At 36.0% G+C, this 72,089-nt stretch overlaps 6 protein-coding genes and 1 non-coding gene across 7 annotated transcripts; 5 read left to right on the plus strand and 2 right to left on the minus strand.

Moving 5' to 3' along the window:
* The first annotated feature begins 5,874 nt into the window (after positions 1-5,874).
* Positions 5,875-6,822, plus strand: LOC129514948 (olfactory receptor 5M10). The gene has a single exon (XM_055333640.1). The coding sequence runs from the start codon at positions 5,875-5,877 to the stop codon at positions 6,820-6,822; it is 948 nt and encodes a 315-aa protein (XP_055189615.1).
* Positions 6,823-10,161: 3,339 nt separating this feature from the next.
* Positions 10,162-11,139, minus strand: LOC129514891 (olfactory receptor 1030-like). The gene has a single exon (XM_055333583.1). The coding sequence runs from the start codon at positions 11,137-11,139 to the stop codon at positions 10,162-10,164; it is 978 nt and encodes a 325-aa protein (XP_055189558.1).
* An 11,217-nt stretch (positions 11,140-22,356) lies between these two features.
* Positions 22,357-23,292, plus strand: LOC129514945 (olfactory receptor 1030-like). The gene has a single exon (XM_055333637.1). The coding sequence runs from the start codon at positions 22,357-22,359 to the stop codon at positions 23,290-23,292; it is 936 nt and encodes a 311-aa protein (XP_055189612.1).
* A 444-nt stretch (positions 23,293-23,736) lies between these two features.
* LOC129514972 (small nucleolar RNA SNORD19) lies at positions 23,737-23,812 on the minus strand. The gene has a single exon (XR_008665513.1). It is a non-coding gene; the product is annotated as a small nucleolar RNA SNORD19 (small nucleolar RNA).
* A 12,196-nt stretch (positions 23,813-36,008) lies between these two features.
* LOC129514926 (olfactory receptor 1030-like) lies at positions 36,009-36,944 on the plus strand. The gene has a single exon (XM_055333616.1). It carries the CDS (start codon positions 36,009-36,011, stop codon positions 36,942-36,944), a length of 936 nt encoding a protein of 311 aa, XP_055189591.1.
* Positions 36,945-47,279: 10,335 nt separating this feature from the next.
* LOC129514892 (olfactory receptor 5M11) lies at positions 47,280-48,248 on the plus strand. Its single transcript, XM_055333584.1, has one exon. It carries the CDS (start codon positions 47,280-47,282, stop codon positions 48,246-48,248), a length of 969 nt encoding a protein of 322 aa, XP_055189559.1.
* An 11,623-nt stretch (positions 48,249-59,871) lies between these two features.
* LOC129514937 (olfactory receptor 1030) lies at positions 59,872-60,828 on the plus strand. Its single transcript, XM_055333629.1, has one exon. The coding sequence runs from the start codon at positions 59,872-59,874 to the stop codon at positions 60,826-60,828; it is 957 nt and encodes a 318-aa protein (XP_055189604.1).
* The last annotated feature ends 11,261 nt before the right edge of the window (positions 60,829-72,089 follow it).

Below are 72,089 nucleotides of genomic sequence, written 5' to 3' on the forward strand. Positions count from 1 at the left end.
CCCTGGATCGAGTCCCACGTCAGGCTCTCTGTATGGTTCCTGCTTCTCCCTCTGCCTGTGTCTCTGCATCTCTCTCTCTCTCTGTCTCTATGAATAAATAAATAAAATCTTAAAAAACAAAAAAATAAAATGCTGAAAGGAAAAAACAAACTATGTTGATTTTAATTAAAATAAATATTAAGCTTTTAAATAATCAGAAGGAAATATTTCTGAGGTCATTTGGAGTAGAGGAATTTATAATGGAAGAGTTACTTGAATATGACGATAAAATTACCTAAAATTAAGGAGCATATTATATTTTGGAAAGCATTTGTCCCAGATAAGATAAAGTGGTAAACAAGATATGATTCAAAGTACTGAAACACTGTCATAGTCTACATAAATACTGAAGGCTATGTATAGAAAATTGATAAAAATGCTAAAATTAATGAGTAAAAATATGAAATAAGTGCTCCAGTTGCCAACTTTCCAACTTTGTACCTAAAATGCAACAATATGTTAAGGTACTGGAACTGATGTTTACCTTTTTTTATAGGCACTCTACCATTCAAATAGCATGGAGAATTGGAAAACTTATCAGTTTTGTCTAGATAGGTTTTCTTTATGATGAGTTGACGCTTACTCCAGAGAGCCAATTCTTAAATATTCAGGTTTGCAATATGGCCAGGGTGGCAGTATTTATAAGAATGAAACTGGCAAATGCTACTATCAGAACTCCATCCAGCTTACCATTATACCAGTGGTTTATCCTTCCAGTATTTATCAGGTTTGTCTTACATAGTTTGTAGTTCAAGGGATCTTTGTCCTAAATGACTATAAGTAAACCTAAGGCAAAAATCAGTCACCAATAAATAGTGATAATTTCAAACAAAAATATTTGAAATAAGATACTTTTGTGTATTTGTATTTGAGTTCAAAAAGATTAGCATGTTCTACATTATGGGTGTTGAGAAAACGATGTTTTTCTGGAAATCAATTTAACATTATGATTTCAGGAGCATTATTTTTTTAAGATTTTATTTACCCATTTGAGAGAGTCATGGCAGGGAGGTAGGGAGGTGAGGGGCAGAGGGAGATGGAGAGAAGCAGACTTCCAGCTAAACTGGAAGCTTATCCCCCACCCCATTGCAGGACTGGATCTGAGGACCCCGGGATCATGACCTTGGCCAAAGGCAGACTCTCAACCAGCATCTCCTGTCTTAGGAGTCTTAAAAAATATTTGTATAATTTTAGTCAGGTTTCCAATTTTAAGAATGTACCAAAGCCATAATAAAACACTTGAGTGAATATTTTCATTGTAATGTTGTTTTATAATTGAGAAAAAAGAAAGGAGTGTCTATGGGATGCAGGTTGCCCTCACTTGGCATAGGATTGTTTTAACTGAAACTTGTGCTGCATTTGAATGTGCTCTGCTTTGCATGAATCTCAATTGCCATTACTGTCTGCATTCTGTAACAGGCACAAGCCAAAGCTCCTGACAGAGCAGGAGCTGGCTGTAACCAAAGCCTTTGCAAGAGAGTGTTGGCTGTGGTCATAAAGGAGAGTTTGAATCCCACGTGACTGATTTTTAAATTAGAATGTTCTACAGACACTAAAATGAATAAGTTACCAGTTAAGGACAGGACAAATGATTTTGTATAATTTTTATGAAAAAAGCATGCATTGGTACACACATTATGATAACTTTGTTATACTGGGAGTAAGGACAAGTAAACCTTGTTCTTTGTATATTTTTGTATCAGTTTTCTATGATGAACAATTATCTCTTTTATAAGCAAGAAAACAAACAAAAAACCTGGATATTTCCAGTATGATTCAGATCCTAGGATATAAAATTAAAGGATTTGTGTTTATTAGTAGTTAGAAGTGGAAATAAAAGTAGAAAAAGGCAGAGGTCAAACTATTCTACAAGTTATTGAACTGGATGGTCAACTGCTTAGTTCAACTGCTGAGCTACCCAGGAGTCCCTGTTTCTCCTCTTTTATTTCTGATTTTGTTTATTTGAGTTATCACTGTCTCTCTTTCTCTTTTAATGTGTCTGGCAAAAAAAGGCTTATCAATTTTGTTTATCTTTTCAATGAACCAGCTCCTGGTTTCATTGATCTATTTTTTTTTTTTTTAGTTTCTATATCATTTATTTCTGCTTTGATCTTTACTATTTCCTTCCTACTACTTGTTTTGAGTTTTATTTGTTCTTCTTTTTCTAGCTCCTTTAGGTGTAAGGTTAGGTTGTTTATTTGAGATTTCTCTTGCTTCTTTATATAGGCCTGTTTTGTTATAAAATTCCCTCAGAGTAGTATTTGCTGCATCTCAGAGATTTTGGACTGTTGTGTTTTCATTTTCATTCATCTCCATATATTTTTTGATTTCCCTTCTGATTTCTTGGTTGACTCATTCACTGTTTAGTAGCATGTTATTTAACCTCATGTGTATGTAATGTGTATGTAAAAAATCTTTCCTGATTTTTTCTTGTGGATGATTTCTAGTTTCATAGAGATGTGGTCAGACAAGATGCATGGTATGACTTCAATCTCTTTGAATTTATTGAAGCTTATTTTGTGGCCTGACATATGATCTATTCTGGAAAATGTTCCATGTGCACTTGAAAAGATTGTGTATTCTGCTGTTTTTGGATGGAAACATCTGAGTATATCTGTTAAATCCATCTGTCTTAGTGTGTAATTCAAAGCCATTATTTCCTTGTTGATTTTCTGTTTGGATGACCTACTCATTAATGCAAGTGGGGTAATTGTATTGTACTACTATTATTGTGTTACTATCAATTACTTCCTTTATGTCTGTTACTAGTTGCTTTATGTACTTGGTAGCACTTTATCTGTGTTGTCCTCTGAAAAGCTTTCATTGATGGCCAGAGCTTGTGGTTAGACCCAATATCTATCCCCAGATCATTGCTGGAGCAGCAGTCAGACTGGTATATATCATTATCTTGCCCTCTCCCAGGGGCAGGAGTTATTTTGGAGTGGTGATGGCCCCTGTCAGGCTTTTTGCACACTGCTAGGCTTGTGGCACCACCTTGGATGGACTCTGGTCAAGGGCATTTGGAGTGGGGAAGTTCACAGGAGAATGTGAGGGTAGGGTACTTGGGGCTAGCAAAGTCTGAGCCAGTCCACTACAGGAGGGGACCTGAAGGCACCTGGGAAACTTCCTGCCCAGGCCAGAATGCTGATGCTCACCTGCAGCAGAGTATGGGAGTAGGGGCATTGTTAGCAAGCTAATGGAGAAGGTTCTTGCTGTACTGGTCCCCATAGGTGTTCATGTATCTAGGCTGGGTGTGTTAGGGAACAAGTGGTGCCTGCCAGCTCTTTTGTTTGTGGAGAAGTCTCCCAAATATCCCTGTTCCTCTAGCAAATGCTCTGAGATTAGTAAATAAATCTTCCCTTACAACCCAGGCAGTTTTCAGATTGCTGCTTCTATGCTGTATCTCAGCAGAGCTATTTGTTTTACCGTCTCTTTAAAGGTGGGGACTCAGTTTCTTCTTTTCTTCCAACCCTCCCAGAGCTGAACCCACTGATTTTTAAAGTTCCAGGGGTAAGTGCCCCTGACTGTAAGAAGTCATGAAGAGAGACCCCTCAGATTTTTGAAGCCAAATGTTATGGGGATTCATATTACCCATGTGGATCCCATGTATCTGAGGTGGCTGATATGGTGGGCTGCTCCTCCCCCCTCTCCATGTCTGCCATGTTCCTCTATCCTATGGCCAGTTTAACAGGTCCACTTAGCTCTGGACTGTATTTTCCACCCTTCCTAGACTCTCTGATGGGACCTGTTCTCTACATTTAGCTGTGGAGAGTCGATTCTACCAGTCTTTGGGTCATTTTCTGGGTTATTCACACTGATAAGGCCATGATCTAGGTGTGTCCATGGGTTGAGGAGAGCCAAGGACTCTCCTACTGCATCATCTTCCCAGGAAGTCACCGCCGGTCTTTTAAATTCCTGCCATTGAGGTTGTGTGAAGTGACACGTACCTGTATTCATAATTTGCATTTATTTGACAATCGTAGATGTTGACATTCTTTTCCTGTCATTATTGGCTGCTCATATATCTTTTATGAAATGTCTGTTCACTTCAGATTTTTTTTTAATTGGGCTGGTTATATTTTCATCCCTGAGTTGTGGAAGATGTGCACAAATTCTGAATGTAAATCCTTTGTCAGAATTATTTAGCAATCGTACTCCAATAAAAAAAAGTATGTATAAATAAAATAAAATAAAATAAAATAAAATAAAATAAAATAAAATAAAACAGAATTACTTGATGTGAATATTTCCCCTAATCTATGGTTTGCCTGGTCTTTGTGCTCCTCAAATCTCTCACCTACTATATCTTCCTCTTCTGCACTCTCATTACATCATGCCACCTCAGTGTTTACATGGAAAAACAGTCTTTCTAATTGGAATTCCCACTTTACTACATTAAAAAAAACAAAACTTATCTCCCTTATTTTATCTTTCATAGTATTAAAACTGACAACTACATTTTTTAATCATGCTAAAGATTTCACATACAGGACTAAGTAATATATGTACAGGTTAGACGGGAATACCTGCCTCAAAGGAGAATCCAGTTCCCAGACCATCAAATTACATTTATGCCCCAGAGGAGTGAAAACTTTTTTTAATTTTTTTTTTGAATTATTTCTTAAATACTCTATGGAATATATCTAAGAAATACATTATATATCTTCCCACCTTGCTTTTACAAAACACGGTAAACCAACTCTTTACAGGTAGGTCACTTTCTACATTTGTTGACCAAAAATATATTATAGGCTTTTCTGGGGACATTAGTATCCCAATGATGTGGAAAATATTGTATCTAAATGCATCTCCTCTTCATTTTTCTTCATAGCACTTGTTTCTAACTGACATAATGATATATATCTTTGCCTATGTGTTTAAATCTGTTCTGTCTCTTACTGCTCCATGAGTTGGATAGTTTGTTCACTGCTGTAACCACAGAACGTAGAACAGAAAAAAAATCAGCCTTTTCAGTGTAAATGAATAAATAAATGTGTGAATCTACAGAGCAGAAAGATTTCTTTTTTCTGACCTCTTAGCCTAAATGCCAAGACATAAGTTTCACTAAATAAATATATTTTTAAAGATTTTATTTATTTATTCATGAGAGACACAGAGAAAGAGAGAGGCAGAGACACAGACAGAGGGAGAAGCAGGCTCCACGCAGGGAGCCCGACGTGGGACTCGATTCTGGGTCTCCAAAATCACGCCCTGGGCTGAAGGCGGCGCTAAACTGCTGAGCCACGCGGGCTGCCCTAAATGTTTGTGAATGAAATTAAGCCAGATTACTATGGTTTTCAAGTAAAATAGTGTACTGAAGATTTATCTTGTATGATATATCTGAAACAATAACATACCCTAGTTAGTGGGACCCTAAATATCCAAATTACTTTTTTGTCCACTTGGATGATGCCAATTATCTGTGGCTCTTCATATCTGAATTTCTTTCCTTTGGCTTTTTTTAAGGTGTGAAAAAAATATCAAATATGTAGTTCCTCAAGAACACAGGTATAAATGTATAAATATGTATATACATTAAATATGTAATATTATTACTTAATATACAATATGCATATGTATGAATATATAAGTATACACAAAAATATGAGAAAATATGTGTGTATGTGTGTTTGCAATGTAAATGAGAGATAATGAAGAGATACAGAATAAAAATATTTATGTAGATATTTTGATGTGATTTTTGAATAGGGAAATGTCTCAGTAGCTAAATATATCCATGAGTAAATGATAAAAATGGATGGAATAAATGCAGAATCTGGATTAGACAGGATCCCTCACCTTCTCTGCTACTCTCAATTTTCAAGGAATAAGAAAATGTCTTCCTCGAACCACACTACAGTGACGGGATTCATTCTTTTGGGACTCACGGACGACCCAGTACTAGAGAAGATCCTGTTTGGGGTGTTTCTGGTGATCTATCTAGTCACGCTGGCAGGGAATCTGTGCATGATTGTGCTGATCGGGACCAATTCCCACCTGCAAACTCCCATGTACTTCTTCCTTAGCCACCTCTCCTTTGTAGACATTTGCTATTCCTCCAATATCACTCCAAACATGCTGTACAATTTCCTCTCAGACCAGAAGACCATCTCCTATGCTGGATGCTTCACGCAGTGTCTTCTCTTCATTGCCCTGGTGATCACTGAGTTTTACATCCTTGCTTCAATGGCATTGGATCGCTATGTAGCCATCTGTAGCCCTCTACATTACAGTACCAGAATGTCCAAGAACATTTGCATCTCCCTAGTGGTGATCTCTTATACTTGTGGTTACCTTAATGGACTCTCCCAGACACTGTTGACTTTTCACTTGTCCTTCTGTGACTCCCTTGAAATCAACCACTTCTACTGTGCAGATCCTCCTCTTATCCTGTTGGCCTGCTCTGACACCCATGTCAAAAAGATGGCGATGCTTGTAGTAGCCGGCTTGACTCTGTCAAGCTCTCTCTTCATCATTGTGCTATCCTACCTTTTCATTATTGTAGCCATCTTGAGGATCCGTTCTGCTGAAGGCAGGCACAAAGCCTTTTCTACTTGTGCTTCCCACTTGACAACAGTCACCTTATTTTATGGCACCCTCTTCTGCATGTACTTAAGGAGTCCATCTGAGAAGTCTATAGAGGAGTCTAAAATAATTGCTGTCTTTTATACGTTTTTAAGCCCAATGTTGAACCCATTGATTTATAGTCTAAGGAACAAGGATGTGATCCATGCTATGCAGCAAATCATTCAGGGAAATATTTTTCATAAAATTGCAGTGTAGGCATCTGTTCATTGTAATTATTTAACGTTTGTAATAACATAGTGAATCCCATCACAGGGCAAATGTACTACTCTCTAGTCATGATATAGTCTCTTCATAAACTCACAATGACTTTAGCAAATTCCTCTCAAAATTAATAGCTTCAAATAAATCATTTTAACAAAAACTGCAATGTTGAAGTTAAACAATATTTTCTGTAGCAAAAAAATCTGCACATATAAATTGGGTGGTATCCAATAATTCCATAAAATATTTTAACATCTTTACTTACTTGGGAGTAAATATTAGAATTAATTCAGTATGATAAGAATACTGGAAATCCAACTTTCTGAATTATGCTGTCCACAGAGTCATAATGAGTTTCAAAATAGAATGATTAATTTTATTCTTCAAAAATTGTGAAATAATTTATTCTTCAATGAATGGTATAGAATAATGGTTCTGGTGCCTGAGTAATCACTGGAATCACCTTAGAGAAATTTTAAATATATGAATCTCTCCTAGGTTTAAGCATTCTATAAATTTTTCCCAACCAATATTGTAGACATCTTGAGAAAGTTTTTGTCTTATTTTTTTTTAAAGATTTTATTTATTTATTCATGAGAGAGAGAGGGAGAGAGACAAGCAGACTCCGTGCAGGGAGTCCGATGTGGGACTCGATCCTGGGACTCCAGGATCACACCCTGGGCCGAAGGCAGGCACTAAACTGCTGAGTCACCCAGGGATCCCTGTTTTTGTCTTATTGTAGATATTATTTATGCTCCTCAATTTTTAAAATAAATTGCCAACACCTGTTTATAAGTTTAGTATAATAGCAATCTATGTATATTTTTAATGTAGTGTCTCTGACTTAGATCTAATTTATTCAGAGTTAATAGAGTCTATCGATTGGCTTTGTAAACCTAAGAATGCCTTGAAACAGTATATAAATGAGGGATGTATCTTTGTGTTTTTGGAGGAGAACATCCGATGTTTACTTTGGTTCATAAAAGTGTCTGTGACTCATTAGTCTATAGACAAGGCTGTTACAGTAACTCACAAAATTTCTATTTTGCAAATTATAGCAAACAAGATTATATGAAGAGTTGCATAATTCATCCACATTGACATGTTAACCTATGCATTATTAGCCAAGAAGATAGCTGCATATTGAAATATATGTTAAACTTTGTTTTAAAAAAAACTTTGTTTAAATTGCCTTAAATGTTTGGTATTCTAATATTGTGTGCTATTATTTTAACTAAGGCCACAGTACTTAAAACTTATGTGAAATCAATTCATTGATTTATTGTATGTATTTATATGATTTTCCAGAACATAACCTAAATGACCTGCAGTTAGGCTCCATTTTCATGTCTCGGTTGATTGAATAAGGCTGATTCTATCAAACATGTTTATTATACATATATAAAAATGTAAACAGATGTGATGGAGTAACATTTTTTTGGTGATATGTCCTAAATCAATGGACAACTTCTATTTGTATTTTGTTATATTTTTCTCAATGAATTCATATGTATGCATATTCTTATAATTCATGAGACAAAATTTGAATCATTTACCATTTATGAGTTTAAACACTGATTTTTCACTTGATAGTATAATATTTATATTTTCATACAGACTATTTATAGTCAACATCACTTTTTCTTTGTTATTTTATTTTATTTTTTATATTAAAGTAGTATTATACACAAAATTAAATCATCCTTGAACTTGGTTGCAAAAATATTACATATCAACTGTAGAAAAGCAAATTGAAAAATACTGAAGGATTCTTCAATTTTGGAATAAAAGCAAAAGTTACTTATAATCTCTTATTAAAAATGGTGCACTTTATTTTTACATACTTTGTCTTGCAAGCCATTATTCCATCATATTGTTGTACTCTATTATTGTTATGATTATTACATAATAATGTACCATATTATTGTTATATTATTATTATGTTCTATGAACATACTTAATTGTTTCCTTAGGTTGGGGAATTGCTGAATTAAATGCTCTGAACAATTTTGAAGCTTTGGTTAATTTTTTCTATTGGTAAATTTTCTCCAGGAAGCATTAACTATTTACATTTAGGACTAGTTGTGTTTGAGAGTGACCATTTCACTCTGCTTTTATTAATATTAGAAAAATATTAAGACATCATTTAAGATTGTTTACTTCTTTGTTGTATCAACTGAAACTCTTAGAAAAGACATATATTTTATTTTTTGATTATTTGAGAGAGAGAGGGTGCAAGTGTGTGTGTGTGGGGGGCAATGGGGTCAGAAGGAGGGGAGAATCTTAAGCAGACTCCATGCTGAGCAGAGAGGGACTCCATCTTATGACCTGAGATCATACCCTGAGCTGAAATGAATCAGACACTTCACCGACAGCCACCCAGGCATCTCTAAAGCAACTGTTATTTTAAAATAGTTTATAGGTAGACACAAACTGAAAGGTAATACACAGCATTATAGAGCAAATAATTGTCAATATTGTAGGAACAGAATCATAAAAACCTTGTAAACAATGAAAATTCTATATCCAGAATGGGTATCTCCCATTCATATAGATATCTGTTTTGATTTAGGGAAACTAATGAAAGAAATAATTTGGGTAATTAAAATGTAAAAAGTTAGGTTATTTGTGAAAATAATAAAACACAGATGGTTTTCAAATCAAGATTAGTAGACATAACAATGCACCAAAAAAGTATTGAGAACAAATATCTGAAATTAGAGCTTTGAGCCTTTTTGAGAAGATAATCAGCTTTCATTAAAAATAAACTATGTAATATATGGATGTAAATTATTTTTTATGATTTTATTTATTTATTAATGAGAGATACACAGAGAGAGGCAGAGAGAGAAGGAGAAGCAGGCTGCCTCTGGGGAGCCTGATGTGGGACTCAATCCCAGGACCCTGATCACAACCTGAACCAAAGGCAGATGCTCAATCACTGAGCCACCTAGGTGCCTCTGGATGTAACTCATTTTCATATTCAGAAAATATATTGCAAAGCACCTCACTTTGCTAGTAAGAATAGCTCAGTGATGATCAATATTGTTGACCCATGAACGGAAAGGAAGAACTTCTCTGCCTACCAATCAACTGGAAGTCAGTTCTTGAGTGAAGCTAAACACATGACCCTTCTTAATTATAAACAGCTGACTTCTGTTGTTGTGCTTCCTATCAGTCATTAGTTCCATACAATCGTCCCATTTGTTGTTTCCATTAGGATTCTCATTTGGTCCTAAACTATGCATACACAAAAAATTACTGTTACTCCAGAGAATTGCATTCAGATACAACCAAAATGAGTTGCTTTTTGATTGTTTTTGAGATTTTTTTTCATTGGGAGACTGTCAAAATAGACGTTTTCTCCACTGTACCAAGGTTCCTCATAAATACTATTCTCAAAGCCTGCTTCACATCTTTGTTCCTCAGGCTGTAGATAAATGGGTTCAACATGGGACTCACAAAGATACAGACCACTGCCACAATTTTCCCTTGTTCAACAGACTGCTCATTTGCTGGTCTCAGATACATGCAGAATAGGGACCCATAGAACATGGTGACAGCGGTCAGGTGAGAGCCACAGGTGGAGAAGGCTTTGCACTGCCCTTCACTGGAATGGATCCTCATAATGGTGATAAAAATGAAAACATAAGAGATGAGGATGATGAGTAGGGAACCAGTGAGGTTAATCCCCGCAGACACAAATAGTGCAGTCTGCTTTATGTAAGTGTCAGAACACGTCAGCATGAGGAGAGGTGGGTCAGCACAGTAGAAATGATTGATGATGTTAGGTCCACAAAAGGACAAGCGAGAGGTCAATATTACTTGCATTGTGCCCACCATAGAACCCCAGAGGTAGGGAAAAGTGACAAGGCAGATGCAAAGTGGCCTGGACATTCTGCTGTTGTAATGCAGCGGATGGCAGATTGCCATGTACCTGTCATAGGCCATGGCACCAAGCATGTAATACTCAGTAAGGAGCAGAGTCACAAAAACAAAACACTGGGCCAGACACCCTGTGTAGGAAATAGTTTTCTTCTCAGAGAGGAAATTAACAAGCATCTGAGGAGAGACATTAGTAGAATAAAAAATATCCACGCATGCTAAGTGGGTGAGGAAAAAGTACATGGGTGTTTGCAGCCGGGGAGTGAATCTGATTAATGCAATCAATCCAAAGTTTCCTGTCAGGGTGATGATGTAAATCAGTAGAAACACCACAAAAAGGATGGGTTGCAGCTCTTGTTGGCTGGTCAGTCCCAGCAGGATGAACTCAGTTGCTTCAGTGCTGTTGTGTGGGAGAAGTATGTCCATCTTCATTTACTCTAATAAGGGAATAATTTGTCAAATATAAAAACAGAAATAAATTGTAAGCATTTCAAGAATAGACAAAGTAAAAGTAAATGGGCACTAACACAAACTGGCTTTGAAAAGAGAGGTTTAAATAGGTTGTTACTTCCTCCAGTTGGTGGAAGAGTTTCAGTAGTTGCCATAAGGTGGTTGGTGGTGCTGGAGAAATGGACAATATATTTGAAGTCCATGCATCTGCCATGCTGGCTGCTTTGTCACTCTCACCTTTCCTTGCCTAGCACATATGGAATTCAACTTGACTCATTGGTGTCCCTAATTAGACTATAGGATCAGAATTTTTGGCACTCAAACATGACTACTGCCATAATCTGGTTATGACATAAATGCTTCATCAAGGAATGGGAAGAAGGGGTGATTCTCTGTAGACTGGTTGTCTACAATCTTTTGTAATTGGAGTGACATATATTCTTGGGAGCCTGTTGTGTATTGATTGGTGTTCAGTTTCTTCCTAATTTCATCCTTATTTACTGATATTCACTTTCTTTCTAATTTATTCCTTATTCTCCGATAGCAATGCACTTCTCCTGCTTCTTTGATATCTGTCCATCTTATCTCCTTTGTTCCAAACCAGTCACTGATGGTCTGGAATGTTTTTCACCTAATATCCCCTTTGATCTCATGCTCTCTTTTTATCTCACAGTATCCCAATTTATTTTATTTTTTATATATAATAAACCCATTTCATTTTATCTCATAGCCTTGACTTCAAACCTGGTATTTAACTATTAGGAAGCCTTTCTTGCTCTACCTTCAAAAGATTACACATTGAATCTTAGAATAATTTGTCAGCAGTTCCTCTGCTACCATTAGGTCTAATATAAAAGTCTCTCTCCAGTCCTTTTTCTCATGCCACATTGTCCTTCTAATGTGTTCTGAACATGTTGAACACAATCTTACCTTGGGACCTTTACATATACTGATGTCTCTGCCTTGAAAGTTCTACAAGGCATTTGAGTGACTCATTTCATCACTTCATTTAGACCTCTCAAGTTAAGCTCCATTCCTTAGCTCTTTAATCATGATCTATTTTTGCTCATTTATAACATGAAATTTTTATTTATATAAATAATTTTTATTACATATTTTGTTGTCTCTCCTCCATTTAAAGGTTAACCACAGGAGGGCAAGAACTTTGTGTGTGCCCTATCCCTAGAACCAGCCAATGCCTGAATCAGTAGAAACACAATAATAATTAGTTGAACAAAAGGAGGAATCAAAGAGGAAACTTTGCCAACTCACATCAGCTGATTTTTTTCATGATGTGTAGATTTCTCATCTCCCTGATGTACCAGTGGAGTCTGAGTTACTACAAAAATTTTAGCTGCCATTAAACAATGTACAGGAGAAAGTACAATTATAGATTTGTTTTTATAACATGAGCTAGTGATAATGGTACCTGACCTAAAGCTCTGAATATTGACAATTAAATTTTGCAAGTTGGACTGTTAGATGGAAGTTTACTCAGGACTGAAAAAGTGAGTTACCTATAATTTTTTAAGGCCAGAAGGATAGTAAAAGTTTATACCTTTTAAAGACTAACTCTGTTTCTTATTAAAATAATATATTGACATATACAACACTCAGATTAGTGGTTATTAACTTTGGCTTCACATTGGGTTCTAATGCAGAAGTTTTGAAAACACTGATACAACTCAGGTGGGGTACACACATTGACATATTTTTGAACAAGCTTTCCACATGATTTTAATGCACAGTCAGGATTGAAGTACTGAATGAGACAGTTGATATGATTTGTTTAAAGTAAATAAAAAGGTTTATCATGTGGTTTAATCCTTTGAGAGTTTACACCTTCCCCTTACAGAGGATACTTAGGTATTACCACAGTTTCCCAGTTTCCCTAAGTATAGAACTTGCCATCATCAATGCAGACATACAAAATATTTCCCCATTAGTTTGAAGAAGGAAATATCCCATCCTCTGACTTAGGCTTGATGGCATTCTGTTGGTTTTTTGGGTGTGAAGAAAGAGAATCTTTCTGAGTCTCCATGACCCTATGTCAAATTTTCTTGCATTCAGAAATAAAAGGAAAAAGAAGTAAGCTTTCTTATTAATGATCATACCATCCTATCATTTACTACACACAGTCCAGGATTTTCTTTTGGGGATACACATGGAAAAATACCTCCTACAGAAGTAAATTTGATATAGTTATATCTCAAATTGTGACCTGAAGTGAAAGAGTAGAAGAGAAGAACTCATGTGTTCTTATACTAACTAAAGTGTTCAGTGTTTTAAAAATGCCAGTGCAGGGGTACCTGGTTGGCTCAGTGGTTGAGTGTCTGCCTTTGGCTCAGGTTGTGACCCCAGGATCCTGGGATCAAGTCTTTATCAGGCTCCCCTCGCTGAGCCTGCTTCTTCCTCTGCCTATGTCTTTGCCTCTCTGTGTCTCTCATGAATAAAGAAATACAACCTAAAAAAATGCCATGCAGGTCATGTTAAATGGCCATCAAAAAGTTTTCAGTCACATGTCACACAGCATAGCCCACTGTGCCATGGGCCTCCATCAGGTGGGTGCATTCCAAGTTGTTAGGAGACCCTCGCCCACTTCTCATCATTCAGTGCTTCTCTCATTCCAAGGGAAAGTTTAGTGAGAAAAGGGGAGGAATAAGGATAATTTAAAAGAAGATAATTATTAAATGTATAAAATCATTATAGTTCAAATAACAGAATTATCAAAAAGAATCACAATTATGCTTAGTGTAGGTACGAATTAAAGGTCTATGAACAATGTAGGGGGAACAAAACAAAACAAAACAAAAAGCTTCAAGCCTTTAGGAATCTTTTCTGAGAACTTTAGCTAAATGGGATGCTTCAGCTGAAAAGTCATTAAAATCTATTGCAATATTGTAAAGGGACAGAAACACAGTGAAGAAGGAACATTTGGCTGGTTCAGCTGGTGGAACATGTGACTCTTGATTTCAGGGTTGTGAGTTTCAGCTCCATGTTGGGCATGGAGTTTACTTAAGGAAAAAAAATTAAAAAGAGAAGAAACAGAGTAATGAAAAGTGTATTCCCCTTGAACAAAACAATGTAAACCTGTTTTGATCATCCTGGTTATAGCAGTGCCATCATATTTCAGTGCAAACTTGAATTGGAAAAGTCTATGAGAAGCCCTTTCAAATGAGGACGGGGGAATGTTCACATTTTTTTTTTTCTTTCTCAGCCTTAATCTATCACTCATTTACCCAAATCCCTTTTAAATTTTTCTCTTAATAAATAAAAAGTATATGAAATTGTTAGAGACATATGGAGTGGGAATGTATTTTCTTGTGCCAAATTCTAAGGCTCTAGGCTTGGAGGTGGGAAAGTTAAAAGGGAAGTGTGATGTACAGACTTTTTGAAATCCAAGGATTGGCTAAAGCTCAACGTGTAAGCTTATCTAAATCTTAGCTGTATTGTGAAATGGATCTATAACTAAATTTGGGATGGTTGCAAGGCTTGATTTTAATATACTACCAGTCATAATCTGTCTTTGTCAGAAAGAGTCTGAGTCTGCCTGCCTATAGTTTTGTCTTGATGTGGCAATTCTTATAATCACTAATAATTCCATTTTATTTTATTTTTTATTTTTTAAATAGATTTTTATTAGTTTATTCATGAGAGACACACAGAGACAGAGACAAAGGCAGGGTGAAGCAGGCTTCCTGCGTGACTCTATCCCAGGATCCTGGGATCATGACCTTAGCCAAAGGCCAAAGCTCAACCACTGAGCCACCCAGGTGCCCCTAATAATTCCATTTTACATTCAAAAGAGAAGATAGTAAAAAATCAAATAAAATGTATTAGAAGCTCTTGATTTTCAGAACTGTCAGACTTACCTGTGAAGGGATAGTAATTTCCAAGCCTCCTGGAAGGTCCCCAAAGTGGAAGGATTTATACCTGAATGACTAACTATGGATGACTCATCCCTGAAACATTCATCAGGAAATCACCTATGGGACATCCTTAGGATTCCCTCTGGGGATGTTTACAAAAGACAGAAGTAATTTCTTAATGGATGGGATCCTAAATTATGGGTTAATCTTTTATTAAATGTGAAAAACATGGGGTACCAATTTTGATAGGGAGATTCATTCTAGGCTAAGTAAAAAGGTATTGCATTCTTCATAATGAAAAGCTCTCTGCCATGACTCTGCTCATCATATTCTCAGCTGGGATAGTATTTCCCCTTGGAGATGCCATTGGTGATTTTCTCTGTCTCTCTTGTGGTATTTGCCTCCTTTTATAATCTTCCTCTTTCTTTTACAGGACAGGCAATGCTCTGGGGACAGAATTCTTGTCAATTCATTTGCCATCTCCTGGAGAGATCTATACAACATTTTGGGTGCACAATTGATGTTTGGTGAAGAGTTACTGATGAATACTCAAACAACAAGACTATGTGGAGGGTTGTGACTTGGTGGCCTTCCATGTAAACAGCAGCTTATTTCATTTTCATTTAGTAATCTAAGATCATTTCTTCTTGTGAATTAAATTGCAAGTTGCAGGGAATACATTTTTAGACTCTCAGGTCTCATGGAAAGGTTAGTTTGAATGAAACTGGTTCAGACTTGTTAGTGTGGACACTTAAACAATATGTTTAGTTTTTAATTCCTGATATATAATATTATACTCATATAATATTTCCTCTTTGGGGCTTAACTATGTTAAAATTTGAAAGGAGAGTAAAGTCCTAGTAATTCTGGACCAGGTTCATAATAATACCATTATGAATAACAAAAAAATATTGTATCTTTCATATGATTGAGCTGATTTTCCTCCTCTGAAGTTCATCTGCCATTAATGCTTGACATAAAAAGATGTAGATTATCACGGAGAGAAAGTAAAGAGCCAAAGCCTGACCCTTTAGCATGGGCATACTAATGAGTGAATTAAAAAAAAAATAAAGTGAAAGAGAAGAAAAAGAAAAAGAAAAGAAGATATAGGGCCTTAAGAGTTCACTCTGAGACTGGCTCTCCTGGTATCCTTGGTGTGGGCTTTTTTCCTGAATCAACATGTCAGGTAGCCAAGGAAAAGTAGACTCTGGGATTAGCTTACTTAAACGGTTGCTCCTTGGACTTGACTTAATGTTTCCACAGTTTCTTTGGTTTCCATGGGGAATGGGCAGCAACCCAAATTTCAAATTTTCTGCATCCCCTTGTAGGGGAGTACAAAAATATTTAAGAAATGAACCTGAGGAGTGTTGCATCAGTGAGGCTGAGTACTACATAGCAGCATTCTCAGGCCATGTCTGAAAGAATCTAAGAAGCAAATCCTAAGTGGGGGCCTATAGTTTCCTCAAGAGCTAAGGTGCAGCTGGGTCAGCTGGGAAGACATAGCAGGCTGTGTCTGGCCAAGAAAGATTAAAGACTGCAAGATGCACTTGTCCTGGTGGAGTCCAGCAAAGCAATCATGTAGATCAGAGGCCAAAAAAGGCCAAAGGGAAGCACAAGCATAATGGATTCAAATCAGTGATAAGACTCCAGTGATAAGGGGCCTCATAAGTCATAAAAGGGAAAAAAGTTTAGAATTTGAAGGACTAGGCATTCATCTAAAGTGAAAGATCAATCAAAGAGTTTATTTAAATTTTGATGGTTTAAGTCCAAAGCTCCTCTTAAAAGTCATACATTACAAGTCTATGTGATATGTAATTATATCTTGAAATAAGGACTTCGGTAATATGACAACGATATTTTATCATTAAATTTTCTTCTGAGAATATAAGAGAAATATGCAAAATATGTATATATTAGTCGCTATAAACATACAAAGAGTAGATAAAAGACCTTTACTTGTCAGGTGGGCAGAAATCCCGCTAGTTAAACAAATTGACAAACAAACAAACAAAAACTCAATATATACTCTTTGTCATTCTGAAAATGTTTTTCTGTCTAGTTGGTTTGTTGAGATGGGTAGAAGCTCTAGTATAATATAATTATCCCTTATATTTTTTAATAGTTCTAAATCCATGCTACCATCAAATCCTTCATGAAATATGTTGGTAAAAAGAAATTGTTATAATATCTTGATAAAAGATTGTGTTTCCTCATTTAAGATGACCATTGTATTCATTTTAGAAATTTGAATTGCTCATCATTCTTATGATAATTGACCTATTGTTCATGACCCTTGCAGATGTTTTTACAATCAATGTCAACATTATACACTCTGTATACATGCTTTGATAGTTGAAATTATCTCTGGATTTTCATAAATTGACTCTAGACAAATATGGTTAATTGGTTTTCTAACAGATTCACTATAAAAAAATACTTTGAATCTTGTTTTACCACATATCTGCTCAGCAGAATTGTTTCCAAAGGAAAAACTAAACAATACACAGAATTTTTAAAGTTACATTTTTTCACATTTACTTTACATTATCTGTTGGTGGAGCATGCAGATTTGCAACTCAGTTATGATGGCAGCTACTCTCATTTCTTGAGTATTTCTAGGTACCAGCCACTAGTGTGCTAAGCATTTTAAAATGAACATCCTTCTTCATTACCAAGAAAAAGTAAACTCCATTTAACACCTACAATATCCCTGTAATATAGATATAATTTATTTCTTACAGATGAAGCCCTGCTTTGGGCTGCCTGGTCAGCAGGGAGTCTGCTTCCCCTTCTCTCCACTCATGCTTTCTCTCTGTGTCTCTCTCAGATAAATAAATAAAATCTTAAAAAAAAAAATAGAAGTCAAGAAGATAATCTTTGAAGGGAATGGGAATGAAAGCAGGAAGTCAAGAATAATCAGATGTTTCTGGAATACATAAACAGATGAAAGAATGTGTCAACTGTGGTAACAAGAATTGAGACAGAGGTTTCTAAATGCTTTTGGGGAAAAGTTTTAAAGGGCTTTTTGGATTCCTCTTACTACATCCCACACACACTTATCTAAGTAGGGTGAGTGGAGATTGGTGAGATTATGGAAAGGATTTTTGCTGCTGCCACACAGACAATACAAGGCATCTAATTCTCTATGTGATTCATGAACATGTCTCAACTCAATCAGGTGCGGTGACTGGCCATGGCTCTGGAAAGGGAAAGAGGGACCAAGAGTTATGCTCGGTGACTTCAATTCAGAAGGAAGGAACAGAAAAGCATGTTTAAGCCACATTGTCAAATCCAATTCTACCTGCAACAATGCTGCTATGGACAATAGCTGACTCCTATGTGTAGTCCTCAGTTGATTCAGGATCCAGAAAGAGGGTAATTCAATAGTCTTTTCTGAGCTCCAGGCCAGAATCTTCAAAACCCAGATCTATCCCAAAACTATAACAAAATGAATAATCATTCTTGCTACTACTACTTCCATTGCAACAGTATTGAAGAACTACCGCATACTGCTCAGGCCTGTGTTAGGGACACAGCATAAAACAACATTCTACTCAGACTCTTTACCTGATGAGAATTTAGTGAAAGGACACAGAATACAGGCAAAGCTACAGAAATTGACCCAAGAAGTTGAAGCATCTGGAAGCTAGCAGCAGAAAGAAGAGCCCATCCCCTGTTCTGAAATGAGCATGCAGTGACCACAACCACCCAAAGAGAGCTAGAAGCAGGAAGCAAGTCCCTGGCCACCTTCTTTCCCAACACACAGCTCAGGAGGAGTTTTGCTTGGAAGGATGCAGCCATTCTAGCACCTTCATTGTGCATCTGGGAGAGAATGAGAAGTAAATAGAGATCTTTTTCTCTTTCTCCCACCTCTGATATCCTGCTGGTTTCTGGCATTGGCCAAACTCACCTGAAACTGGACACCCAAGGAGCTCTATTTGTGTGATCCATAAGGGTTTAACTTGAGGGGGTAAAGGGAGAAAGAGAAGAAAGACAAAAGGGGTGAGGTAAGAATTACCAGCAAGCACATCTACATTACCTGTATATCCATAATGTTCCCATGGTATATACATAGCATTGTTCTGTTAAAATGTCAAAGCACAAAGCTCAGAATTAGTAAATAACTTGTCCAAGTTCAACAGAAATGAGTCGATCTACCAATGGCATTCCAGATTCCAAAACCACTCTACATACCAGGTATCATTCTACTTTACACATTGTATTACTTCCCCGGTCAAAAAATAGTAAGATATTCAACCATAATTTAAAATAAATGATGAAACCCATTGCTTTATGATTCTCAGGAGATTTGATTCCTTGTTGGTAGTGGATCCAAATCATATTCTCAGTGAGCTTAGTTAGGATTTGCAAGAGAATAAGATAGTGGCTGTACATAGTCGGAATGACTTGCTGCTAGGAATAATTAAACCATAGGGATTTGATCCCTAAATGACAATTCTGTTATAAAATCCTCAGGTCTTTCTATTCACACTATAATTGGGAAATCACACTTCTTGCAGAGGTAGGTTGTGGTATTGTGAAAAAAATATATCTTGGAAGGAGGAAATAAATCTTTTACTCAACAACAAAAAAAATTATGGGCTGAAACATGATGAATTAGCAAACCCCTTGATTTAAATTTTAGTGATCTTCTAAAAGTACAAGTATTTATAAATGTTCAGTAGAGTAGTAGTTCAAATGAAAACAAAACTGACCAGAGAGAATATTCATTCCATATATAATGATTGATTGGCTCCATTTGGGAAAACATTGTTCTAGGTGCCACTGAGGCTATGGGTAATGATTAGATAAACTCTTATCCCTGGAATCACACTTTGGGTTTTGTCTTATTTAAGATGAGACCTGATTTTTTACCCAATATAATAATAGCTACAACTTATTAAGTGCTTTTTATGTGTCAGACATATTTGAAGTTTTATCTGAAAAAAAAAAAAAAACAAAAACCAAAAACCTCATAGAAGGGAGTTGCTATGAGAACCAAATTTTATGCATGAGGAAATTTAGACACAGAGAGATGAGTAACTTGGTCAATCCCCATAGCTAGGAATTGAGCATGTGGGTTTTCTGGTGAGGTGGTCTCACTGAGGACTCTCAATATCTGTTGACTTTGATGACTCTCAAAATCTAGCTATGAATATTTTCTCTTACTTCATGAAGAAAATTAGGGAGTGGTGTTAAATAGCTTCCAAAGTAATGATGCTACTTTTCATAATTATAAGCATCCTATTGTGTAATGCTCCTTACCCCTTCATAGAGAGTAGCCACTCTTAGGTTTATGATCTACAATAATTATTTAAATAAAGTTAGTTAATAATGCATTTCATGGAGATGCCTTCACTCAATCTTTTCCACTTCAAACTGAATGATAACCACCTATCAGGAGACATCAGTCTTCTTAAAAAAAAAATAGACCAACCTTCTACAATCTTTGGGTGCCTGAATAGTGCCACAAGCATCTATTTGAGAAAGTCTCAGGGTGAGGGTGAATGTCAAGAATGCAAAGCCTTGTGTGTCCCCAGAGCCACATCTGTCTTCCTATAAATATGTGTCTCTGAGTTTTTGTTGAAATCATGTAGGACTTTGTGTTTTGTTTCATTAAAGGAAAGTCATTGTCATGAAGTACTCAGCTAAATTATCTGATATGTTCAAGCTTGCATTGCATCATTAACCCACAGTAACAAATAGACACTTTAATTATATGGATGCTTGATTTATATGTCAATAAATAGATATTCATTCAAATGCCATCCCAGCATCAAAGAGTACTTGTCTATTATGATAATTACTCTAATCTTAAGAAGTTAGGTTAGAATTTACAAAGTAATTATGATTACATTGATTTAGGTGATTTGTCTTGCATTTTATTATCCTGGACAAATAAGTCCAAAGTCCACATGTGCAGAATTGGATAATGCAATGCACAAGAAGGTGGAGGCATTTACAAAATGCCTTACAAAGTGACCCTTGTCCTTCCTTGGCTTTGTACCTATTAGTAGGAGGCAACATAATATTGCCAAACCTGGGTTTGTTATTGAAGGATGGTGTAGGTTTTCCACAATGGTCTTTATGGTATTTTTATCCTACAGACAACTGGGGAGATGCACTTGAGGGTATCTTATGTCTTGTCTCAGTTGTATGATTAATATGATTATTATTCCAGTAGTATCATTTACATGTATTGAAAAACCTAAATATAATTTAGGTTATATATTTTTTCTTAATTTTCGTAAGAGTTAAAAAGAGGTAGAGTTACAATAAAAGTATTGTAAAGTGTGAATATGCTTGTTAATCTTTTCTTCATTATTTTCTCCTCCCCCATACCAGGGAGCCTTTTAATATGTTTTCCCTAATCTCTCCTCCAATGAAGGGGTATCACAAATACATATGTATGTATGTATCTATCTCATAGATACATACATATATATTTATGTACTATATATGTATCTTTTTTATACCAGAAACATAATTGACTTTTGTGCCCCATGAACCAAATTTTGGCCCTGATATTTGCCATTAATAAACAAAACAAAGGAAATCATATGCATATGCATATCATATCTTAAAAGTTAAGTAAGATTTGGTACTATGAGGACCACCTGATCAGAAGACTCATAAAGGGAAGGACATGCATTGCAGAGTGGGAACAAATGCTTGAAATGATCTTGAGTCGAGAGGGGCAGGAGGACAAAACCTCATTCTACAGGTATATGCATCATTCGAATCAGTTGTGCAGAACAGATGATGATTTATATACCACATCAAAAATATACTAAGAAACCAAAGATTGCCACTCCCCCCCCCAAAAAAAAGCAACGTTTAAGGAAATTGTAAGTGAACTAATGTAATAAATCTTGCAGATAAGGTAAAGTCTTTTCAATGTGAAGATTTTCAGGAAAGCATTTAAAATATTACTGCCTTTATAAAAGGGGCTGTATATTAATGTAGTTTTTTTTTAAGATTTTATTTATTTATTCATGAGAGACACAGAGAGAGAGGGAGGCAGAAACACAGGCAGAGGGAGAAGCAGGCTCCATGCAGGGAGCCTGATTTAGGACTCCATCCCGGGTTTCCAGGATCACACCCTGGGCAGAAGGTGGCGCTAAACCGCTGAGCCACCTGAGCTGCCCTAATGTAGATGTTAAAATATCAATTGCATACTGACTAAGCTATTTTTAATGTCACAAATGTTTACAAGTTTTAGGGAAGACTTATCAGATGACATGATGGGGGTAACAGATATGTGACAAGAGACATGCATTTTCATTTCCTTCTTTTAGCCCTCATTTGAAGCAACACACACACAATGTTAAAGAACAACTACACAGCAGTGACTGAGTTTATTCTCCTGGGACTGACAGATCGAGCTGAGTTGCAGCCTGTCCTTTTTGTGGTCTTCCTAGTCATCTACCTTATCACAGTGCTTGGCAATGTTAGCATGATTTTGTTAATCAGAAGTGACTCAAGACTTCACACTCCAATGTACTTCTTCCTCAGTCATCTCTCTTTTGTGGACCTCTGTTATACCACCAGTGTCGCTCCACAGATGCTGGTTCATTTCTTATCCAAGAGAAAAGCCATTTCCTTCCTGGGTTGCCTTCTGCAATTCCACTTTTTCATTGCCCTGGTGATCACCGATTATTATATGCTCACAGTGATGGCCTATGACCGCTACGTGGCCATCTGCAAACCCCTGTTGTATGGCAGCAAGATGTCCAGGTGTGTCTGCTTCTCTCTCGTTGCCACCCCTTATATTTATGGCTTTGTGAACGGTCTGGCACAGACCATCCTGATGCTTCGCCTCTCCTTCTGTGGACCCAATGAAATCAACCACTTTTACTGTGCAGACCCACCTCTCATAGTCCTTGCCTGCTCAGACACTTATGTCAAAGAAACTGCCATGTTTGTGGTGGCTGGTTTCAATCTCACCTGTTCTCTAGCCATCATTCTCATCTCCTACCTTTTCATTTTCTCCACCATTCTGCGCATCCACTCTGCTGAGGGGAGGCGCAAAGCCTTCTCCACCTGTGGGTCCCATTTGACGGCTGTCACCATCTTTTATGGGACTCTGTTCTGCATGCACCTGAGACCTCCTTCTGAGACATCTGTAGAACAGAGCAAAATTGTTGCCGTGTTTTATATCTTTGTGAGTCCTATGTTAAACCCTTTTATTTATAGCCTGCGGAACAAAGATGTTAAAAATGCAATCAGGAAAGTTTTCCAAAGGAAATTGTTAAGTTAAGTTGACACTTTGGCCACAGGTAGGTAGTGTATCATATTATCTGACCAACTAATGAGCATATTTAAAATTAGGAAGTCACTCTGTCTTGACATGTTTTTTATATTTTGTTAATCACATATGGAACTTGAGAGAAGGTATCAAATTATTTGCTAATAGTGATAGTTCCATCTCAGTAAATTAAAAAAAAAAACTCTTAGAAATTTAAGGACAAAACCAGAAGGCATTCTTTTTGCTTCTTGAGTATAAAAAAGAACAGAAAATTCCATCCATCTTACTCATACAAGTAGTAATAAGAGACAGAGTTACCAAATGATCCTATGTCAATGACTATTTGAGATTTTAGTTTTTAACAATTTCCAAACTAATATCCAGAACCTTCTCAATCACCATAGGTGAAAATTTTATTTCCCTTTTTCTCTTCATAGAAATCACATAACAATGATTGTCTTTGTGTATCTCAGATTTTGCTCTAAACAGTATTTAGAACAATAAATCTGTTCTAATGATATCCTCATTCATAAGACTTTTGATAGATTGGCAACTTTCCTTATAGATTGTTTTTATATCAATATTCATTCCCATAATAAAAGTGATTTAGTGGTCATTTTAAATGTGTCATTATGAACTATTTCCATTTTATATTAAGAAATAGAAAATAATGTAAAGACAACCTATGCAAGGAAACTAATCATTATTGTCTTCACCTATGCCAATTTTGCTTCAGACATTTGACATAATCAAATATTTTCAAATTGAGCCCTCCCTGACTATGTTCCTCTCTCCTTTGCCTGCACTAACCTCTCATTGAATTTAATGTTTTGTATTTTTTTAATCCCTAAGTAGACTTCTAATATTTGCTGGTCTTTATGTATCCACAGAATTACATAAAATTATTTTGGTACATTTAAACTTGTTGTAAATGAAATCATGCTCTCCTGTAAGTTATTCTATTTTCATGAAATATTGTTAGATTCATCCATGCTGAATTATGTAGCATCATTTTCACTCAGATAGTCTATATCAGTATATAAATATACCACAGATGCTCTATCCATTCTGTTAATGATTTTTCTTGTTCCTGGATAATATGAAAATCTAGGAAGACATTTTCCTTTGAAATTTTCAGTATGTACCATTTCAAGAGATCCTCTCATGTACACTCCTTGGAAGGTAATTTCTGGTTCATAAGAAAAGAGCATCTTTAAATTTAGGAGATATTGCCAAATTGCTCTACCAATGTGCTTTCCTGCAAACGCTGTGTGAGATTGGTCTTCACTCCATATTCTTGCCAATACTATATATTGCTAGGCTTTCAAAATGTCTTCCAATCTGATCAGTGTAAAATGGCTTCATAAGGGATGTGAAGTGTTTTTAAGTGCTTTGATGCTAATGGCAGAGTTTTCTTTCTTTTCCTTTTTTTTAGTTGTATGTCTATATTCTTTGTTCTTTGTTCAGGTGGGTTGTTTTATCTTTATTCCATACATTTGTAGTAGCTGCTTTCATATTGTCTACCAGGTACTAACCTTTTAATGATATCTGCAATGTCGATGCTTCAACCTGTTTGTAGCTTGTACTTCACTTTGTGCCAGACACACTTGGTGGGATAGAAATTTTTCATTTTAACAGACTTCAAATTTTAATGTTCCTTTATGGTTTTGCTTTGTATGTCTTGTTGAAACAACTCTTTCCTATTATAAAGATATTCTCCTGTATTTTCTTTCAATGCTTTGAAACATTTCATGTTTAAGTCTTTATTTTTGCTGGTATTATAAATGTTGCAAAACAGTCTTTAATTCTGATCTTTAGTGAAAGAAATTTGTTTTATATTTTTTAAAAAAGACTCCATTCATTTCTCGTTAAGATTTGAGTGAAAATTCTGTCATGTATCAAGCTTTCATATTTGTGTCAGTCTGTTTCTGGTTCTCTCTTGTAGGACCTCAATGTAGTAGACTATATTTATAAAAATAGTTTTATCACCCCTTTTTCTGGAAGTTTGAACACTGGAGAATATTCTTGAAGCATCTCTGAGAGAAGATACAATTAAGACGTATAGAAATACTTTATTCTCCAGATTTCAGGCCTGTTATCTTCCCAGAAGGCACAGGTACCACTTCATTGTGCCAAAGGTGTGGCTATGAGAATGAACAAGAAAAAAAAGCTATTCGTAGTCTCTACTGAGCTCTGTGTCTGCCCTTTTGTTTGGTACTTGCCATCACAGGGCTTCTTTACCCAGGGGGGTTGGCATGTGTTGCAATTTGTCATCAGTTGTGCATGCCTTGCTCATCCTTTCTTTCTTCCCAGGCTGGTCCGATTCCCAAACCTGAATCTGCCACATGCAGATGTAAGAGTTCACAGGAAAATAGCAACAAAAGTGAAGTGTTATGTTTTTCCCTCTTCAGGCATTAGAAGTGGTCCAATCCCACTGAGCAATTTGTACATTCATCCATGTCATGGCACCCTACTGCTCACCTTCGGCTTTTTCTTCTGAGACTACTAGTTCTGGAAGTCAATGATGTCAAAAAAACACTCTCAGAAGAGATAGGCTGAGCACAGCAAAATTCTATGAATTCTAAGTCAATCTAGTTAATTTTTACATATATCTTCAGAATGCCTACAAATGTTTAATTGCTTCATATATAAAAAACGAGAGAGATGTTTATGGATTTGTTTTTCCTCCTTTGTATTTTTCCTCTTTTATTAAATCATGTACAGTAATGAACTAGCATTATCCCTTTTAGCATTTTGCATTTTCTATCCCATCTTTGGTGATTAAGATTTGAAGTGTTTTTGTCTATATTCATATTTCTCCAGCAGTATTTTTCATTGTTTTTGTTAATTGTTGCCCATTATATGTATTTTTACCTTTTTGCTTTCAGGTTCTTAGTCCTTTAATTGCTGAGTTTCATAATTTATTGTGAATATACATACTTAGATCTATTTTCTAACAACTTCCTTTGTATTTCTAAAATATGTTATTTATCTTTTCCTCCCTTTTCCTTGCATGAATTAAATTGTGTTTTCTAAATAACTTTGATTAATGATTTTATCATCTCCAGATTGTCAGCTTCAGAAGGCAAGGTCCTTGTCTGCTTTTGCTCATTTTTTACTTTATTTATTTTTCAAGATTATCTATTTATTTATTTAGTTAGTTGTAAAAATATTTATTTATTTATTTATTTATTTATTTATTTATTCAAGAGAGGCACAAAGAAAGAGGCAGAGACATAGAGGGTGAAGTGGGCTCCTTGCAGGGAGTCTGCTGTGGGACTCAATCGCTGGACCCAGGATTACTACCTGAGCTGAAGGCAGATGCTCAACTACTGAGCCATCCAAAATTATTTATTTTAGAGATATAGTGCTTGAGTAGGGGGAGAGGAAGCAGGAGAGGGAAAGAATCATTAAGCAGACTCTTCACTGAGCATGGAGCCCTACGTTGGGCTCAATCTCAGGACCCTGAGATCATGACCTCAGCCAAAACTAAAAGTAGGACGCTTGTCATTCAGCTGGCCCTTACTCATTATCTTAAATTCAGCATATTCCCCAAATATGTGGGGAATATAAGTGATTCTTAATAAATCTGGATTAACAAGCACTCATTATATCATTTGCATTACAACCTGATGGTTAACTCTCCTCTGCCTTACTTTCCACCATTATCTTAATGAATTCTTACCTATTGAAAACACAACTGTGACACTTTATATATCCCTGATTTATCCATCCCACCATGATACAGAAACTGTTTAAGAACACAAATCTTGGGATCCCTGGGTGGCGCAGCGGTTTAGTGCCTGCCTTTGGCCCAGGGCGCGATCCTGGAGACCCGGGATCGAATCCCACATTGGGCTCCTGGTGCATGGAGCCTGCTTCTCCCTCTGCCTGTGTCTCTGCCTCTCTCTCTCTCTCTCTCTCTCTCTCTCTGTGTGTGTGTGTGTGACTATCATAAATAAAAATTTAAAAAAAAGAACACAAATCTTTACACTTTATCTTATATTCTCTACAGTGGTAGAGTGGTAAATACAGTGGTATTTGACAGTACAGTGGTAAATACAAAATTTTCCTTGGATATTTTTAACCCTGTGGATGAATGACTGAATGAGTGAATGAACAAATGAATGAATGCCAGTGAATCTGGAGAAAGTTAAGCACAATGTGAGCTTGTCCATTTCTTAGTGAAACTATCAACAACATGATATCAAGGACTATCGACTGGCCTGTTTGAATCCCAGACTCATAATTTGTAATTTGCCTTGGCCAGGGAAAGTTACTTAATCTTTCTAAGCCTCAGTTTCCCATCTGTAAAATGAAGATAATAGTACTAATGCCCCATGGAGTTGTGTAGAAAATTACTGGACTCATGCTTGCAAAGTGCTAAGCCTAATACCTGGCACATATTACATGTCCAATGCCTAAGGCCTATAATTAATTCCCCTCATTCTGATTTATTTCCTGTGGTTTCTTACACAAATTAGTCACTTACTCCATTTCAACTCCCTACAGATTTCATTTTTATGAGAGAAAGAAGTATGCTCCATAAAATGCAAAGTTACCTGGGAGGGGATAACCAAGACTTGTTGCATCTTCACAGAATTAGGTACACACTGCACACTCCTTACATTATTCCAAAAGTATCTGTTGATCAACTATCATCTTCCAGGGCCTAGGCTACATGCTGAGATCATGGTCCTGGCCCAGATGGGCTTTCAATGTCGTGGTGGCAAGAGAGACCATGGCAGGTAATTAAACAGGGTGTGTTAGACTGGGATGGGGGCAGGGTGCCCGGAGCACTAGGGTCTTGGTTCAGGGGGGACAGAGAAAGCCTCTTTTGAGAAGACATGTATTTGAGCCTTTCCTATGGGCAGAACAACTTGAATCTGGGGGGACTGAAGAAGGAGCTGAGTGGAGAGGAAGCTCGGAGAATATTTAAAGCCAGTTATGTATGGACAGAAGGACAAAGTGTGACTGCAGGTTGAGGCATGACAACTACATACAATTGAAGATGGAGTCCACTTGGGACATGAAGACAGGCATGGAAGTCTACCCTGCTACTTAGCAGCTCTATGGCACTGGGAATGTTAATCCATCCCTGGCGCTTAAGTGGAACCTCTGTCTCTTTAAGTCAAATGTTCACGATGGAGTCCCTGCCTCTTGGGTTACTTTGAGGACATGGAATTATCTACCTGAGAGTTGTCCACACCTAGGAAGTATTCACCAAGGCATTTGACAACGACCTGTGTGTTTCACCATTCTACCTGTGACTCACTTTCCCCAAGACTTTGACGTTCATCAGAGGGGACATTCTGAGAGCTCTGGATTTTAGGAGAAGACATAGTTTTAGAGTGAAAGAACAAAATGAAAAAAAAAAATCAACCTATCATCCAAATTTGAAGTTGAATCTCTTTTGTGTGCCTTCCCCAGAGGTCTTAGGGTAAACAGGGAATTTGAAATTAAGGACTATAAAATTGAGACATGTGATTAGCTTTCTGATCTGAGAATGTCCCAATTAATCCCAGACGCATGATTCCCCATGTAACACTCATCGCTGCTATTCTCAAATTCTTCTGAGATTTGCTTGAAGACCTGTCCCTACCTCCCATATCCTGGTATAAATGCAGCTACATTTACAGCTTAGAAGGGCCTCAGTGAACTTCCTTAATCAGAGGTGAGAAAACAGGTGCATTTTAGAACCAGAAGTAAGTCATTGAAGTTAGAACATTTTTATGTTCTTCATTTTTAGTCAGGAAGGGACTGCAAGAAAGTCTTAAACTGAGGCACACTAATTTATATCCTGTTTGCTTGAAATATGCCATGCAATGCCTCTTGTTCTCAGCTTCTGAGTTTGAACCTCAATGAATTTCCCTGACAGCAGGCTTTTGAGATTTCCATTGATCTCCCTGGAACATATTTTATAGACATTTCATGGGTGCAAAAGAACTAAGAAAGGCAAACAATAATTCTCCTAACTAACATAGTGAAATGCAAGGACATTTTAAGGCATGGGATAGAGCTTACCCTAAATGAAGTCCTTAGAGTGAGTACTAGATCTATGATCCCCTTATGTTTTTTTGGTAAGATTGTAAGTGGATTCATTTATCTTGCTTTAACATTATTATTTTCATTAGTTTTTTTTCATTGAATTCATATAAAAAATAAGCTGAAAGACCATTCCTACAATGAATTCTTGCTAAAAGTTTTTATTAACTTTTCTTCCTTTATTTTGGAAACAAAAGTCTTCTCATTCACTCATAATTGAATGGGCTACAAAATTCATCTAGGCAGCTAACCTTTGACCTGTGTTACCCTCTAGCATATTCTTACCAGGGCTCTATCATTGCTTTGTGATTTTTTTTTCTCCTTCGCATTTTCTTTTTTCTCTCCTCATTTTGCAGAGTTGGGTGTTTTCCATCCTCTTTTATATCCCCAGATGACCAACAGGTATATGTAGATGCTCAACATCACTACCCATAAGGGAAATGCAAATCAAAACCACAATGAGATGTCCCCTAATATCCATCAGAGTGGCTAGAATCCAAAAGATAAGAAAAAAGTGTTGGCAAAGATGTGGAGTAAAAGCAACACTCATTCACTGTGGATGAATAATTGGTGCTGTCACTGTGGAGGATAGTACAGAGATTCCTCAAAAATTAAGACAGAAATATTGTATAATCCAGTGATTTCACTACTTGGTATTTACCCAAAGAGAAGAAAAACACTAATTCAAAAACATATATGGACAACTATGTTTGTTGCAGCATTGTTTAAAATAGCCAATATGTGGAAGCAACTCATCTTCATAGATGAATAGATAAAGAAAAAACATATAAGTATACAATAGAATATTACTTAGCCATTTGTGACAACATAGATGGACCTCGAGGTTGTTATGCTAAGTGAAATAAGCCAGATAGTAAAAGATAAATACCATATGATTTCACTTATTTGTGGAATCTAAAAAAAAAAAAAAGAAACAAAAACAAAAGAAATTAATAAACAAGAAGCAGAAACAGATCCTTAAATACAAACTCATGGTAGCCAGTGGAGATATGGGTAGGAGAGGGACAAAATGGAGGAAAGGATGTAGGAGATACAGGATTCCAGTTTTGGAATGAATAAATCATGGGCATAAAAGGTATATCATAGGGAATATAGTCAATGATACTGTAATAGCTTTATGGTGACAGATGGTAGCTACACTTGGGATTAGGATAGCATATACATATTATTTATAGCATAATATATAAGAGCTGTCAAATCAGTATGTTGTACACCTGAAACTAATGTAACATTGTGTCCCATTTATGTACGTTATATGTGTCAACCATGTGTATATATAAAGAATAGAGCAGTAATAATGGATATCAGTTATTTTAGTTGTACTAAGTATGACTAACAATTTAAGAAGGAATGACAAAATATGAAAGTATCGATGCTAAAGAAAAATGTAAATTTTGCAATAGCTAGAGATAATCTAAATGCTATCTTTAGTGGTTTCTGAAAACTAGCAACTAGAGACAACTAGCCATATGGATATGAAACCATCCATTAATTTACCATGTGACTTTGAGCATTTAACTTTCTATTCTCAGCCTTAGCTTACCCCTATGTAAGATGAAACACTTGGCTTAATTACTCTTTTTTTAAAAGAATTATTTATTTATTTATTTGAGAAAGAGGAAGGGCAGAGGGAGAGAATCTTCAAGCAGACTCCCCACTGAGAGTGATCTCAGGACCCATGAGATCATAACTTGAGCCAAAACCAAAGATCTGACACTCAACTGACTTAACCACTTACGTGTGCTTTGGCTTAATTATCTCTAAAATAACTTCCATATGGAATATTTTGTGATTGGTGAGATTCTATGGATTTTAGCACTTAAATCCTTTCATGTAGTATTCACTCAATATGTTCCATGAAATAAATGGATTCTTAAAAATCACAACAATTTAAGGCAGAATTTTTTTTAAGTCATGAAAATGATATTAGTCTCTGGGAAAGAATGAAACTAAGAGGGAATAGTCAGGGATAAAGTTTTCCTGGTATGCATAAACAGATGAAAGGGGCAGGGAGCCTGATGCGGCACTTGATCCCAGATCCCAGATCACGACCTGTGCCGAAGGCAGGCGCCTAACCGCTGAGCAACCCAGACGTCCCGAGGCAGAGATTTCTAAATGACTTTGGGGAAAAGTTTTAAAGGACTTTTTGAATTCCTCTTACTACTTCCCCCACACAATTATCTAAGTAGGGTGAGTGGAGATGGGTGAGATTATGGAAAGGATTTTTGCTGCTGCCACACAGACAATACAAGGCATCTAATTCTCTATGTGATTCATGAACATGTCTCAACTCAATCAGGTGTGGTGACTGGCCATGGCTCTGGAAAGGGAAAGAAGGACCAAGAGTTATGCTCGGTGACTTCATTTCAGAAGGAAGGAACAGAAAAGCATGTTTAAGCCACATTGTCAAATCCAATTCTACCTGCAACAATGCTGCTATGGACAATAGCTGACTCCTATGTGTAGTCCTCAGTTGATTCAAGATCCAGAAAGAGGGTAACTCAATAGTCTTTTCTGAGCTCCAGGCCAGAATCTTCAAAACCCAGATCTATCCCAAAACTATAACAAAATGAATAATCATTCTTGCTGCTACTACTTCCATTGCAACAGTATGAAGAACTACCACTCAGGCCTGTGTTAGGGACACAGCATAAAACAACATTTCACTCAGACTCTTTACCTGATGAGAATTTAGTGAAAGGACACAGAATACAGGCAAAGCTACAGAAATTGACCCAAGAAGTTGAAGCATCTGGAAGCTAGCAGCAGAAAGAAGAGCCCATCCCCTGTTCTGAAATGAGCATGCAGTGACCACAACCACTCAAAGAGAGCTAGAAGCAGGAAGCAAGTCCCTGGCCACCTTCTTTCCCAACACACAGCTCAGGAGGAGTTTTGCTTGGAAGGATGCAGCCATTCTAGCACCTTCATTGTGCATCTGGGAGAGAATGGGAAGTAAATAGAGCTCTTTTTCTCTTTCTCCCACCTCTGATATCCTGCTGGTTTCTGGGTTGGCCAAACTCACCTGAAACTGGACACCCAAGGAGCTCTATTTGTGTGATCCATAAGGGTTCAACTTGAGGGGGACAAAGGAGAAAGAGAAGAAAAGGCAAACGGCCTGGGTAGGGTGAGGTGACAAAGGGAGAATCACCAGCAAACATTTTTATATTACCGGTGTATTCATAATGTTCCCATAGTACACACATAGCCATGTGTTCTTATTCCTATTAAAAAGATAAAGCTGGTGGCGCAGTTGGTTTAACATCTGGCTCTTGATTCTGGACCAGGTCATGATCTCAGGGTCCTGTAATGGAGCCCAGTCTTGAGATCCCTGCTGAGCATGGAGCCTACTTGAGATTCTATCTCTGCTTCTCTTTCTGCCCCAAACCTCTCTCTCTCTCTCAAAAAAAAAAAATAATAATGGTAAAGCACAATGCTCAGAATTAGTAAATAACTTGTCCATGTTCAACAGAAGTTAGTCAATCTACCAATGGCATTCTAGACTCCAAATCTTTCTCTGTATATTAGGTACCATTCTACTTTATATGTTGTAAACAAGAGAACCTATTACTCCCCCAGTCAAAAAATAATAAGATATTCACCCATAACTAAAATAAATGATGGATCCCATTCTTTTATGATTCTCAGGAGATTTGATTCCCTGTTGATACTGGGGAACAGGCCCAAATCAAGTCCTCAACAAACTCAGAATTTGCAAGAGAATAAGATAGTGGCTGTTCATAGTCTGAATGACTTGCTGCTAGGAATAATTAAACCATAGGGATTTGGTCCCTATATGACAAATCTGTTATAAACTCCTCAGGTTCTTCTATCCATGCTATCATTGGGAAATCAGGCTTCTTGCAGAGGTAGGATTTGGTTTTATGAAAATATAGCTTGGAATGAAGAAATAAATCTTTTAATCAACACAAATAAAATTATGGGCTGAAACATATTATGATGAATTAGCAAATGCCTTGATCTAAATTTTAGTGATCTTCTAAAAGTACAAGTATTTATAAATGTTCAGTAGAGTAGTACTTCAAATGGAAACAAAACTGACCGGAGAAGACATTCATTCCATATATAATGATAGACTGGCTCCATTTGGGAAAGCATTGTTCTAGGTGCCACTGAGGCTATAGGTAATGATTAGATAAACTCTTGTCCCTGAGACTCACACTTTGATGTTGAGTGGTATTTTATTTTTAAAAATATTTTATTTAGTTATTTGAAAGAGCCAGCAGGAGTGGTGAGCTGGAAGGACAGAGGGAGAGAGAGAAGGAGACTCTCCAGGGAGCAGAGAGCCCAGAGTGTGGCTCAATTCCAGGATCCTGAAATTATGACCTGAACAAAAGGCAGACACTGAGCTGACTGACCCATCCAGGTACCTCAATGTTGAGGGTTATTTTAGGCTAGACCTGGATATTCCACTCAATATAATAATAGCTACAACTTATTAAGTGCTTCCTACATGTCAGACATGTTTTAAAATTTTACCTGAATTAAATCCCTCATAGAAGGGAGTTACAGTGAGAACCAAATTTTATGCATGAGGAAATTCAGACACAGAGAGATGGGTAACTTGGTCAATTCCCATAGCTAGGAATTGGACATGTGGGCTTTCTGGCGAGGAGGTCTCACTGAGGACTTCCAATATCTGTTGACCTTGATGACTGTCAAAACCTAGCTATGAATACTTTCTCTTACTTCATGAAGAAAATTAGGGAGTGGTGTTAAAAATCTTTCCGATTCCTTCCAAGTTAATGATGCTACTCTTTATAATTATAAGCGTCCTGTTGTATAATGCTCTGTACCCCTTCACAGAGAGTCGGCCACTCTTAGGTTTATGATCTACATTAATTATTTAAAGTTAATTAAAAATGCATTTCATGAAGATGCCTTCACTCAATCTTTTCCACTTTAAACTGAATTATGACCACCTACTAGGAGACATCAGTCTTCTTGAAATAAAGACCAACCATCTACAATCTTTGGGTGCCCGTATAGTTCCAGCAAGCATCTATGTGAGAAAGTTTCAGTGTGAGGGTGAATGTTAAGAAAGCAAAGCCTCACGTGTCCCCAGAACCACATCTGTCTCCCTACAAATACTTGTCTCTGAGTTTTTCTTTGTTCAAATCACATAGGATGTTATGTTTTTTTTCATTGAAAGAAAGTTATTGCCACAAAATACTCAGTTAAATTATCTAAAGTGTTAAAGTTTGCATTGCATCATTAACCCTACAGTAACAAAGAAGAGACATTAATTATTTTGACACTTGATTTATGTGTTAATAAGCAAATATTTATTAAAATACCACCCCAGCACTGAAGAGTATTCAAAACAACAAAATAAATATGATTACATTGATTTAGGTGATTTTATTTTTATTTTATTTTATTATCCTGGTCTTTAAGTCCAAAATCCACAAGTGCAGAGTAACATACATGGGACAACACGTGGACAACACAATGAACAACACAATAGACAAGAATGTTGGAGATATTTACAAAGTACCTTACAATGATCCCTGTTCTGCCTTGGCCCCATAACTCTTAGTAAGAAGTAGTGTAACATTCCACACCTGGGTGTGTGTTAATGAAGGGTGGTATAGGTTTTCCAGGATGGTCTTTATGGTACTTTCAACCTACAGACATGTGGGGAAATGCACTTGAGGTATCTTATGTCTTGTCTCAGTTGTATGATCAATATTATTATTTCAGCAAGAATATTTACATGTATTTTAAAACTCAGAATTTATGTTATAGAATATTTTTAAATTTTGGTGAGAGTTAAAAGGAGGTAGAGTTATAAGTATTATAAAGTGTGGATATGTTCGTTAATCGTTTTTTCATTATTTTCTCCTCCCCCATGCCTGAGAGCCTTTTAATGCATGTTTTCCCTAATTTCTCTTCCAATGAACCATTGATACCACTGATATATATGTATGTGTATATCTTATACATAGATATGTTTGCGTGTGTGTATATATATGTGTGTGTATATATATGTACAGTTTTTATACTCTACATTATTTTTTAATACTAAAAATATAATTGACTTTTGTGCCTCATGAACCAAATTTTGGCCCTGATTTTTGGCATTAATAAACAATACAAAGGAGATCCGATGCTGAGTCTTAAAAGTTAAGTAAGATTTGGTGATATAAGGACCACCTGAGCAGAGGACACATAAAGGAAAGGACATGCATTGCTGAGTGGGAACAAATGCTTGAAATGATCTTGAGTCAAGAGGGGCAGGAGGACAAAACCTAGTTCTACAGGGATATGCATCATTTGATTCAGTTGTGCAAAACAGATGATGATTTATTTACCACATCAAAAATACACTGAGAAAGCAAGGATTGCCATGTCCCCCCTACCAAAAAGCAACATTTAAGGACATTTTAAGTGCACTAATGTAATAAATCTTGCAGATAAGGTAAAGTTTTTTCAATGTGAAGACTTTCAGGAAAGCATTTAAAATATTACTGCCTTTATAAAAGGAGCTCTCTACTAATTTAGATATTTAAAATATCAATTGCATTGACTAAGCTATTTTTTTATGTTGCAAGTGTTTAAAGTTTTAGAGAAGACTTATCAGATGACACGATGAAACATTTATATCCCTTCTTTTAGCCCTCATTTGAAGCCACGCACACACAATGTTAAAGAACAACTACACAGCAGTGACTGAGTTTATTCTCCTGGGACTGACAGATCGAGCTGAGTTGCAGCCTGTCCTTTTTGTGGTCTTCCTAGTCGTCTACCTTATCACAGTGCTTGGCAATGTTAGCATGATTTTGTTAATCAGAAGTGACTCAAGACTTCACACTCCAATGTACTTCTTCCTCAGTCATCTCTCTTTTGTGGACCTCTGTTATACCACCAATGTCTCTCCACAGATGCTGGTTCATTTCTTATCCAAGAGAAAAGCCATTTCCTTCCTGGGTTGCCTTCTGCAATTCCACTTTTTCATTGCCCTGGTGATCACCGATTATTATATGCTCACAGTGATGGCCTATGACCGCTACGTGGCCATCTGCAAACCCCTGTTGTATGGCAGCAAGATGTCCAGGTGTGTCTGCTTCTCTCTCGTTGCCACCCCTTATATTTATGGCTTTGTGAACGGTCTGGCACAGACCATCCTGATGCTTCGCCTCTCCTTCTGTGGACCCAATGAAATCAACCACTTTTACTGTGCAGACCCACCTCTCATAGTCCTTGCCTGCTCAGACACTTATGTCAAAGAAACTGCCATGTTTGTGGTGGCTGGTTTCAATCTCACCTGTTCTCTAGCCATCATTCTCATCTCCTACATTTTCATTTTCTCCACCATTCTGTGCATCCACTCTGCTGAGGGGAGGCGCAAAGCCTTCTCCACCTGTGGGTCCCATTTGACGGCTGTCACCATCTTTTATGGGACTCTGTTCTGCATGTACCTGAGACCTCCTTCTGAGACATCTGTAGAACAGAGCAAAATTGTTGCCGTGTTTTATATCTTTGTGAGTCCTATGTTAAACCCTTTTATTTATAGCCTGCGGAACAAAGATGTTAAAAATGCAATCAGGAAAGTTTTCCGAAGGAAATTGTTAAATTAAGTTGACACTTTGGCCACAGGTATGTAATATGTATATCTCATTATCTGGCCATTTGATGAGCATTTAAAATTAGCAAGTCACTTTCTGTCATTATATATTTTTTGCCTTCCATAATTTGCCAATAGACTTAGAAGATATCAAAATATTTGCTAGCATTTAAAGTGTCATCTCAGTGAATAATAGTAACAACAACAATAATAATAAACATTCATAGAAATTAAAGACAAGATTGAAGTCATTGCTATGCTCTATAAATCAACAAACAACAAAAGGCAAAAGACAGATATACCAAATGATGCTATGTCCATAATCATCTGTTTGATTTTTGTAGTGCTTAATAATTTTCAAACTAAATTCCAGAAACTTCTCAACCATAGCAGGTAAGCATTATTTTTCTCATTTCTTTTTGCCTTTATAGGCAAAATAGATCATGTAGTAATTAAGATCCTTAGGTATCTAAGATTACTCTAAAAAATATCTTTATAGTGATAATACTGGTTTGATGGAATCCTCATTCATAAGGGTTTTGATGGAATGGCATATTTTCCTTAGAATTTTTAAAAAATTAATATCCACCCCCATCATAAAACTGGTTTTCTGGTTTCACTTGTTAATTTTTCATTAAGAATCATTTCCAACACACGCTAAAAAATAATATAAAAACCTGTGCAAGCAAAAGTGATCATTATTAAGTGTTCACCCATGCCAGTTTTTGCTTCAGACATTTCACATAATCAGTCTCAAACTGAGCCCTTCCTGCCTGATTCTATTCCTCTCTTCATTGCCTGTACTCAAGTCTCATTGAATTTAGTATTTCTTATCTCTGTATAGAGTCCTAATATTTGCTGGTCTTTATGTATCCACAAAATTACATAATGTTATTTTGGTATATTTAAGACTTGTTATAAATTAAAATATGCTATATTTCTGCAACTTATTCTATTTTCATGAAATATTTTAGATTCATCCATGCTGAATTATGTAGCATCAATTTTCACTGAGATAGTCTACATACCATATAAATATACCACAGTCTATCTCTTCATTGAATTATTGATAGATGAATACATTTTTCTTATTCCTGGATAATATGAAAATGTGGCAATGCATTTTCCTCTGAAATTCTCAGTGTGTACCAGTTCAAGAGATCCTCTCATGTATATTTCCTGGAGGGTAATTTCTGGTTCATAAGAATAGAGCATCTTAAATTTAGGAGATATTGTCAAATTGCTCTACCAATGTGCTTGCCTGCAAACGCTGTGAGAGATTGGTCTCGCTCCATATTCTTGCCAATACTATATATTGCTAGGCTTTCAAAATGTCTTCCAATCTGATCAGTATAAAATGGCTTCATAAGGGAGGTGAAGCGTTTTTAAGTAGTTTGATGCTAATTGCAGAGTTTTTGTGTGTTTCGTTTTTTTTTTTTTTAGTTGTACATATATATTCTTTGTTCTTTGTTCAGGTGGGTTGTTTTATCTTTATTCCATACATTTGTAATAGCTGCTTTCATATTGTCTACTAGGTACTAACCTTTGAATGATATCTGCAATGTCGATGCTTCAACCTGTTTGTAGCTTGTACTTCACTTTGTGCCAGACACACTTGGTGGGATAGAAATTTTTCATTTTAACGGACTTCCAATTTTAATGTTTCTTTATGGTTGTGCTTTGTATGTCTTGTTGAAACAACTCTTTCCTATTGTAAAAATATTCTCTTGTATTTTCTTTCAACACTTTGAAATATTTCATCTTTAAGTCTTTATTTTTGCTGGTATTATAAATGTTGCAAACAGTCTATAATTCTGATCTTTAATGAAAGTAATAAGTTTTATATTTTTTTTAAAAAAGACTCCATACATTTCTCATTAAGATTTGAGTGAAAATTCTGTCATGTATCAAGTTTTCATATTTGTATCAGTCTGTTTCTGGTTCTCTCTTGTAAGTCCAATCTTTCAATTCCTTCCTTGATGTAGTAGACTATATATATTTTTTTAAATTTTTATTTATTCATGATAGTCACACACACACACACACAGAGAGAGAGAGAGAGAGAGAGAGAGAGAGAGAGAGAGAGGCAGAGACACAGGCAGAGGGAGAAGCAGGCTCCATGCTCTGGGAGCCCAACGTGGGATTCGATCCCGGGTCTCCAGGATCGCGCCCTGGGCCAAAGGCAGGCGCCAAAGCGCTGAGCTACCCAGGGATCCCAGTAGACTATATTTATAAAAATACTTTTACCACCCCTTTTCTGGAAGTTTGAACACTGGAGAATTTTCTTGAAGCATCTCTGAGAGAAGATACAATTAAGACATATAGAAATACTTTATTCTCCAGATTTCAGGCCTGTTATCTTCCCAGAAGGCACAGGTACCACTTCATTGTGCCAAAGGTGTGGCTATGAGAATGAACAAGAAAAAAAAGTTATTCGTAGTCTCTACTGAGCTCTGTGTCTGCCCTTTTGTTTGGTACTTGCCATCACAGGGCTTCTTTACCCAGGGGGGTTGGCATGTGTTGCAATTTGTCATCAGTTGTGCATGCCTTGCTCATCCTTTCTTCCTTCCCAGGCTGGTCCAATTCCCAAACCTGAATCTGCCACATGCAGATGTAAGAGTTCACAGGGAAAATAGCAACAAAAGTGAAGTGTTATGTTTTTCCCTCTTCAGGCATTAGAAGTGGTCCAATCCCACTGAGCAATTTGTACATCCATCCATGTCATGGCACCCTACTGCTCACCTTCGGCTTTTTCTCCTGAGACTACTAGTTCTGGAAGTCAATGGTGTCAAAAACACTCTCAGAAGAAATAGGAGCTGAGCAGAGCAGGTTTCTATGAGGTCAAGGTCAATCCTATTGATTTTTTAAAAAGATTTTCATATTCCTACAAATGATTTAATATTTTGTTTCTAAAAACTGAGAGATATGGTTATGATTTTCTTTATTTATGTTTGTAATTTTTTCCTTTTATCATCTTATGTCAATTAACAAGCTAGTTTTACCACTTTTATCATTATGTACTTTCTCAACTTTGCGGAGTAAAATCTAAAAGTGTATTTTTCCTGCTATTCATGTATCTTCAGCGGTATTTTTTAAATTGTTTTTGGTTACTTGATGCCTATTATGTACATTTCTACCCTTGGCTTTGAGGCTCTGAGTCCTTTTAAACATGAATTTCATATTTTATTGTGGAGATACATATTTAGGAATATTTTTTAACAATTTATTTTGTCCTTGAATGCATTTTCTCTATGGTTTTCTCCCTCTCCTGCCATGAATTAAATTGCATTCTTTAAACTCATTTTTAGTTTTTGAGTCTACTTTTTGTTTGATTATTATACATTGTATTTTCTATTTTTTAAAAGATTTTATTTATTTATTCATGATAGACACAGAGAGAGAGAGGCAGAGACACAGGCAGAGGGAGATGCAGGCTCCATACCAGGAGCCCGACACAGGACTCGATCCCGGGACTGGGCCGAAGGCAGGCGCCAAGCCGCTGAGCCACCCAGGGATCCCCTGTATTTTCTATTTTTAATAAATTTCTTTAAATTTGGATAGACATAATGATTTACCTAAGTCTTCATTACTCATATTGGCATGTAGTAATAAAAGGATTATGAAGTATTTTAATTGTGGGTACTGCTGCTTCTATCTTATATGGTGTCATGAAGTATATGATATATAATTGATAATAAATTATAACTTAAAAATAAACTGTTGCGATATTATGTCACATATGACTGTAATTATAATTTTGTTGCATATTATTAATGTTCCTTTAATATTAGTGTTTTTGTCAATGACTCACTACTGTTCTCTTTGCATTCACTTTTCATCTTGGGTCAAGTTTTCACCTACATGATTTATACTCTTATTTATTAGTCCTTAATGACAGTTCCTATGAGAGAAACTCTGTTTTTACTTTTCTAAAACTGTCTCAATTTAATTTTTAACTCTCAAGGAGGAATTCTTTTGGGTAAGGCTTTAGATAGGTTGATATTTTCTTTCAACATGTAGAACATATTTAATTTTCTGGCCTGTAATAATTTGTTCTTGAAAAGATTGTATTACTAGATTATCTGTTATTTCTGTGTAGGTAAATTTTCTTCCCATTTTAAATTTGGTGTTTTTAGTTTCAACTTTTGTCTTTGTTGGTATTAGCTATTTTTTCCTGCTCCATCTTTGGTGGTTCTGTGGCTAATTTCTCTGAGTAAGCCCTATCTTCTATGTTCTCACAGTATCATGAATCTTTAATGTACGGGACTTTTCACAACTCTGAGTTAACATCTGTATATTTGTGTGATTAATTCACAATTGTGTCATCTCCAGATTGCCAGCTCCATAAGACAAGGTTCATATCTGGTTTTTCTCACAATTGTGGACAATTTAAAATATTAAAGCCAGTATTTTTCTCAAACCTAGAATATAGATCATTCTCAATAGATAAATATTGAATAAACTATTATTATGCCCTTTTCATTATGATTAGCTCATTGCAGGCTCTATCTCTACCACTTTCCAAAATGATTTTCACAAATTCTACTCATTGAAAACATGACCATGAAATTTTAAATATGCATACCTCATTCCACCGACCATGAAACAAACTGTTTAAGGACACAAATCTTTTCACTTTCTCTTATATTCTCTACATTGACAGTACAGTGGTAAATACAAGATTATCCCTGAATGTTTTAACACTCATTCATCCTGACTGTGGGGGAGGGAACCCTGAGGCCACCGCTGTTCCCGAGGTGTCCACTGGGGGTGGAAAGTCCCCCACTTTGGACGGGCAGCTTCTCCTGCCCACTGCCCCACGCACGGCCCCCACCTCCACTCCACACCAGGTCTGAGCTGCTGGGAAGAATGGATGAATGAGTGAATGAATGAATGAACAAATGAATGAATGCCAGAGAATCTGGAGAAAGTTTAGCACAGTGTGAGCTTGTCACATTTCTTGGCTAAACTATCAACAACGCAACATCAAACCCTACTGACTGGCCTGTTTGAATCTCAGGCTCCCAATTTATAATTTGCTTCTGCCCAGGAAAGTTACTTAATCTTTCTAAGCCTCAGTTTCCCATCTGTAAAATCAAGATAATAGTACTAACGCCCCATGGAGTTGTGTGAAAAATTACTGGACTCATGCTTGCAAAGTGCTATGTCTAAGTCTGGCACATATTACATGTCCAATGCCTAAGGCCTATAATTAATTCCCTTCATTCTGATTTCTTTCTTGTGGTTTCTTACCCAAATTAGTCACTTACTCCATTTCATCTCCCTACAGATTTCATTTTTATGAGAGAAAGAAGTATGCTCCATAAAATGCAAAGTTACCTGGGAGGGGATAACCAAGACTTGTTGCATCTTCACAGAATTAGGTACACACTGCACACTCCTTACATTATTCCAAAAGTATCTGTTGATCAACTATCATCTTCCAGGGCCTAGGCTACATGCTGAGATCATGGTCCTGGCCCAGATGGGCTTTCAATGTCGTGGTGGCAAGAGAGACCATGGCAGGTAATTAAACAGGGTGTGTTAGACTGGGATGGGGGCAGGGTGCCTGGAGCACTAGGGTCTTGGTTCAGGGGGGACAGAGAAAGCCTCTTTTGAGAAGACATGTATTTGAGCCTTTCCTATGGGCAGAACAACTTGAATCTGGGGGGACTGAAGAAGGAGCTGAGTGGAGAGGAAGCTCGGAGAATATTTAAAGCCAGTTATGTATGGACAGAAGGACAAAGTGTGACTGCAGGTTGAGGCATGGCAGCTACATACAATTGAAGATGGAGTCCACTTGGGACATGAAGACAGGCATGGAAGTCTACCCTGCTACTTAGCAGCTCTATGGCACTGGGAGTGTTAGTCCATCACTGGCGCTTTAGTGGAACCTCTGTCTCTTTAAGTCAAATGTTCACGATGGAGTCCCTGCCTCTTGGGTTACTTTGAGGACATGGAATTATCTACTTGAGAGTTGTCCACGCCTAGGAAGTATTCACCAAGGCATTTGACAACGACCTGTGTGTTTCACCATTCTACCTGTGACTCACTTTCCCCAAGACTTTGACGTTCATCAGAGGGGACATTCTGAGAGCTCTGGATTTTAGGAGAAGACATAGTTTTAGAGTGAAAGAACAAAATGAAAAAAATCAGCCTATCATCCAAATTTGAAGTTGAATCTCTTTTGTGTGCCTTCCCCTGAGGTCTTAGGGTAAATAGGGAATTTGAAATTAGGGACTATAAGATTGAGGCATGTGATTAGCTTTCTGATCTGAGAGTGTCCCAATTAATCCCAGACGCATGATTCCCCATGTAACACTCATCACTGCTATTCTCAGATTCTTCTGAGATTTGCTTGAAGACCTGTCCCTACCTCCCACATCTTGGTATAAATGCAGCTACATTTACAGCTTAGAAAGGCCTCAGTGAACTTCCTTAACCAGAGGTGAGAAAACAGGTACATTTTAGAACCAGAAGTAAGTCATTGTGTTTTTATGTTCTTCATTTTTAGTCAGGAAGGGACTGCAAAAAAGTCTTAAACTGAGGCACACCGATTTGCACAGTGTTTGCTTGAAATATGCCATGCAATGCCTCTTGTTCTCAGCTTCTGAGTTTGAGCCTCAATGAATTTCACTGACAACAGGCTTTTGAGATTTCCATTGATCTCCCTGGATAATGTTTTACTGATCTGTCACTAGTACAAAAGAATCAAGAAAGGGGAAATTTCTACTTGCTATGGAAAAAAACAAGGACATTTTCAGGTATGGGTTGACGCTTCCTCTAGCAGAAGATTTCTTATAGTTGGAGCCAGGCAATCTGTGAGGCCTTTCTATTTATCTATCATATATCTCTTATCTATCTATCATCTATCTATCTATCTATCTATCTATCTATCTATCTATCTATCTATCATCTATCTATCTATCATCATCTATCTATCATTTATCTATTATCTATCATCTCTTTATCATCAATCTATTAACTATCTATGCATCTACCTATCTATTTATCTATCATCTATCTTTCACCTATCTATTTATATTTTGGAAAGATTTTGAGTTTGTGCATTTTGGTTCCATAGTTTCAATGGTTTCATGCGATTTTTAATGAGGTTTGTATTTAAAAAATAAAAAAGAAACTTAAGGAGCTTTCTTTCAATAAATTGTTGCTAAGAGTTTTTCCTTAATCTTACTTCCTTTTTTTTTTTTTTTTTCAGAAATAAAGTCTTTTTCTCATTCATTTGTAATTGAATGGACTACAAAATTCATCTAGATAGCTGGCCCATTCAGCAGAGTTGCCCTCTGGCATATTCTCACTGAGGCTGAATCCTTGCCTGAGTTTTTTTTTTTTTTTTCTTTTATCCTTATTTTTACTTCTTGTTTTCACAGAGGTGCTCTCCTGTATCCCCATTGCCATCTCTGTTAGCCCCTGTGCTCTAGGAGCACCTGGCTTCTTAGGTATGCACTTGGTGCAGTTGACATCACCCTGTTTCCAACAGTGTTAAGCTAGTTTTCATGCCCTGCTGTCACCATCTTGAAATGCTTAATATGTTTGGAACATGGATAACTTACTCTCTTATTTTGTACTCAACCTTGTTTATTATATAGTTAATCCTAGTTCCAGGTTTTACCATTTGCAGCTTCGTGCTGTCCCTTTGAAACTACTTTGCTTTTTCTTTCCTCATTAGTTAGAGGTTTTGTCTGGTTGTAATCTACTAAACCCAGAACCCATTGTTCAGAAGATGCTTAGCTTTTACTCTGGCCTGATGTGGGCAGCTGGGTCATCTGTGATGTTCTTTCTCTTCAAACACACGTTCTTCATAATCTTTTTTTAGTGCCTTCCTTCACTTAGCAGAACTTTTGCTCTACTTTCAAGTGGATATTTCTGGATCCCGCACAAGTCACTGAGGTCACAAGTCAAGACCATTTCAGATCCCAAAGGTGGTCATTAAGTGACATGCAACAAATGAGTTTTTCTGCAAATGATCCCCTAAGTCCAATTTCCTACAGTATCTTTTATAAATCCGAAATGCTCACATCCTGATCTTTTCTCTGTCCTGGGAAAATCATCTACACTCTTTCTGGGGTTTTCTGGGTGCAAATGAATATGAAATTATCTCCTAAGCCATCCTGCTGATGTCACTTAAAGAAATATGCTTTTCAAAGGTAATTTTCTGCTAGGCACTTCTGGAAGAGAAGCTACAACTCTCCACTGACTCCTGTTCTGCAGTGAAGGTCATTGCTATTCTTGGTAGGAAACTCATAAGTAGAGATGAATCAGGCTTTCAAAGAAGGGAGTCATTTACATTTTAGGGAATATCTAAGCTGGGACTTTTGCACTCCTCTGCATGAAACCCATACGTGTACACACATCTCTAGCAGTTCCAAAGATCACATATGCTGCCTTTGCCTCTGTTCTTTATTATTCCTAGAATACTGTTCTTAAAATAAGCTTCTTGCTTGTTCTCATCCTCCTTCAGTTTGTTGCTAAAAAAAGTCACCTTTTCATGAATATTTCAGTGATGTTACTATTTAAAAGTTGAATGCCCTCTCTATAAAACTCCATTTTCCTAATTTTTCTCTTATAACACAGCTGTTTGAATCACCATTTACTTACTTTCACTACTCTGTGTCTCTGTCCACTAGATGTGAATGCCAGGAGGGCAGGGATTTTTGAAGAGTCTATTCATTTTGGTATCTATAGGGCCTAATCACATGATATGTTGAGTATCAATAAACACTTATTTTATGAACATCTTGTTTGATGTCCACAATGACATTACAAGCAAGCAGAACAGATGTAATCATTCCCATTTACAAATGAGGAAATGAAGTAACTCATGGATGAGGATCATTGCTCATTATCAGTAACTGTTATTGGTATATTCAACAAATGTAAACTACTTACCCTTCTGGGTAAAGGAGATAAAGTGCAAAAAGACATTGTCATTGGCTCTCTAAAACTTAGACTAAACTAAGTGTCAGTGACTCATTTTGAAATGAGATAAGAATTGGACAGGTTTTAAAAAATTGAATATGAGAGAAAGGGCAAAAAAAAAAAAGCATTTGAGAGAAAGGAAGAGAAACTTAAGCACTAATTATGATGTAAAGGAGAGCTACAAAGCCATAGGGATTGCCATACCTCTAGGTAGATACAAGTTGTGATTAACAACTTAAGTACTAACTATGCAAACCTTGTTTTTTTATTGACACATTATGTCCTTGCTGTAGACTGTTCACAAAATACTGAGTAAGAATTCATTTGATCTGGTGATTCTTTGTTCATTTATTTTCCTTAAGTTTATTAGACCACTGTGACTGTGCCTTTTAAAATTGTGAATCTGGGAACATCTGCTTTATAACCTCCTGGATGATTGTTACATATGAAGATCTCCACATCCCACATAAAAGGTTCTCAAGCAAACTTTCTGTGACTTTTCTTGATTAAGAAGTTTTCCAAGCAATTTCTTTGTATATTAAAATTCACAAAGCTCTTAATTCTCCTCAGAAAATGACATCATGACAAGCTCCATGGGGATACAGAGATGATTAAAATACTTGTAAGTAGTCCATTTTTCATGTTTACCCTATTTTTTTCTTCTCTTTTTAAAATTTGACATAAATATGTACTTAGAAGTCAGAGTACACAGGGCATTTGGGTGGCTCAATCGGTGGAGCATCTGACTCTGTATTTCAGCTCATGTCATGATCTCAGTATTATGAAATTAAGCCCCTCATTGAGCTCTGTGCTCAGCATGAGCTCTACTTGAGATTCTCTCTCTCTCCCTCTGCCCCTACCCCGCCTGCCACCCTCCATGCTCTTCCTCTCTCTAAATAAATACAATCTTAAAAAAAAAAAAGAGAAGTCACAGGGCAATAATGAGCTAGACTTTGTCCTTGCCCCTGAGGATGGAATATACAAGGAGTGGAAAGTAGACACATTATGGAGATGTAATGTGCTACAGAATGAATGTGTGCTGGAATCATAAAGCCTACTGAGCCTAATAGCATAGGGAGAATTTGAGAGGCAAAAAATATTGCAGGAAGAAAGGATATGTAGCTCGGTTGTATGTATGGATATAAGAATAGGTGTAAGTATAGTTACCTATAGGTATAGCTATAGGTGTAACTGTAAGTATCTAAATAGAGAAATATAATGGCAATTCAGTATAAAGACAAATTAAATAATGTATTAGTAGGAGTACAAAGTCTGTTTATGGTAGGATTCATTTTGAAAGACACATGGAAGAATTGAGAAAAATCATTTCAATAGTCAGTAATATGATTTATACCTTCCTGTCTGCATTATTTCTATTGTTTCCAGTGCAGGTCCAAACTCTCAGAAAATGTCTGTCACAAATGACAGTGCAATAAGAGAATTCATTCTCCTGGGGCTCACAGATCGTCCCGAGCTCCAACCTCTCCTCTTTGTGCTCTTTCTGGGTGTGTACCTCGTCACCCTCTTGGGCAACCTGGGCATGATGGTATTAATCAGGCTGGACTCCCGCCTTCACAAACCCATGTACTTCTTCCTCACTAATTTGGCCTTTGTAGACTTGTGCTACACCTCAAATGCAACCCCGCAGATGTTGACTAATTTTTTATCAGAGAAGAAGACCATCAGTTTTGCTGGCTGCTTTACGCAGTGTTACATTTTCATTGCACTTCTCCTCACTGAGTTTTACATGCTGGCAGCAATGGCCTATGACCGCTATGTGGCCATATGTAACCCTCTACATTATAGTATGAAAATGTCCAGGCGTGTCTGCATCTGCTTGGCCACATTTCCTTATGTCTATGGATTCTCAGATGGGCTCTTGCAGGCTATCCTGACCTTTCGCTTGAACTTCTGTAGATCCAATGTCATCAACCACTTCTACTGTGCTGACCCGCCACTGATTAAGCTTTCTTGCTCTGATACTTATGTCAAAGAGCATGCCATGCTCATATCAGCTGGCTTCAACCTCTCCAACTCCCTCAGCATCATCCTGGTATCCTATGCTTTCATTATTGCTGCCATCCTCCGGATCAAATCAGCAGAGGGAAGACAGAAGGCATTCTCCACCTGTGGTTCCCACATGATGGCTGTGACCTTATTTTATGGGACGCTCTTCTGCATGTATGTAAGACCACCAACAGATAAGACTGTCGAGGAATCCAAAATCATAGCAGTCTTCTACACCTTTGTGAGTCCAGTGCTTAATCCACTGATATACAGTCTGCGGAACAAAGATGTAAAGCAAGCCTTGAAGAATGTCCTCAGAAGAAATATGGTCATTAAGATGAGACTGCCTCCAGTTTCCAATAAATCATAGCTAAACCTTTGGCTCAAATATCTTTGCATTCTGATGATGTATTTTTATATTCTCTATGAATATTCTCAAATATCTCATCTAAAAGTCTCAGGTCTGGGAAAAAATGACCTTCACTTACTAATCTAATCCCTCAACAAGCGATCCACTGAGCAGCAGCAACAGCATTATCTTGGGGTTTGTTAGAAATTTAGCACCACATTCTGCACTTAGATCCACTATATCCAATTCTGGGTTTAAATCAAATCATAAGTGAGTTGTAAGCACATTAAATTTGAGGAGCAGTGTTCTAAGTGAAAATTCCCACTTGATGTGGCATAGAACATTCCTGTGTTCTTATTGTTTACAATGATTAACAGGCTAAAGATACTCTCAGCTCAATTCCTTGGATTTATTCTATTCTTATTCCCATCTCTTTGAGACTAGGAGTCTTTTTGAAACACATTCTTCTGCATGTCTCTGAGTTACTAAATAAAACCAAAAATCATAAGTCATGATAGTGGTTCCTGTTTCTTGTGAATATGCTTTTATGGTGGTCAGTATGGGAATGGGAAGAGATGAATAGAGTGATATTTTTTTTTCTCTAGTTCTGAGTTTATGGATCCTGTCTATGGCCTCTGAACTACAGGGACCAACTTCTGATATGCAAGCCTGAATCTACACACTCAAGTCTAGGAAAAGAAAGAATACTTTCTGTGTCACTTGGATTTTAAAAATTGAGAATTACTTGGCATTATCTTTTATCTCCTTTTCTACATTTTTAAGTGAAAGTTTTGATCATTGATTTGAGTTTTACTTTTTTTCTCATAAAAATGATTATACGTTTTACCTAAACACTGCTTTAGCTGAAAACCACCAAATTTGGTATTTTTTACATTCAGTTTGCAGAATTTTCTCTTTTTCCCAGTGCTTTCTTCTTTAACTCCTGGGCTATTTAGAAGACTATGCTTAATGACCATATATTTGGAAAATTAAAAGGTTTTTGTCATTGCTATTTATTTGTAATTTAGTTCTGTTGTGAGAGAACATATGCCTTATGATTTTAATGTTGGAAATTTACTAAGTCTAGTGTTTTTTCCCCAGCTTTATTGAGATATAATTGACATATAACATTTATAAGCTTAAGGTATAGAATTTGATGATTTGATACATGTATATGTTGTGAAATGATTATCACAAGACTATTAGCTAACACATCTATTGTTTCACACGAGCATGATTTGTGTGTGTGTGTGTTTGTGTGTGTGTGTGTGTGTGTGTGTGTGTGTGTGGTGGTAGTGGCAAAAAAAAAAAAAATCTACTCTCTTAGCACTTTCCAGTATGCAGTCCAGGATTAATTGTAGTCACCATATTGTACATTAGATCCCCCAGAATTTATTCATCTTATAACTGAAGGCTTGTTGCCTTTGACCAATATCTCCCCATTTCTCATATCTCAAGCCCTGCCAACCAACGTTGTATTTTGTTTCCATGAGTCTAATATTTTTAGATTCCACATAAAAGTTAGATTATATAGTCTTAGTTTCTCTTATTTCACTTAGCCTAATGATTTCAAGGCTCATCCATGGTAACTCAAATGTCAATTTCCGCTTTTTAATGATGGGATAATATTCCATTATGTATCTATACCACATCATCTTTATTCTTTCACCTGCAAATGGACATTTGTTTCCATGTCTTGACTATTGTAACACTGCAATGAATGTGACGTGCAGCTATTTCTCCAAGATTATGATTTCATTTCCTCTGAATATATCCCCAGAAAAGGGGCTTACTGGATCACATGGCAGTTCTATCTTTGATTTTTTGAGGAACTTCTCTACAGTTTCCACATTGACTGTACCAATTTACATTCCCTTCAGCAAATGCACATGGGTTCTTTTTCTCCACATCCTCTTCAGCACTTATCCCTTGTCTTTTTGATAATAGCTAATCGAATAGTTGTGAAGTTATATCTCACTGTGACTTTCACGTGCATTTCTCTGATGTTTGGTGGTGTTGAGCACCTTTTCATTACCTGTTGACCATTTGCATGTTTTCTTGGGAAAAATTTGTTCAGGTCCTTTACCTACTTCTTGATTAGTTATTATTTTTGTATTGAGTTGTATAAGTTCTTTATATTTTTTGAATGTTAAACTCTTTTTGGATATATTGTTTGCAAATATTTTCTCCCAATCCACAGATAGTCTTTTCATTTTGTTGAGTCTCTTGTGCTGTGCAGAAACTTTTAAGTTAGTTGTAGTCTAATTGTCCTTTTGTTACTTGTGCTTTGATGTCATATACAAAAAAAAAAAAAAAAAAACATTGCCAAGACCAATGTCAAGGAACTTTTTTCCTATGGCAGGTCTTATACTTAAGTTCTTAGTTCATTTCAAGTTAATTTGTGTCTGTGTGTGTGGTATAAGATAGAGGTCGAAAATAATTGTTCTGCATGTGGTCCAGTTTCACTGGTCCATCATCACTCACTGAAGAGACTATCCTTTCCAAATTGAGTATTTTTGACTTCCTTGTCAAATACTAGTTGACCATATATTCATGGCTTATTTTAGGCTTTCAATTCTGTTTCATTGCTTTATGTATATGATTTTTCTTTTTTTGTTGTTGTTTTGTTTTATGCCAGTACCATACTGTTTTCATTACTATAGCTTTGTAATAAAATAATTTGAAATCAGGAAGTGTGATGTTTCTGGCTTTGTCCTTTATCATGTTTTCTTTGGCTATTTCAGGTGTTTTGTGATTTCATATGAATTTTAAGACTATTTGCTTTGTTTCTGTGAACATGTCATTGGATATATTTCTTTTTATTGGAATGGCATTGAATTCACAGACAGCTTTGGGGAGTATGGAAATTTTAACAGTTTTAAAGTTCTTTGAATCCATAAACAGTTGATATCTTTATATTTATGTCTTCTTCAATTTCTTTCATCAAAGACTTGCTGTTTTTAGTGTATGGATTTTTAATGTTTTGGTTAAATTTATTCCTAAGTATTTTATTTTTCTTGGTGCTATTTTAAAAGGGATTTTTTTCTTGATTTCTTTCTCAAATAGTTCATTGTTAGTATACAAAAATGCCACTTATTTTTTAAAAATGTTTTTTTAAAGATTTTATTTATTCATGAGAGACACATAGCGAGAGGCAGAGGCATAGGCAGAGGGAGAAGTAGATTCCCTGCGGGGATCCTGATATGGGACTCAATTCCAGGGCCCTGGCATCACACCCTGAACCAAAGCAGATGCTCAACCACTGAGCCACCTAAGTGTCCCTAAAAATGCCACTTATTTTTGGATGTTAATTTTGCATTCTGCATAAACTTACTGAATTCATTTAATAGTTTTAAGAGTTGCTTAATAGTGTCTTTAGGATTTTCTGTGTATAAGGTCATATCATCTGCAAAGACAATTTTATTTCTTTCTTTCTGATAGTGAATGCTTTTTTTCTTGCCTAATTGTTCTAGTTTGGGCTTCCAGTTTTATGTCGAAGAGGAGTGGTGATAGTGGCCACCCTTGTCTTGTTTCTGATGGTAGAGGAAACCTTTCAAATTTTCACCATTGAATATGATATTAGCTGTGGGCTTATCATATATAGCCTTTATTATATTCATGTATGCTCTTTCTGTACCCAATTTGTTGAGAGTTTCTATGATAGGATGTTAAATTTTGTAAAATGCTTTTTCTGCATCTGTTGAGATGATCATAAAATTAATCTTTTATACTATTAGTGGATACATATTTATCTTCACAAACAACCAACCCCTGCAGAGACAGTGTATTATGATTGATAATGGGTACAATTGAATTTGAATCTTGCTTTTAAAGTTTGATATGTGTCCTTTGGGCAACTAACTTAACTTCTTTTATCCTTAACTTACTCTTATTTGATAATAATAAAATATTATAGGTTTTTAAAAATATTACTTTATTACTGTGTAATTTACATGCAATAATATATGTCCATTTTAAATACAATTCAATGTGTTCTGACAAATGTATACATCCATATAACTGCCACTGCATTTGAGATATAGAACATTTCATAACTTCTAAAATTTCCTTTTTATTCCTTCACTGACAGTTACTTCACTGCATACTCAGCTTTTGGTAATCATAATGTGCTTTCCTAACTACCTTTCATATAAATGGAATCAAACCATATATGGTCTTTTGTGTGTATATTCTTTGACTTAGCAAAATATCTTTGAGAATCATTCAGTTGTTCAGTGGATCCATAATTTGGTATATCTTCTATTATTGAACAGGATTACATTTTAAAAATTTAATGCAGTATATATATCTATCCATCTGTTATTAGAATCTGGGCTGTTTCATTAAGTTTCAGACTGTCTTAAGTATCAGTCTTAATGAAAGAGTGATTTCAAGGGCAAAGAAAGATTCTTCCACTAACCTGATGTAAGTTCATATGGAATAAATTCAACTACAATAAAAAATATGAATTTCCACATTCCTATGTGAAAGATGCCTTTCTCTTTCTTCCTCACCTGATTAAGGCACCATGGATATAAAGTCATCACGTATGAGTTACCTTGTTAGATGTTTGTAGGCAGAAGCAATCATTTTCTGCACTATGTTCCTATTCTACTTTGTAACTAATTTTTTTGTGTGCATTTCATACTATATTCAATTATAGGGACAAAAAATTAAATAAGCTTGTGAGGTTGGGTTGGGGGATTGGATGATAATAATAAATTTAGAGGTCTTCAGAGCACTTGCCCTTTAATGGAGGAAGTTGCTACTCAGCTCTCATCATTTGCTTCCAGGCTAGAATGCAAGCTATACAAAGTCAGAATATTGATTTTTAGAAGAACTTCATGATATTGCAATTAGTGCATAACTTGTCAATTTAAAAATTTTAAAACTCATTCAATAGCAACTGTGTGGACAAAACACATTCAGACAAGGGAAAATCACAAAAACATAAATCCCATGAATTATGTCATTATTTTATATCTTTATTAACTGTCTTATTTATCTGACTAGAAAAAATGATGATACATAATGAAAAAATTCCATGAGAATAAACTTCCGATCACTCAAAGCAATCAGCTCAAAGTGATAACAAATTGGGGGCACCTGGGTTGGTTAAGTGCCCAATTCTTGATTTTGGCTCAGGTCATGATCTCAGGGTTATGAGATCGAGCTCCATGATGAGCTGTGCATTCAGTGGGGAATCTGCTCAAGATTCTCTCTCTGCCTCTCTCTTTGCCCCTCCTCCACTGAATGCTTTTCTCTTTGATAAATAAATAAATAAATAAATAAATAAATAAATAAATAAATAAATAAAAAATAAATAAAAAATAAATCTTCAGAAAAATGATTACAAACTGATGCAATCACACTGTGGAAATCCCAAGACTCTAGTTAGTGGGAGTCTACATAAATTACTTTCCTAGAGTTTTCTCTTTTATTATATTGTAATTATGTCTTCAGGGTATTTTAAAAATATTTTAGGAATAAGAGCTTTAAATTACAATTAGGGTATAAATCACTCCCAGAAACTCATCACTTGGACCACTAGTGTCTCTGAAAGAGTCTTTCCCGGGGTCAGGTAGGAATGACAATCTGACTTCTATAGTTTTTTTCTGTTTCAGTTTTGGATCTTCTTCAGTGGGAGTTAGGTGATGACAAAAGCAGCTTTGAATGTTAGCTCAATTTCTTGGTTAGTTAAAAATGAACTGGTATCTATTTTTATTGAGATTGGTCACTAGAAAACATTAAAGTTTCATTGGAATCATGTATTTACATTTATCATTTTACTTTATAAATAGCATCCTCTCCATCCCTTCAACAATTTAAGACACATTGAGTAACCATATTAGAGGAAACTCCTGATAATCTCAAAATTTTTAAGAATAATATCTGTTGAAAGAATAGCCCACCCCCAAATAATTGAAAAGAGATAGAAGCAAGAATTATTATACCCATTCTAGAAAATATAAAACTCTTAGAGAACTTTGTAAATCTCTTTTAAATTATCTGGGAGAGAAACTTTTGAGGCAAGTTTAGTATTAACTAAGAGTTACACGGCTAGTCATGAGTGAAGGATATGTAGCTATATAAATGCTGAATCAGAATGTTATAAATATGGGCATTGTAGCAATTATTTAGTCAAAGTCCTGAAATCCACAGAAAGTCACTATATCAAGGTAAAAAGATCCAACTGAAGACTCAAAAGAGTTTTTACTGATAACCATTGGTTGGTACTAAGCCATCATGTGTAACATGATTTATATTTTAGGTTCATTTTTTGTAATAGGTAACGTACACTCCTTTTACATTTGTGAGACTTTGGAATGGAAAACTGAGAGGGGAAGATACTGGAGTTCACTATGGCAGAGGTGACAAGGTGCTTTTCATGGGAAATTAATATTCTCATGAGATGCATGGCTGCACCAACTACAGGACTTGTTTACCTGTTTCTTCATTTCTTACCTTAAAATATCATTATTCTCCCAGCTATTCTTGCAGACTTATCTATGTCTTTATGACCCATTGAGGTTGTGTGTATATTGGATTACTGACCCTACAATCCCTATTTCTATTTTCTGTTGTGGTCCTTTCCTTGGCTTTGATATCTCCTAATTTCCCACTGAATCCATTTTATAGGACGTCAAAATGGTGACCTTATGCACATGGAATAGTTAGTAAATATAACAGCAGTTCAATGTTATCCTGCTACCTTGAACATTTGCTTTTTAACTGGACCCTAAAAAGGGCAAACTCTTCCCCAAATGAACATTTCAATAAGCAAGGTGTCAGGAACCAGCAATAACTGAACTTTGCCCTCTGATTTTGATTGGGAAAAATAGAAAATTCTTGGAACTCCACATTTTTATCATATATTTATCATGTTTACCAATTTAACATATATGGCACCTATTTTTTTGCTCAATAATCCCTACTAAATTACAAAGTAATGTTTTGTTTTCTTGAATTTTTATGTAATAAAAAATAAATACATATGCAAATCAATATCCTTGTGAATCAACTTCATTTGCATGAAAAAATCTGGTGGTCTATTATCTTTTTTATCTATGATCAATCCAATCCAGAGAAAAGCAATTTGACATTATTGAACCAGTGAAATCTTATGTTAAGTTTTATTTTCATTATATTCTTTGACATAAAATACAGTTAAAAAGTCACCACTTATACTACTTATAATTACCCAGAATTTTGAAATTGGATGCCAATCTCATAAGGAGCTCTTTGTTTAGGATGGTGCCTGGTTTCTTACCTCATTGAAATTTAATTATTTTTCAGTGTGATATTTCTCATACGAGCAGCAAAATATGCATGAGCAATCCCTCCAATAATTCAGTATGAATTACTTGTTATTCTATATTGAAATAAGAGTTAGAAAATAAGAGTTATGGAGGATAAATTTTGCTACTTTTTGAATAAATATCAAATAAATGAACAATCTTTCCAACTACGGGGCATGCTAGGTGCAGTATATTTAAATAGGAAGTTATTTAGCAGTTCCCACTGTCATTAAACATGAGCCCAGAAGTGCAAGCTCTACAATCTTTTGTTTATAGAAATAGAAATAATATTCAGGTGAATTTCTAGCAAGTATTCTAAAATCATTCAGATACTTGCTTCCACTGGAAAAAAGACTTTAGTTCTAATGGAGCAATTTATCATAAGGATCTACCAGAAATATTTAAAATTTGCCAGCAGTATTTTTCATATACACATTTCAGATCACATCTCTCTCTCTCTCTCTCTCTTTCTCTCTCTCTCTCTCTTTAGCTATTTAGAATCATGTTCTCAGCAAGAAACTCAATTAGATTGGTGGTTTGGGAAACAGAGTCATGGACGGCAAGATAGGACTATAAAAAGGAAAGAAGAGCAACTAAGGAGGCATGATTTTAAAAGAACATGTAGCAATTTCAACCCAGAAAAGTTAAAATATATGCAAATTTTATGAGTATTTAAAGTAGTTGGAGTTTATCTCATGTTATATCCACAACTGTGGTAATTTACCATATGCCTTACTCAAGTAGACAATAAACAACCATTATTATTTGTTTGATATAGTATGATGTGCAAACAGGTATGAGTATTTAGGGTCCAGCTATACAGATTATATGTTTGGGAGCAGAAAAGACCTGTGCCCACCTATGATTGATATGCAGAGCTCTGATGTCACATTGCATTCTATTTCCCTAGGAACTCTTAGATTTTTTTCTGCTTGCTTCTATTCGTTCCCATTTCCAGAATTCCTCTTCCATGGTCAGTATTTTCTCCAGTTTTTCTGAGACCATTAGTCAATGATAAATTCAAAAGTGCTTTAGCATCCTATCAGTGGCACTACTGAAAGAAGATGATTTTTCAGTAGTGCAGAAGAGATCTTACCTCCCTGTATTTTGTTTTGCTACTGAGGTACAAAGATTCTAGCAATCTCTGGTGCTCATCTGAGACTCCCTGCACAACAGAAACCCATTCCCCCCCCTTTTTTTTCAAAACTCAGCTTCTCTCAAACTTAATTTTACCATAGACCTATTTTGTTGCCTGATATCCAGTTGTTCTGCTAGACACAGTTTTGAGAATACTAATCTAAAAACTAAGATGCCGGCAATCTTAAGATGTATGAGTGCCCCTTTCCTAACTGTACTTGCTCTGTATTAGTTGCAGGGTTCTTCTAAAGGTAAAATAAAATAGAATAGCATCATTGCTTTGTAAAACTGAAGAGCCTATGCGCATGGAAAGAAGTACTATAACCAAAATGTAGTCTTTCTTCCTAAATTGTAGAGCATGGTTGCTGAACCTATTTAAAGGAGTTAGAAGAAGGCAAATTAAATTCTTACCTCTCTTTTATACTTTTGTTTCCTTTATTAGTTGTTAAATGTAATATGATGGCTGGAGCATGTGCTAGTATTAAAGGCATAGTTGTACAGATTTAAAGATTAGAGGAGCCTCTTATGCCATCAAAATGGAAGAATTACATGTATTGCTAAGGTAAATATTTTCCAAATGGACTCATCTTTCTTGTGAGGAAAGAGCAATTTTGCTATTTATACAAATCCCGATTCTCAAATTACTGTATTTTCTTCTCAAAGGCTGAAGTTGTAGATTTAAGCCCTGCAAATTACTTCCATTTCAAATTAACAGGAAATATTGGTTCAGATCCATTACCATAACTTAGGTGTAGTGCATATAGACACACACACTCTCAGATAAATATCCCAAAGATATGCTGACAGCTTTCAGGAGGGACCACACTTCTTGGCTTGGCAAAGGACTTTTGTTTGGTTGCTTATCACTCCTTAAATATTTTATTTGGCACAAGAGAAGACCTATCCTTGCATCTATGTGAAACATCTTTGATTTCCCTTGACAGCCTCCCATCTCTGAATGTACTATTCACAGTATCTGAAAGCCATCTCTACTCTTGTCATTCTAGAAAATTCTTAGTTATCCTACAAGTTAAAAGTTATTCTTTGATGATAATCCAGATTTCAGAACACAATTGTTACTTTGTTCAAATACTTGTTGAATTTATCAATTATAACCTCAATTTTTTCTTCACATGCCTCCTTGGCCATGAAGATACCAGTCAGTGCTCTCAAGACAAGTACTGTTACCAGCTACCTTAATTCCCTAGGAAAGTGGCTTGTACACATGTACTGTTCAATGCTGTTTGTGCATAAAGGTTCTCTTACTATAATGACTAAATTATACAACATCCTGGAAGCATTACTGAGTCAAATTAGCTTTTTTTAAAGATTTTTAAAATTTATTTATTCATAGAGACACAGAGAGGCAGAGACACAGGTAGAGGGAGAAACAGGCTCCACGCAGGGAGTCCCACACGGGACTCAATCCTGGGTCTCCAGGATCACACCCCAGGCTGCAGGCGGCGTTAAACCACTGCACCACCGGGGCTGCCCAAATTAGCTAACTTTTGAGGGTACTTGCTTCAATCTCCAGGAACAGCTTAGATACTAGAAATATAGTAGATGACATTGGCATTGAATAAAATTATTTTCATCTCAGTGCCTCAGTCCTACAGACTTCTTTTGTTATGCTCTGGTTAAAGAGAGGTTTATAAATGGAATTATTTTCCAACATTCTGTATGGTAGGTTTCACATTAAATAATGAACTCTGATACCTGTTTAAATTTGGAAACTCTTAACATCTTGGAACATGGGGACCGTGTTACTGTACAGTAAAAACTCCACTGGCCTGAGTGGCTGCTGGTTTTTTGGTTCACTTCTGTTCACCCTTACACCCAGCCCACATCATTCATTCTTATTATCCAAGTGGCTCCTACCGTCATTTGAGCTTTGATCCCTTATCTTAGTCTATCACTTATAAAATAACACAAGACGACATTGAGAATCCATGATAGAATATATTCTCTAGACTCCTGGAAAAATAATTTCTCATTTTATTCTTTTGTTATAATTGATATTATAATGAATTGATAATTTTATCTAAAAGTATAATCCTTTTATCATCATAATTAGTATCATCTGAACTCTGTGCTAAGAATAATTGTCTCTTAATTAGTTTTTGTTTTATAATTTCCAGACTTTGCAATTCTGTGGTGAAGAAGGTTGAGCTATTTACCTAATACTGCTAGATAGTTTAAAGTCAAATTTGTGTTCATCAGTAGCACAAACTTACAGCCAAATATGCTATAAACCCTTTAAATGCTTTCTGAGATAAATAAAAAAATGGATAAACAAACAAAACTGTAATCTAAGCTTTGGCCACTTCTCTTTTCCCCAACTTGTGTCTCCTTTTCTTTATTCATACAAATGCTTCTGAATGAAAATTCCTTCATTAGTAATTTACACAGGACTTGTTATTTTCAAATTTGGGATGGTTATTTTTGGTCTATTTGCATAGCAATACCACAGTTCCCTATGTTTTAATGATATAACAGTGAAACAGGCTCCTGAAAATTTCCTTCAAACCCCTATAATTTGAGGCTTTCTAAAGACAGCCAGTAAGGAGTGCAAATCTTTTTTTTTTCTTTTTTTTACATTTTATTTATTTATTCATGAGAGACACACACACACACAGAGAAAGAGGCAGAGACACAGGCAGAGGGAGAAGCAGGCTCCATGCAGGGAGCCCGATGTGGCTCCAACCCCGGGTCTCCAGGATCACTCCCTGAGCCCAAGGCAGGCGCTAAACAGCTGAGCCACCCCGGGATCCCTGAGTGCAAGTCTTAAAAGTTGAACTTCTAAATATGCATACACTGTTGACTGCAGAAGTGTTTTCAAACTCATGTCACCATTTTGTCTGGCACCATTCTCGGGCTCAGTGATGAAGCCCATGATTTTATAGTGAACTCTAAGTGACAGGTGGTGTGGTTCAACCCATTTTTAGACAAACTTTGGGTCATAATCTCCCATTCAAAAACAAGCTGGTGTCACAGGAGCTGTTCTTTTGGGAATCATCTACACATCATACACCTAACTAATCGGGGCCCCAATCTTCTTAAAAATCTCAGCTTCTGCAATCACAGACACTGATCACAGTTATATGTGAGGAATAATTGAAAGGGTGAGAAAGAAAAATGAGAAAAGAGAAGAAATGTATGATGGACTTCTCACTCACTTATTACTTTATTTCAATTCGTCTAAGTGAACAATGCTGACAGCTAAGAAAATGGTCAGAGGAAATTCCACCCTGGTGACTGAATTTGTTCTCTTGGGATTAACAGATCGTCCAGAGCTTCAGCCCATCCTCTTTGTGCTGTTCCTGCTGATCTACTTGATCACTGTGTGTGGGAACCTTGGGATGTTGGTCTTGATTAGGATAGACTCACGCCTCCACACTCCTATGTACTTCTTTCTTGCCAGTTTGTCCTGCTTGGACTTGTGCTATTCCACTAATGTGACTCCCAAGATGTTGGTGAATTTCTTATCAGAGAAGAAAACCATTTCTTATGCTGCTTGTTTAGTCCAGTGTTATTTTTTTATTGCCATGGTGATTACGGAATATTACATGCTGGCTGTAATGGCTTATGATAGGTACATGGCCATCTGTAACCCTTTGCTTTACAGCAGCAAGATGTCCAGAGGAGTCTGCATTCGCCTGATTGTTGGTCCATATGTCTATGGGTTCCTTAGTGGCCTGATGGAAACCATGTGGACCTACCGCTTGACCTTCTGTGGCTCCAATATTATTAATCACTTCTATTGCGCTGACCCTCCCCTCATCCAGCTCTCCTGCTCTGACACTTTCATTAAGGAGACATCCATGTTTGTGGTAGCAGGATTTAACCTCTCCAACTCCCTCCTCATAATCCTCATCTCCTACATCTTTATTCTCATTGCCATCCTGAAGATGCATTCTGCTGAAGGGAGGCACAAAGCCTTTTCCACCTGTGGGTCCCATCTGGTGGCAGTGACTGTGTTTTATGGGACTCTGTTCTGCATGTATGTGAGACCTCCCACGGACAAGTCAGTGGAGCAGTCTAAAATTATTGCTGTTTTCTACACTTTTGTAAGCCCTATGTTGAATCCTATCATTTATAGTCTGAGGAACAAGAATGTGAAACAAGCTTTTTGGAAATTGATCAAAAGAAATGTACTTTTGAAGTAAAATTACAATGTATCTTTCTTTATAAATTAAATAAAAGATATATTTACAAGAACTGGATCCAATTTTAACTACATTTACAATAAAGTCAATTTTAAATTTATAATGAAAAGCTATAATCTAAGGACAAAACATTCAAGACATAGGTACAAGAGATATATATTTCTATAGGTGATTGTGCATTGAGTGTGTAAGGGGTTGGAGGTTAGATATGTAGGTATGGTGGATAATTTCTCTTCTTTTACCCACTTTTACACTTATAACATCATGTGTTATTTTCATACTACTAAAATTATACATGCTTATAGTAAAACATCCAGTCTCTATAGAAGAGTATAAAGTAAAAGATTTTCCCTTTTTTCTTTCTCCCATTCTGATCTTCCATTGTCTCCTTTCAAAGTTATCATTATTAACAGTTTCTTACACTTTTGGAAAATTTCTCTATATCTATGAACCAATGTATAGCTATATATGTACTCACATACACACACAAATTTGTCAATATACACATTGATTGTCATGAGCTAACTTTTAATAGTTTGTAATTCTGTAGCATAGCATTTGTTATGCAGGGGCTTCAGTCCCATGGTATAGAATAATATGACCAAAACTGCCGATCGAGACTTGCTGTCAGCTCTGGGAGAAGGAAGCCATGATGACCGCTCCATGCTCATGCCTGATGCCCATTTATTCCTCCCCACTTGTGAGAAACACTTTCAATAAGACACTTTCCTCCTTCTGCCATAACAGTACATAAAAACTTGGTTAGTTTTTAGATAGTAACTCCTAAAGCAGGCAACAAATGTCTCTCAAAAATCATATGCCTTGCCTCGAAAGAAGTTGTGACTCTGTAGAGTTTATCAAAGACATGCCAGCCTCCTGGGCTCTGTGGTTTTCATGTCTTCCTTTCATCATTGCCTGTTAATCTATTTTTCAGGATGGGACAGATATTTTCTATTTGTAGCATAATTCAAATTTTATCTGCAAAAACGCTCCCTTGCCACAATTAATTACTATATATCTAATTTCAGAATAAACACACTGACTTGTTTGTAAATATTTTACTGCTAAAGAATGCAAAAGACAAGTTGGTTTTTAAAGGCGTTAACATTTCAGGTGATATTGCAGATATAAAGCATAGGCAGAGTTGAATGTTTACCGAGCATCTATAATAAGCTAAGTACTGCTCAAGTACCAAGGATTCCTCAAGGAGTTCTAGGATTGTATAGTTTTGTAGAGTTCATGAAACTGTAAAGAGAAAAATCAATATAATTTGTTAAGTGTTGGTAATATAAGAAAACAGAAGTGCTCATGCAGCAGAGGAAAGAATGCATTCTGAATAAGTTGAAGTTGGTCTTATGTGATTGTATGAGACACGAACTTGTTCATCCTTTGTGTGCATGCTCCAGAATACTCATAGCTACTTGTACTATGTGATGTCAGACCAAGCAGCATCTGAATGAAATAACTATTAGAACTGATTCGTGATCACATATGTACATGTTACTTCCAATGAAATCAGAAAAGCCACAGAACTGTAATTAGCCACTCCTCCAATGGACATGCTTCTCTCACTTATATTTCAAAGCTTCTTTCCTACTTGAGAGCTTACTTCTGTTCAATATTTTCTACAAGGTAACATTTTTATATTTATTAATTCTCTATTATCCCCTATAATGGCTTCAACCTTTCTATTACTAGATGCTGTTTTTTATCCTTATTTTGAAAGTCAGATTGTCTGTGAATACTGCTAAAACACACAACTAGACAAATCACTAGTTTTGTAAATTTTAACATTCAACAAATAGTGTGTTGGATTCTACTTAAACAAATATCTAGGAGTCTATTACTGTTTAAGCACACACACAAAAGCAATTACATAAAACCAGCTTCCTTGTTTCTCCGATTTTCTGATTTCAGTGTCCATGTCTCTATCTCTACAGACTAGCTTGGCACTAAATGAACCTTCAGTGATGATTACAGCATAGAAAGAAAATTAAATGAACCTCCATTTCAAACGTAAATGAAGTGCTAGAAGTTTTGCCTCTATATAAGAGAATGTCTTTGAATGAACCAATGAATGAGGTCATCTGGTCATCTGGAACTATTTAAGTAATATGCTAAAAATATTGCTCAGAAGTACCAGTGACCCATAATGTCATTGACATTTATGACTAGTATTAGCAATATGAAGCCATAGGTATGGTCACATTGCAAAAGTTTAAGATAAAAGAGAGATTTCACCAAGTTCTTTCATGAATTGGTTGGCTGCCTGAAATTACACCATCACACAGTCTATTTTTTAGTTCATATTGCCCTGTGCTGGACATAGAGTAAGTATGTACTCATGCAATGCTTTTTGTACTAATGATTTATCTCAGTAGACCCTGGATACTTACCTAAAAATCATAGAATTTATTTATTAATGCAAAAACCTTCCATGAGGAATTTTAAGAACAGACTCCTCAATTCTTGCTCTTCTTTTAAAGTTAATTTTGTGGGTCCTGTTTATTGAACAAATTAATAAATGTGATGTTGGAAGAATCTATGAGAAAATAGAGAATATTTATCACCCATCCTTAAGCAACATTTAATAACTGCAAGAATTTTTATGCTTTTCTTCCCACCTATCTAAAAGATCATGAATCTAATTGGTCATTTTTTTAAGGAAATCTGATCATGTGTACTTAAAAAAATAAACAAATGTTCTGGGGAATGATAAGCCTGTCTGTAAGGCTAACATTCATGTATCATATATTTCCTTGGAGCACTAGACATCTGAAGAATGTTTAGATTCTCACACTCATACACACAGATAATGACAGGAGGGAAGGAAATAACAACACTCACCAAAGTTCAAGCACTGTTTTAATAGATATTGTTTCACTTAAGCTGCCCACCAATATTATGATTACAGAATTGTCATTCCCCATTTTGAAGATGAGAAAAGACTCACAGGTTGATTGCTTACCTATATTTACTTAGCCATGAGAAGATGTCCAAATGTGTCTGGCTTCAATATTTATAGTTTCTTGGTCCTACTATGATATGCATTCAAAACATTTTTATTTTTAAGTAAACTCTACACCCAACATGGGTCTTGAACTTACAAACCTAAGATCAAGAGTCACATGATCTACTGTGAGGGCACCCAAAAGCTACTCTCCTGCTCTGCCCTTTTTAAAGATTTTATTTTTACATGGTATGATATACTTTTTTCACTATACTATGAAGGGAGAAGCCACAGAATGAGTAGAACTATCATTTTCTCTATTCCAAAAATATTGTTGATCAGGTATTTGACAGCTGACTGCACACCAAATAATACAATCTGCTGTGAGAAAACATCTTATTTTATAATGTATAAACAAATTCAATTTGTTCAATAAGATGAGCTTTGTAGTTAGATCCTGACTCCATCATTTATCAGCAAAATTAATATTTATGAACATAAACTCTGGGATCAGATTTATTGAGAAAGTTACTTAACCTCACTCTGCCTCAGTTTTTTTCTCTGTAAGATAAGTATATATAGTACTTTCTCATAGGGAAGCTGGGTAGAAACATGGTTTAATGAATACATTATACACCTGAAATTAAGGTGACACTGTGTGTCAACCATACTCAAATAGAAACATTTAAAAAGTACCCATAAAGTACTTAGCATAATGCCTGATACATAGTATTCACTCAATAATAGTGAACTGGTTTTTATTATTAACTAGAAAGTTACTTCACCTATTTGAGATTTGATTTCCTGTCATAGGTTTCTGTATTTTTCTGTTGCTATATTTATAATTATTTAGATATAATGCCCTTATAGTTTTGGTTAATTAATTAATGCCTGTGCTTCTCATCTTGTAAATGCCATAGGTCAGATATAAAATTTGAAAGCAATTATTTCTCTGTTGCTTAACTTGGTAAATGGTCTGTGCTCCCTTAAAAGTCAGAAAGGTGATAGAGAAGATAGATAGATAGATGATAGATAGATGATAGATAGATAGATTATAGATATTAGAGAATTCTTACAAACTGGAAATTATAATAGTTGTATAATATGATGAGAATCAGGAAACATATGACACATACTGACGGAATCTTAATTTTGTATGATTTACTCATGTAAATTGGTCTGTTTTTATTTTCTTCAACAGAAGAATTCATCTGGTGATGTTTAGGATGAATCAGACCAGAGAGAAGGAATTTAGCTTCCAGGAGTTGACCAGTTGTCCAGTGTGGCAGCTTTTCTTCTTTTTTCTCATTTTTAGTAATTTATATTTTCTTTCTAGTAGAAATCTTGAGCCTAACTCTCTGGATCACATCCTCATACTATTTCTTCACTGATCTGTCAATCCTACACATTCTGGCTAACTTTTTATTTGAAAAGGTCATTTCCTTGATCAATTTATTTGCACAGTGTAGCATGATCATTTTCCTGTTAACTCAATGTTTTGTCTCTGATAATGTCTGTGACAATCACATCCATATGACCATTTGCTTTCCATGTGGTCACAATACCAGGTTCAAAGTGTTCTATACTTAAATGGCTTCCATTGCCTATATTATCAGTTTCATATAGATTTGTGTAACATCACAGTTGTTTCCTCAAGCACTGGCAATATGGAATATTATCATCACATCTTGCCACTTCACTAAAATGGTAAAAATTATAGTTTACCATAGACCAAATGGGAACTCCAGAACATGCTTAGCAGTATGTGAGAGAGTCCCAGTTTTCACTTTTACAAACTTTCAATCTTTCTAGTCACTGTAAACCATATAAACCTCTCTGCTTTTGAATCCTATCTTACAAATATAGCTGGGCAATGGTACCTCCTTGAAAATATCAGTAGTGGAATCCCTGGGTGGCTCAGCGGTTTAGCACCTGGCTTCTGCCCAGGGCATCATACTGGAGTCCCGAGATCAAGTCTCACATCAGGCTCCTTGCATGGAGCCTGCTTCTCCCTCTGCCTGTGTCTCTGCCATTCTCTCTCTCTCTCATTCTCTCTCTCTCTCTCTCTGTGTTTCTCATTAATAAATAAATAAAATCTTTAAAAAAAGAAAAAAATCAGTAGCAAAATTAAGTCTCTTATATATTGTGACTCTTCTCTCGAACCACCAAATAATAAAGAGAAAGAAAAAGAATGTAATATTTGAAAAGATAAGGAAATCTAAAGTTGAATTACTACATAAATCACTTTTTTATTCACAGCATGAAGAATCACTAAATGAATAATTTGAAAGGCTTATATTAATTGTGCTTTTATTATGTAATATAAAAATGTTTTTTGTTTGCCTTTTTTGAGGGATGGCAATTTCTTTCTTTCTGTGTCTTTTTATTTATTTATTTATTTATTTATTTATTTATTTATTTATTTATTTATTTATTTATTTATTTATTTTAGAGAGAGAGAGCATGAGCAAGGGAAGGGGGGGAGGGAGAGGGAGAGAGAGAATCTCAAGTAGACTCCATGCTCAGCACAGACCCCAACATAGGGCTCAATCTCATGACCCTGAGTTCATGGCCTGAGTCAAAATCAAAAGTTAGATGTTTAACTGACTGAGTTACCCAGGTGCCCCAAGGTGTTTTCTTATTTAAACAACAGAATAAAAATATTGTAGAATAAATTTCCAAATAATATCTAATCAAGAGTGAAGAATAATAGCTAGGTAAGTGACATACTGCAAATCTTTGGCTTAGAAACCTGATTCCTCTCTTTTATAAATCCTATCTGTCTCATATCCTGCAAGTAGGTGTCCAATTGTGATTTCATTGTTGAATTAATTTTCTTGAGTTTTAAGGAGCACGTAAGAAATGATGTGATGCTCTGATGAATGAACTTAGGAAATCAGAATGCATGTGGAAGTAGCCATTGATTTGGGAATTGTAATACAATTAAAAAAAATTATTCATTATTTTATATATATATATAGAGAGAGGATGCAAGCATGGAGGGACAGAGGGGGAGAGAGAATTCTCAACCAGACTTCATGCTGAGCATGGAGCCCAACTTGGGACTGAATCCCAGGACCCTGAGATCATGACCTGAGCTGAAATCAAGAGTTGGATACTCGACTGAGCCATCCAGGTTCCCTGGGATTGTAAAGCACTTAAAATCATTACTTATTCTAATGATATTGGGTTGGAAGTGGATTACTTTTTCCTAGAAAACTTGCTCCATTTAATGACATTGGTAGCCTTTTCATGCAGGCAAGACTATGCTGAGGACAAGTTACCTCTTGCTTTACATTTCTACTGATAGAAGTATCTTTGTATATTTGTGGTCATATGTTAATTTAACACAGCTCAAAATAAGATTATAAAAGCCTATTGAAGACAAGGCACAGGTTTTAAAAATGATTAAATATATACCCACTGCTATGAAGAGTAATATTTATGAAGAAACTTCCATCACTATTTTACCATAAGATTTGTTTGGATAAGAGAAAGAGTTGAAGTATTTGTTTAAATTGTTTTCTGGGGACAGAGAAAGAAAAGTGTTAATTTTGCTTAAGACTTTCAAAGTAGGTTTCCCAGAGGAAGTAACCATTGCACTGAGTTTTGAAAGCTGAGTAGAACTTCAAAGGGCAGAGGATGGGGAAAAGGCATTTCCTGATGAAGGAATAAACTGGAGAATAACTTGGTTGCACCTGGGACACCAATCATGGATAAGAAAGTGAGAAAATATGTGGTTAAATACTAAACTGAATCAGATGAGGAGAGAAGGAATGCTTTGCTAAGATCCTTAGATTTAATTTGGTATAGATGAGGAACCATGAACACTTCTTAACCTGAGTAGTGATATGAACTTCCAGTCATGATTCAGCATGTGGCTGAGAGACAAGAATTCTGTGAAGAGTAACAATCTTGTTTTAACCAAGGTAGATAGAAACTACATAAATGGACATTATCATTATTAATCCAGCAAATGAGAGTTGTCTTCCTAAACCAAAATTTCTAGTTCTTTCCTTCCATCTTGGTATAAACTTTATAGAAACATATTCAAATTTTGATCATTAATCGTTAATTTGCCTGTTCCTATGTTCTTGCTATCTTTCTATCATCCCATTTGTTTACACATATACTATTGTGCTGCCCAATTTCCTGTTATCAAGGTCCCAAAGTACATGGGGGTAATTCTCCACTTGTCCCCCACATTGCTGAACAAAAGCTGAGTTCCACAAAGCTCTCAGAAAAAAAAAGTTTTTATCTTAAACTTCCAATAAGGCAAGCTATTCATATTTTATTTTCTCAATTTTATTAATATTTTAAAAAAAGACTTACCTATTCATTCATGAGAGACACAGAGAAACAGGCAGAGACATAGGCAGAGGGAGAAGCAGGCTCCCTGGGGGAAATCCAATGCAGGACTTGATCCCAGGACCCTGGGACCATGACCTGAGCCAAAGGCATATGCTCAACCACCGAGCCACTCAGGTGCCCCTAATATTAAGATATTAAAAGGGCAAAGTATTTGAATTGGAAGTGACCTAAGATATACTGTAGTAGACACTCATACATTTTATTTTTTAAAGATTTTATTTATTTGAGAGAGAGAGAGAGAGAGAGAATGAAATGGGGGAAGGCAGAGGGAGAGGGACAAGCAGACCCCCAACTGAATGCAGAGCCAGAAGTGGGACTTAATACTAGGACCCTGACAGTCATGCATTTTAAAGATGAAGAAGTCAAAAGAGGATAACTTGCTTAGCACTAAAGGACTAACCTGTGTAGACTTTGTGGAACTAAACCCACTTTACCTGGTTCTCTCTCTAGCCAAATGTAATAGATTTATTAGAAATTGCCTCCATGAACCTAGAAAGTATGGACATTTTTGATGCATTGTTGTAGATGTTTAATCACTTTGTGAGGTGAGATGATATTTCATCCACCTCATGAAACAAGATGAACTGTGAGGGAAGCCATTAATGTTAGAAAGGCAGGAGAATTATAGTCAAATCTGATTTCTCATCTCACCCAGGTCACTTAGTAGCTTTGATTTTGAGAAAAGTAATTATCTTTTCTAAGGTTGACTTCCTTCAACTGTAAAATGAGTTTAATAATATTAACCTGACATTTTTTAAATGAGTTTTTGATAAAATCTTACATGAAAAAAGTTCAGTATGTCAAATTTAATGACAGTTACTTTATTAATCAAATATATGAAAAATATTTAACCACTAAGAAGTTCAACAGCTATACAGAGGACATCATGGCCTAGAAAAGTAAGGAATGAGAAGTGCTATCAATCACGTGCATAATGTAGGAGTCTCCAATTACATTCATTACCTTTGGGCTTTTCTAAAAAAGAGATAAAAAATCCCCTCCACAATATAAAACAACCCAAAAAAAGGGGGCTAAAAAACCCCTTTTTATCAAATGAATGTATAATTGATGCCATAATACCATATGGTAGCATATGCTTGTACTGCATTGGTGGAAAGGTAAATTTAATGAGTAACTGGCTTTCTTTAGAATGCAGCTTGTTCTACTGAGGCTTGGAGGCAGTGATGGAGAATGGGCCCAACAATGCATGGTAAGCAGTGAGGAAGGCCATTACCGAGAGAAATAAAGAAGACAGGGAAGAGAAGCTTACACCATTCCTAGCTCCCATGTTACTAATCTTTGAGTTGTCTTCAGGAAACTTTTAATTGGCTGAATTGATTGCTTCATCTTGTTTTGTTTTTGTTAAATACTATAGGGAAAAATAGTCATCCTTATAAACACAAGCAACAATCTACCTCACTTATTTTTGAAGGCGTACTAGTTTTCCGACTTCTTTATAGGTAGGACTCTTTATTTTGGGTGTTAGGAATGAGCCAAAATGTTGCTATTTATACTTAGAATCCAATCAATATCTTATTTAGTAGGAATAAGTGCGTGGTGAGATATGGGTAAATGGCTACCTGGACAAAAACTAGAGCAGCTGGTCATATGACAAATACCAACACTCCTAATTGGGGATTTTTTTCTAAATATTAAACAAAAGGGAGGTAGACACTAAAATTTTCTTGTGATAGCCTTATATGCTTCACACACGGCAAGATATTTATGTACATTTTAAGTTGTAAAATCCTCAGAGAACAATTCTGCAGGAACATTTTAAACATGAGAAAACCCAGGCTCATAAAGATGAAGATGTCTGTCATAAGTTTTTCAGATGAAATCTGCCCAGTTGTAAAACCTGTGTGATGAACATCAGTATTAAGGCTAATGGGAACATTTAAGCACAAAATAATTTTTAAAATTTTGCAAAGCATAAAGATACCTTAGTGGATCATTTTTAGGAAAGCAGGAGGGAAGAAAAGGGCATGAACACATACAGGATGCAACATGATGTTTCAGTGTTCTCTGGTAGAAAATGAGAAAAAGACTTTATTTATATAAGCACTTTTATTCTTCATTTTCTTAGATTTATTTATTTAAGAGAGAGAAAGTGCAGGGCAGAGGGGCAGAGAGAGAATCTCAAGCAGATTTCATGCTGAGCATGGAGCCCAATGTGGGGCTTGATCTTACAACCCTGACATCACGACCCTAGTTGAAATCAAGGGTCTGATACTCAACTGGCTGCACCACCCAGATACCCCCAAATAATCATTTTGCATTTTCATTGTTCAGGATAATATGGAGTCCTTGAGGTCTTTCCAGGAGAGAAGAGATAGAGCTGAGAAATTTGAATGGGGAAGAAATGAGAGAAACCAGACATGTGCTGTGAAGCTGGGGATTGAATGCTATAAAATAGCCCCTGGAAAAATCCTCTGTGGTTAGGGTGCAGGGGGAGAACTTAAAGAATAAATATGACTAATGCTTACATTTTATTTTAAAATATTTTTGTATTAAATATCTTTCATCTGCATTTGATAGAGCTGCAGTGTGTGTGTGTGTGTGTGTGTGTGTGTGTGTGAACATGGAATGGATAGATAGGAGGTTTATGGCAATTTTAAAAGGTCTCAAGAGGCTTGTGATTATTTAAACACTGTCATCACAATTTTAAAGTCATAACTTGGTCTTGGGCATAACCTCTCAGGAATTAATTAAATTCTAGCTAATAATTATCTCTTTATATAGATAAAACTTTCTTTTTTTTTTCAAGAGGAATCTTGTTTTTGAGTGTAAAATAAAATTCAAGATTACATCTACCTTTTCCTGGGGATCAATATTTCTTTTCTGATTATAGCTTAATATTAGTTATTTTTAATGATGGAGGGGGGAATTTTTTGAATGAATTTGGATCCAACTAGTAATGAATGATGTTTACAACTCCTAAAGGGTTTGTGATTGTCACATATTTAACTAAGTTTGGTCCACCAGGAGTGCAGATTCTAGATTGCCTGGTTCTTAAATACCTATAAGAAAGAAGCAGTTGTGAATGCAAATCTGAAGACCAGGGCAAGCTCTATGGAGACTTACAGTAATCTTGGACATTGATTCTAGAGGTTTGTATTAGTTAGATAATGATTTCAATTCCTGCAAGAGCAACACAAAATAATAGTTAAATTAGAAGTTCAATTCTCATTCACATAAAATTCTGAGCTGGTATGTCAGTTGAGCACTGCCATGATTTTAGTAGTTGTGACTTATTCACTCATTTTTCTGCCATTGTATATATATGTTCCTGGATAGCTCTGCACTATGTCCATTTGAACTGCCAGTAGAGGCAGAAAGGAGAAAGGGAAAGGAAAGTCTATGTTATAAAGGGATGGGTAAAAATTGCACATCTCTCTTTCACCACATTCTCTTGCCTAGAACCTACTCTTTGATTGTAGAAAATATAATTTGAGAATAAACAAAGAGAAGGGAAGTTTTGTGGTTGTGTTGTTTTGTTTAGTTTTGCTCTTCTTCTTTCTTTCTTTTTCCTTTTTTTTTTAAATGCTGCTACATGAAAAACAATTCTGGCTCTGAGGAACAAGCATCAACATGGATATAGGGGAAGTACTGCTTCTAGCCCAGGCTCTGTCAAATCCGTCTATGGCTCTGAGCTATCACTTTGCTCTTTCATTTGTTTTCTTAAGTGTAGACAAACATTCTTGGCCAAGTCATTTCTATCACCTAATTCAGGTCTGATGGACTGAAAAATTAGCTTCTCTAAATGTATCGAATTGACTGGAAATGTGTTAAAAGACTTTCTGAAATCTTTCCTGTGTATTATATCACCTCCATACATGGTAAAATATTTCTAATCACTCAACTTTTCAAATATTTCTTTTCTTCCATTTTTCTCCCAAATAGCATCTAGTCATTCTAATGTAGGAAGTACTAATTTCTT

Source organism: Nyctereutes procyonoides, unplaced genomic scaffold (assembly GCF_905146905.1).
Source record: "Nyctereutes procyonoides isolate TBG_1078 unplaced genomic scaffold, NYPRO_anot_genome, whole genome shotgun sequence".
NCBI lineage: Eukaryota > Metazoa > Chordata > Mammalia > Carnivora > Canidae > Nyctereutes > Nyctereutes procyonoides.

Bases quoted from the DNA above. Each gene is read 5' to 3' on its own strand.
- LOC129514891 (XM_055333583.1), bottom strand. From the start codon at position 11,139: ATGGACATACTTCTCCCACACAACAGCACTGAAGCAACTGAGTTCATC.
- LOC129514892 (XM_055333584.1), top strand. From the start codon at position 47,280: ATGTCTGTCACAAATGACAGTGCAATAAGAGAATTCATTCTCCTGGGG.
- LOC129514945 (XM_055333637.1), top strand. From the start codon at position 22,357: ATGTTAAAGAACAACTACACAGCAGTGACTGAGTTTATTCTCCTGGGA.
- LOC129514948 (XM_055333640.1), top strand. From the start codon at position 5,875: ATGTCTTCCTCGAACCACACTACAGTGACGGGATTCATTCTTTTGGGA.
- LOC129514937 (XM_055333629.1), top strand. From the start codon at position 59,872: ATGCTGACAGCTAAGAAAATGGTCAGAGGAAATTCCACCCTGGTGACT.
- LOC129514926 (XM_055333616.1), top strand. From the start codon at position 36,009: ATGTTAAAGAACAACTACACAGCAGTGACTGAGTTTATTCTCCTGGGA.